This window comes from Amblyomma americanum, chromosome 3 (genome assembly GCF_052857255.1).
Source record: "Amblyomma americanum isolate KBUSLIRL-KWMA chromosome 3, ASM5285725v1, whole genome shotgun sequence".
Lineage (NCBI taxonomy): Eukaryota > Metazoa > Arthropoda > Arachnida > Ixodida > Ixodidae > Amblyomma > Amblyomma americanum.
Window position 1 is genome coordinate 134842364 of NC_135499.1, and position 72089 is coordinate 134914452.

The window sequence follows — 72089 nt, forward strand, 5'->3', positions numbered from 1 at the left end:
GTGTGATGCAGTTTTTAGCTCGGCGTTCAACAGGCCAATGTTCTTAAATTATAACTGTGACGAAGTTCTTCCTTTGATACTGGGAAAGCAATTAAAAACTATAGATATAAGAAATCTTTATAATGCATGCGTCCTCAAAATACTGTTTTGTACAAGTATTTTGGTAAAAAATAAGCAGGATCGTGCTTATTATGATTTTTTTTTAAGTGGGCCGTGTTTGACAGCGAGCAATATCAGTGTTGCCGATGCTTAAAGTTGTTGGCGTGAAGTTTGGACGGCAGAGTCCAGAAAACTCAGCGGAAGGACCACCCTGTTCTTGGTCGCACTGCAGGCTGGGTCCACCGTCTTTCGTAGAGGCTGTTGCCAGACACCAAAGTGCATCAATTGACCATGACGCGGGGAAGTTTCCGGACACTGCAGAGAGCAGAAGTTGAGTGATGCCTCCTCGCACCTTCACTGTTGCTGCCAATGTGTGACGGACCTGATATAAACTCATAAGCAAAAGATGAAACAAAGTTACCTCTGCAAGTGTTCCAGCCTTCTTGGGGTTTCTGCTATGACAATGTTTAAGCTCCTATACTATGAAAGTGAAAAAAAAACGGACTACACAGCCTTTTCTTACCTGCGTTTAGACTTCTAACACATCCTAGACATATTTATAAAAATGCGATATTTTGCTATCTTCTTTTAAGTTAAGCACAAAACACAAAAGAATATTTTAGTGATTTATAGTACCAAACCTATCTACCCGGACTAAGGAGGTATAATGATAAACGATTTTCGCTTCCTTGGTTGAGTGAAGCGAAAGCAACAAGCGATATGAGAGGCACATAAAAATGAAAAAAAAAAATTCGGTGAAAATCTGGCGTTAAGGCAGTGTTCACCGTGGCATTGACAAAACGATGCTTACCTCTTTGTTATCTGGCCCGGAAGGCGACGAGGACAAAGGATACCGTCACGTAGTGGCACGAAAGTCAGAAAGAAAAGGGCTTCTAAATGAAACTGTTTATTAGGCAGATCTTCTACCACAAAGGACTGGATGATTCAGCGATGGCGCAGCAACAAGCGTGCTGAGTGGTCATCGAAAAGAATGCCTACAGTTTTTAGCAAGCCTAAATTTCATGTTGGCGAGGAACCTTCGTGATAAGGGACTACAAGTTGCTACAACAATCCAGAAAAATGTGGAAGCAGTTGTGCGTGGGCGCGATCAAGCGAGATAAGACTGGTCGTATTTCATGTCCCAGATAAATAAATCCGCCTGCCGGCGGCTTTGAGTGTGAACAAACAAAGAGTACTAAAATTCGCAGCAGAACTGAGGCCAAATTTAAGATATAATATAGTGACTGATTACCGCCGCGTTTTAATATCAAGGAGGCTACATGCACTGAATAAAACAACCATTTGTGTTTATAAAGCGTCAAAAATAAAAAATCCAAGCTTTTCAAACTAACCATGCTTGTATCGATGCTTTTTTCTTCATGGATTTCTTTCATTATAAGCTTCAAGCGTTTGAACCGACTAATACGAAAAAAATTGTATGTATAATTTCTATTAGCCATAATACTTGTCCAGCTGCTGAAGAAACATAAAAAGAGCTCAAGACAAATAGTATTTTTTTCCTGAAAAAATAATAATAGCGAATGAGGTTCTCAGTTATCGTTTAAAATACCACACGGCTAGTCGTGTGTGTTTTTTCAAGAGGGTATAACTTAAATCTTAGCAATGTTAAAGGACCCTATAATACTTCCTCCACGGTTTTTTATTGTGATCCGTTCCAATTTAAGATAGGTCGGTATAGATCTCTTCAAGCGCGAAGCATTTTAGGAATGTACAGTGTTCATCAAAAATATAGAGCCCAAGGGGTTTGCTTCCAAGACTTGATAGCAAGCGGGGCCCTTTAGTGCACTTGGAAGTCCTAAACTTGGGAGGATTCAGGCCTTAAGTTTCTCCAGCTTTCCTGAGGTCAAGGTCCCTGAGTATGGAAGAGGAGCCGCGCTGAGAGGCTCAGAAGCTGACACCTTGAGCTGCATACTTTTGACGAAGACAGTACCTGAATTCAATAAAAATTTTCAGAATGGCTGAAATTCAGAAATAAGAAATAAAACAGAAATAATGTCATGCTCTTCCCTGCTAAGCTTTGAAGGAGTTATTTCCGGTGAATGATGTGCCTGTAACCCATACTTACACCACAAACCACTGAATGTGTAATTAAACATAATGACTCATGCCTGCAAGCTGGCTACGGAAGACTTCCTGGTAGTCGTGTAGAACAAGTTTTCCGGAAGCTGACTCAGTTTAAAAGCACTAAGTATTTACACTGCATTAAATCAGAATAGTTGGATTAAAAGGAGCATGAGCAATACAGCATGACACAAGATACACAGTGAAGCCGAACGAAATATGGTGCACAGCGCAGCCTAAGAAGTAAAACCGTAAAACTGTTTCAGTGGCATGACGTGTGACAGTTTGTCAGAAGAGAAGAGAGAACATAAGATAGTGCGCTCTTTAATGCGTATGCTAGTTTTGGTACTCTTTTTTTTCCGCCGTGTTTTGGTAGCAGCTGAGTATTTACACACAGCGTTAGTGAACTAAATATCAGTTGGAAGTCCTTTGTATCAGATCGATGTTTCTTCTTTTGTAAGTGTGCACCTCGTATTTTCGGCGTGCTTCAAGGAGGTACTGAGAAATTGTATTTTTGATAAATATTCATCAGGATTCCTTGGTCAGTTCTTGTAAGTTCTCTCTTTAACTGCCGTCTTCAAGTCATCAAAATTCCTCATGGAGAAGGAAACCCGGCTATCACACATCATTTGCATCGGTTGATGAGGCATTAGAAATCGTTCTCTTTGCATTGTTTCCTGTGCATAATGTGGTAGGGAATGCATTACCGGTGTTATGTTCATCTGAGCCAGCATGGGGCCAGTGGCATTGCTCGTCTCGTACATCAAGATGTGTAACTACTGGACATTAAAGAGCACTTGCTATATTCTGAAGCAGAGCTGTACCTACGAGAGGTGTAATCGAAAGCAAATTGACATCAATCCATCTAGGTCTCCGTTATGCGCCAACGTTATATGGTACTGGGGTTATTTTGCATTCCACTGTGACTGAAGTAAGGTTGCAATCACTGGGATCAGATACGCAGCCCATACTCTGCGACCGAATGTCCTCGCCTCCGGGTCCGCGCAGTCAGTGAATAAACATGAACGATAGTTAAGCAAAACATACTGGACATATACCTTTGTTATGATAGCACGTCTCTACACTGTTTCAATATATTTCGCCAGTACTCATTTGTATCCCTCACATCTCAAAGATCAACTTTCCACAACGGGGGCTTCATCTTTACCTTAAACTAAGAAGCGCATCCTGAGTTTTTACAGTGGTGCTTGTAATGTACTGTACTGTAATTTTTGTACTGTCAACTAGATGCATATATGTAGAGTTGGGGTCAAAAATCTTTGCCCATTGTCTGCTTTTGAGTCAGGTGTTGAGTGTTCACTGCAACCTTAAAGCCCATGAGTGTCTTGAAAGGCTGGGAAGCTGGGACAAGATTCTCTTGCCTTGCAGAAGTTTAAAGCTTCATGTGTGCCTTCACTGATTCACTGCATAGCTCCAAAGCAAACTCTCTGCTTAAGGCTTGACAGGGGCGTGTGCATACTGTTAAGTTCGGTGCGTGGGAGCCCCTTCAGTGAGGAACCTCTCAAACCGGTTGCTGGGTAGAGACTGTTTATTGCAAGAGCAAGGAAGAGGAAGCGGGAGATGGGGACGAGCAAGAGAGAGGGGGACGTTAACGAGTCGCAGGTGGTCAGCGGGGTGAATGACCTCCTCGGTCTGCCCGAAGGGGGCATGGCAGATGGAGCGGCCGTGCGACGCCCAACCATGCCGTACACAACATCCCTTCCTCCTTAGATCGGGTCACCGTAGCGGTTGGGTGGACGCCGTTCCCGATGAGGTTTTGGAGCAGTTTGGCGCTGCGTTGATCCGCTGGGTCGGTTGTCGCGAGGCTGCGTCGCGCAGTCATCCAGCCGGGCCGCCGCTTCTCTATGTTGGGCTGTATGCAGGTCGTGCGCAGGCACAGTTTCCGCTGGTAGCGCGATTACTTACGGAGGCGGCACAGTACCATGTTGTTTAGTCGTTGGTTCGTTAGAGCGATCCTGCGTCGGGTGGAATTCTGCACCTGGCTTAATATGATCGAGGTGCCGACGAACCGTTCCAGTTCCAGACTTGATCAACCAAGATCTATGTCCAAGTCTCTCTAACACGGTTCCCTCAATCCAGACCGGGCTTCCTGTGAAGTAGCGGAAAAAGATCTTTTGCCCCACGGCTACTCCTCTCGGCGAATTCGTAACGCTGTGCTCCGAGGTCGCCGTTTCAGCAGATCGTGGCTGAATGCGGGTGAGTGCCGTTGAGAGCTCGCGACCGAACATGAGTGCGGTTGGCGTCCTACCCGTCGTTGCTGAGACAATTGTGTGCTGATTGAGCAGAAATCGAGCCAGCCTGCACGATAATGCTCCAGACTGATCTTTGGCTAGTGCCTGCTTCGTCTCAAAAACCATTCTTTCCGCTTGGCCATTCGTTGCCGGATGAAAGGGCGCACTCGTGATGTGTGCTATCCCGTTCTTCTTTAGGAAATCTTCCATTTCCGCGGACACAAAGGACGGGCCGTTGTCCGTTACCAGTCTTTCTGGAATGCCGAAAGTTGCGAACAGGTTCCGCAGTTCTTCGACCACTGTTGGTGACTGTATGTTCCGCATGTGGCGAACTTCGAGCCACTTGCTGTACGCATCGACAACAGTCAGCAGCATCCTTCCCTCCACGGGGCCAGCGAAGTCGGCGTGGGCTGTTTGCCATGGTGCCTGAAGGATTGCTCGAACCTTTTCCTCGGTCGTATGAATACCCTTAGCGTCTATCTTGTGACCCAGAAACCCAACTGAGTCGATGCCGAAGCGGCATTTCGCTTGCTTGAGGCGTAGACCTTTCTCGCTTACCCTCGACAGCACTTTGTCTAGACGTTGTGCATGCTCGGTAGTGTCCTTCCCACTGAAAATAATATCATCCAGGTAAACACTCACTCCGGGAATTCCTGCCAGTGTCGTCTCCATCATACGTTGGAAGATGGCTGGCGCAGCGGATATTCCAAAACGTTCTGCCCGAAGGGGGCATGGCAGATGGAGCGGCCGTGCGACGCCCAACCATGCCGTACACAACACATACTTCGGGCTAAAACATGCATGGACAGCGAGCAATGAGCTTCCACAATTGGAACGATGCTATCACTGGCATTTGTGCTAGACATAGCTTTCACTCTTGTCTACCAATATTGACATACTGTTAGCATCACCACTTCTTACTCGATGGGTTTGTTGGCTGCAGATTGGTTGGTCGAAAGAGTATATTATTTTTACACATTGTCTTTACATTACTCTGACATGTATAGAACTTCAACAAGTATTGTGATGCGTGGAAGAAGACAATTTCACATACTGACAAACTCTGGAGGCCAATCAAAATAAGGCCGAATTTGCACCAAAAACAATGCTGCGCAAAAGTATTCCCAGTGTTTGGCAAACTTCCAGGAACGAAATCATGCATCTTAAGCTCAGCTGTGGTATCCTGAGGCCTTCCTGAATTGTTACACAAGGTTAAGAAACGGCTGCAAAGCTTGCCTGTGCGGATCCTAGTTTTACGTCTTCTCTGAAACATACATCAAACCCTGCCGAAGTTATGCTGGAGATTGTAATGGTGCCCTTCAGAGTTGTGCTGCAGAAAAAAATGCAGCATGTTAGAAAACTTGGCACAAGATGCTGTAGCACTGCTCCTCGGGATAAAAGCTGAGATGTATGCACGTCCATTTCAGGAGGTAAAGTGGTTTCGAGCACTGACCGGTGCGGTCATTACTGTTCAATGCAAGCACTTCGCTGCGCCTTTCCAGTAAACATGAGGGCATAGAAGCTCTCTCCCTGACATTAGCGTCGGCACACAAGCAGTGTGCCGACTTTTATCGTGCTGCAATACCAAACATAGCTGATGCTTACCGGCAATGCAAGCAGGAGCATTTTAAATTCTGGTAATTTACAATTTCAACATAGCCATCTGAAGAGTATGGTATCACAACTTCAGCCCACTAATCGATGGGCACTTCAAGCAATGCCTATTGAGCATCGATATGCAGCTCGCCTCGCCAGCTCGGTGATTTGAAAGAATAGCTACACAGAGGGTCATTAATAAAGGCTGCTGCGCGGGCCGAAGAGATGCAGTGAAGACGCCGTTCAACGAAGCTGTCGCTATACGAAGTCATGAGTTGGAGCATCATGCAAGTGACCGTCCTTATTCCCAATGAATGCTTTAAGCACAAAGCTCGGAGCAGACCTTCCCCGAAAGTGGCACGCAGCAGCCAAAGCGCGCTCCTAGAAGCACTCCTCCTCGGTTTTTTTGTTCGCCGTCAGGGGCCAATAACTCCAAGCCATAAATACACGACAGTTATCTTTACCAGGCAGAAAATGTATTCCTTTTTTAATGTGCCATAGCCAGTGGCTGTTCGCCGTATGCTCAAGTGTTGCAACAGTGTGCGTTCGTTCACACTTGCATTACTTTTTCTTTGTTAACACGCTATTTCTGTTGGAAATAAGTCAGCCTTTTTTGTTATTGAACTCTAGCTGACAATAACATTGTCACCAAAGGTTTATACTTGCTAGAAATAACAGCGTCTTTAGGAACTATTTGCGCGAGGAGATGCACTTGGATCGGGCACGCTCCAAGTGCTAATCGTATAGGGGCGATGTGGTCGATCGCAACGTTATGGCAATAGAGCCGCGCCATTGGCTGGAGGGTGGTACTTCGAGGGGGATTCGACGCTTCGTTCTTGAGCTGTATCCGGCTATAGAGCAATACGCAATGGCGTAGACAACACTGCTACAGAAACGCAGCACTGGAGCATAGGTCTTCGGCGTACACTCGGTCAATTGGCATTGACGATGAAAAATATCAACACGCGTATAACTGGCTCATTTGCTCAGTGGACACCTCAGTCGCACTTTCAGGTACGTTGCGGGGGTGTTCACCTGAAAAAATTGTGCTTTCAAACAATATTTCGTGCTTATCAATGCTAAACCACCAGGCATTTTTTAAACATTGCCTGTCGTTAATGTTATGTACAACATAGTGACGAGTCTTGATATGCTTTGAAAAAGCAACAAGTTCGATAAAAATAATTCATGAGTGTCGTATACCAGGGCTTTACTTTTACGAACTGCCCTGCTGCCTTAAGTGGCAAAGTGAATTGTGTTACCAAAGAGCACTGCACAGTTTATTTGTATATCTAAGAATGCGTGGCCGTAGATTTCTGTTTCTTTGTCTTCCTTGCTGAGGCAGAAGTCACTTGTTTCTTGAAATCTTGCTCAAATTGGATAGCTTTTTTCTTGGATCTTCATCAATGTAAGCTCTGAAAATGTTGCACAAAAAATAAAGCATTAGGTAAATCTTCTTGTGTCTGAAACAAAAACTATATCACTTAAACTCATGTTATAGTTTTCTCTGTTCTTGGTATATTTGGCAGCACAGGGTGAATACGTCTGCGACCTTCTACATGAAAGCCAAAGTTCGAAGCTTAATAGGAGACATTCGCAAGAGTTTTAGAGAATTTATTTTGTTTGTAAAACAAATGTAAATTAATAAACTTGATTCTTGGCAGACTGTTGTTTCTGACTGGTATCTCAGAATTTTTGTTACATTATTCGTTTTAAAATTGTGAACGCTGAGTACTTAACTCATAATCCATAAAAATATGCTTCAAGGATTTGAAAAGTTACAGACGGATTAGCTTGCTATCCGTTACCTTTAAGGTATTTACTAAGGTAATGACTAAGGACTGCATTGGACATGAATCAACATAAAGGTCATGCAGGCAGTCTTTCGTAAAGGATACTCGACAATAGACAATATTCACGCTATCAGTCAGTTAATATAGAAATGAAAAGAATATAGCCAACCCCTATCTATGGCCCACATAGATTACGGGAAAGCATTTGACTCAGTCGAAACCACAGCGGTCATGGTGGCATTGCGGAATCAGGGTGTAGAAGAGCCTTAGGTAAACATACAATAAAATATCTATAACGACTCGACAGCTACCATTTTCTCTCATCAAGTCAGCAATAAAATTCCAGTGACCTACATTATACACCAATAAAGATAGCATATTTCAGCTCCACATTCAAATCAAGACACTGCATATTAAAATATGCAAGCTTCGCTGTAGCCAGCGTAGCAAAGTAAAACCAATGTTTACAAATTTATTTGTTGACTTTGCCGAAGAGAGGCACGTCAATAACATTTATTTCTCAGAAAATTCGTCCTTTGGCATTTCACTAACACCATTGGGTGAAATGATACGCACCGTTCATATGGCTTTGCAGTTCTGCGTTACGACACGAACAGCTATTGACAAATTTCATCCCGGCGCTAGTGAGGAGCAAGCATCATTTCTAAAATTTTTGTATTTCCTATCCTAACAGGTATATCTTTCAGACTGGCGCTTTCACGCGTTTTTCATTCAATATTTTGAGGCTTTAAGCTCTAGAGCCGCTCTTTCGTCAATACACATAACTAAACATACCTGACTGCTTCGCCGCAGAGGACCACTGCGAATATGCAGCTTCCTCCACGTAAAATGCATTGCGGTGGTGTTTTAAATCCTCTGCACACATGGCGTACCCTTTCTGTCCAATAATGCATGAGAGTGCTCCAGTGCGTGTGTTGTGAGGAGTAATAGACGAAGACTAGAGGTAAAGAACGCGATTTAATGCAGCCCATAACTGATTGTTGACCGCATCGTAATCGTCCAATTCACAGAAAATTAAATGTAAATTATGTGTGGCGAAGGACGATAGACATGTGTCTAAAACCTGGAACTAGGTTTTTAAATAGTATTTTCACTCTCTCCTCTTCTCGCTGCCCTGTGCTGTTGCACACGCGGCGTCGAGAACTTAGAACTTATAGAAGAGCAACCGCACGTTTGGCGTCTCATCCTCGGAACGGCGCATAGGGATGGGCCGATAGTGCCTCATTGGTTTCCACGCCGCCGTCACCATGGGGTAGATCTCGCCTATGCACTCGCCCGAGTAGTCGTCCGCGTCCAGTGACCACACGAAGATGCCACCCAGCCAGTGCTTCCGGAACCACGTGGCCTTAGAGCACGAGTAAAAACAAATTCAAGTATTTATAGCACACTATTTCAGTACAAGTACTGCATTTCTGCGCGGTGGCTCAGTGGGTGCATTTCGGCACCCGCCGCGGTGGCTCAGTGGTGAGGGCGCTCGGCTACTGACCCGGAGTTCCCGGCTCGAACCCGACCGCGGCGGCTGCGTTTTCATAGAGGGAAAACGCTAAGGCTCCCGTGTGCTGTGCGATGTCAGTGCACGTTAAAGATCCCCAGGTGGTCGAAATTATTCCGGAGCCCTCCACTACGGCACCTTTTTCTTCCTTTCTTCTTTCATTCGCTCCTTTATTCCTTCCCTTACGGCGCGGTTGAGGTGTCCAACGATATATGAGATAGATACTGCGCCATTTCCTTTCCCCAAAAACCAAAAACCAATTTAAAAAAAAATTCTGCGAAAGCAACACCTATTATATGCGATGGAAGAGTGATGATTGTTCAACAGGAGACTGCGCAACACGAACATGGACTTGAGGAGCACAAGGCCAGCGCAGACTCGCGACTGATTTTATTAGAACAACACATATACTTATATCTTTACAAAATTCATTGTCGGCTACGCGTTAAAACTTATAAGCGGGGCCGTTTTTTGCTGGTAAGAACAAAAGTTTTGGGATGAAGTCTTGAGCAGGCGGTTTGTCAGCTTGCTGACACTTTTTTTTCATAAGCACAAATATTTTGAGATGAAGTCGTGAACAGACGGCATGGCAGCTTGCTGAGACTTTGTTTTTCATAAGCAACGAATGATTTGACTGAGTCAGTAATACCTTGACCAAATCGTATCAGGAAAAAGCAGGTTCTTGGTATTCGCGTAGTTAATGATTCGGCAGGCATGAAGGTATAAAGATGTGTGTCCCTCTGAATCCACATTTGTGTCGTGTAACCCCTTACTTAGCAATGTACGACTGACTTGCTTAACAATGCGCACTACTGAACAGTAATCACAAACATTCCTCCCAACCTGCTACTTGCGCGTTGAACAAGTTCAGCCGGAAGGTTGATAGATTATTTTTTCGGATAGGAATGAAAGATAGAGCAAATTTGTTAACAGGCACGGGGGGATAAAGCCGCACAGGACCGAAGCATTGCAGCACTGACAGAAGTTTAGCAAAAATCAGCACCAATCATCATTTATTCTAAAAATACATATTCTGTTCACACGAGAAGTAATGCCGTGTTCTGCAAGAACAAGAATGGGCGAAAAAACGCACTTAGTTAATGTGGGCAGCTGTCTTACATAAGATTCTTCCTTTTTAACTGCATTTTTCTACATACAGTCACCATGCAATAGGCCCAGCTTACGTCCCTCATGCTGAGAAGCTCTTGCAAGACAAAGAACCTGTGTACCGAGGTAGCCTTTTCTGGCGTTCTCACTGAAAATAAAGACAGAAGGCGTACCTTCACGTCAACGCTGTCCTTGTCGTCATAGCTGACCCACTGGTCCTCGTAGTAGATGTACGGTGTCGCCGCGTACTTGACCCATTCTCGCTTCCAGTGATAGTAGTTCACCCGCCGACAGGTCTGAGAAGAAATCAAAACTTTGTGCAGATGAACTTACGCTTAGGCCTCGGTCGTAAAATTGTGAGCAACGCTTACAAGTGGGTCAAAACAGAGGTGTTCTATGTTCTCGCTTACCGGGCAAAGGAAGAATTAGATACACTTGCGCATTTCTTTTAATGCTCAGAACAAATAGCATTCGTTGACATCCCGCAAGATTAGAATCCTAGAAGTGTCTATGCGAAATGTACACCCATAAAATTCGTTTCCATTTTCCTTCTTCGGCACAAGCTCCTCTGTTAAGTACGTTCAGCGATATAAAAGATCTGCTCAAAGATAGGCTCAATTAACACTGCGCCTAGCTGAAGAAGTGTGAAAGCGCTGTTGCCCCCGCCCACTTCCCTCCTCCAAGTGACCCCACTGCACAGTCACAATTCCGGAGCTGAATTCTGGACAACAATAACACATTCAAAGGCACACTATCAGTCCCCAGCAGGTTTATGTTCGTCGTCAGGTGCCAGAGCGCTGAAATATTTAATTTTAATCGGCGTCGTCGTTGTATTAGTATTAAAACTACAAAGCTTAATCAATAGCTGCTGTTACAAAACCACTCCTGTATATAAACTTGTACTGTTGACTGGCAGTAGACGAATATTTCCAGCTAACAGATCAGTAGGTTGGGATAACATCCACACAGAACCGGGATGTCTAAATGAATGAGAACCTTCAGCTATGACATGCTTCCTAGCAGGGTGAGTTTTCCCAGCGAAACCTATAAGCCAAGGGTTCAATTCAACCAGCCGTTTTAAAATTACTTTTTCTGCATGTAAAAGAAAAAAACGACTCTAAGCGCAAATATGCCTCCCCCCCCCCCCCCCGTTCTAAAACTGACCTTTAAAAACAAAAAAACGGAATTTTTCGGAAGCCCTTCCGTTCTTCACATAGTAATGGGGCGTACGACACGACGCATATAGTCCAATGTATACCGCGGCAAGTGCAGCGTAGTTTACATCGCACTAAGAACACCGGAAAGGATACAAGACGAAACAAAAAAAAAAGGCGACATGAAATAAATGTTTGTAACTCCATACGGCAGGAAGGCGTCCTATGCCTCAACCAAGAGTTATATAAAGCGTTAGTGGGAAACTTTTCTCGCCATATCAATACAGTGCCGTCTCTGTGAGATAACAATACCTATTAAACAAAAGTTCAAGTCTTATGACTCGATTTAGGTCTTGTTGCACGTCGGCAGCGATTATTATGAAGGTTGGATTACAACCAGCGCTGCTTTTGCCCTATGGCCCCAAACTGCCTTTCAGTGCCACTACGGTATGCAGTATCAACAACAGCACCGTCACTCACCTCGACGTAGTTCATGTAGCCGTCCGTCTGGGTGAAGTTCGCGCCGTAACCTAACGGGTGGTCTTCGTAGAGCCTCGCACTGACGCCGTTGTAGGCCGGGTCTTCCAATGTAAAGCTGCGGCCATAAGTGGCGATTCCTGGTATAATCTTGTATTTGGGCACCCCTGCATTTATCCAACGACCCAAGCATGACTCCTGCAGAACAGAAATAAATGCACAATTTGATTCAGCCGTGAAATATCACTTTCGTATAGAGATTTAACAAACCCATTGTGTACGATCCTTCGGCCTGATTGTCCCATCCAGGTTACTCAGTCTTACGAGGTACCCATTGCTCACATTGTTTTCTCAGCTGGTTGGTTATTCGTTGTGAACGACAGCGGCACAAAAGAAAGCATGTACAAAGGACAAACGGAAGCCGTGAGTCACGTGCTTTGTTGAATCAGGAGGTGCTGGGAATCGAACCCAGCACCTCTTGATTGCGAGGCTGATGCTCTACCGCAAGCAGGGCACAAGTATATTTATAGACATTTTATGCACGCGACGAGCTGAGAAGACACACAAAACCTGTCATGCTTGAAGAAAAAAATGGTCCGTAGCAGTTGCGCACTGTTTACGGTGCTTTTCTAATAACCTGAAAAGCATTGGTTCTATCCCGGCCGCGGCGGTTGCATTTCGATGGAGGCAAAATGCTAGACGCCCATAAACAACGTGTGCGATGTTACTGCACTTACAAGAAAGCCAGGTATTCGAAACTATCCGCAGCTCTCCAATGCGGCGTCCCTCAAAGCCTGGGTCGCTTTGGAGCGTTAAACCCCTATAAACAAACCAACCAAGAGATAAATGCAGACACTACAAGCCTTGCGAGCGCGGACAGTTACATGCGCGAGGAAGGCAACCAACTGTTGTGCTAACGCAACTTATAACGCGTCGCAAAGAAAGAGATATTGGCTACCCATTCAAATAGGGTAAAAACTGCAATGTTTTCAGTAGTCACTTCTTCATCCATTTAGGATTTTTCGCTTTCTTAAGCGGATGAATTTTGCTTTGTTCCCGGTGCTTCGCTGCAAACCAATTTAGCGCAAAATTTAAGCAACGATGCTGTTGCCCATGTCGCAGAAATTGCAAACTAATTGCAAGCAAGTGCCTTTCGATTAAACTTGTGTGACCTGCATTCCAGGCGAAAGCAGCAGCGCTGTCTGCTCGCGGCGGGGAAATAATCGCGTGTGTTTTCTTTAGTCCAGTTTTCTCTGGCTGTGTATAGACTGAAGAAGGGACAATGAGGGGCGAATCATTCGGCATTAAACGCTCTCTTGCATTAAGAGCTTTTTCTTGTGCTATCATGAAAAATTGAGAATATTCCTGCGCCGGAAAAATGCCCTCACTGCGAAACACCGACTTCTGACACCACTGTCCACCATTTATTGTAGACATGCCCAGGAACTTCGCCGGTGCGCGCTCGCGCTCTTCAAGAGGCCGGCCTGTCCTCAGACAATGACTCCGATTTTCACTTGTGGCTAACGGAAAACATTTACGCCCAAAGATTATGGGACTTTTTATACATAACGGGACTTCATGCCTTTTTGTAACGTATTATAGCGTTCGTTAATGACATCACGTTTTATGCCGTGCGGCACATTTAGCATCCCAAATAAATAAATTGTGCTTAAAAGAGCATCTTGCTGGGCAAGTTGGTAACTGTACATCTTTTTGGTTACAGGCGCGAGAACAGACACAACACAAGGTAAAAAAACGGGACGGAGCGGTATTTCAGGTATTTCTCCACTGTGTTACTGTTTTGCGTGTAACTTTGTTAGCGACTACATATCTGGCGAAACCTTAGGCATGATCGTAAACAAAAGACAATCCTGAACCCTTCGTTGGAGCCCATTTCGACTGTGATAATATAGCTATATATAGACCAGTACATTTGCAAACGTAACATAAAAACTATTGCGCTTTGTAATCGAAAGCATGCAGTGAGGAACACCAATGTGAAAGGTACTTACCGACTCGACGGCGGTACGGTTGTCCCCTTCGTAATAATACAGCCCGCTAGTGAGTTTTGTTTTGGACAGGTCGTCGAGCTTGTAATCGAAAGTCATAAGAAACAAATAGTCGAAGTGCCTGCGGTGAAATTTATAAACCACACTGATTTTCCTCATAATTCACGTACTGTTTCGGAACGTCGAACACCGCATACCAAAATGACCGAGCTATTTAGGCTATAAATCAATTTATGTTTTTCATAGATCTGCCCTGGATTGTTCTCTGCGGCCAAGGTAAAAGTGTGAGCAGGGTTTCAAGCCATTGCTGCTCAAAGTTAACACTAAGATAGTTCAAGTCTTATATGTGCGAATCTGCACTATAGGTGGGACTGGGGGAGAGGAACAGGTGTGAAGATTGAGCTAGCGTGTTAGATTTATGGTGTTTTCCTCGGTGCGCGAGCTAACAGAACTTGTGGTATAGCCTTTCGACATAAGGTCACATTAGAATAGCTTAGATTGAATTTTGCATTGGAAGGCTCGCCATGCTAGCATTTTTCACTTTTGTTCTTTGCACTCCTGCGCCAATCTCCAACCGTACAGCACCACAGTCTGTAGTCAGTAAACATTAAGAACACATCTTATGTTCATGGTTTTAGTTTATTTAACTCTCTGTCTATATCAAAGTACAGTGAAGAAATTTTAGTGCAGAAGGATGCCCTGTAGTTATTCTGTCTGTATTACCTACTGTTAAGAGTCAAGTAACGAAAATAAGATAAACAACAGCCTCAAAAACACAAGCAAGTATTGTTGAAAACAGAGGACTAAAGATTTACAATAAACCACTTAGGATGTGGTGGTCCACATTACCAGCGAAACGTGAAGACCAGAAAGACAAGTCTGACATTTACAGAATTGATCAGTTATGTCCTCGTCAAACCCCGAGCACAAGTTCTGCTTCTTAGCTTTGACCTGAATAAAGTTCTTAAGTCTGTTTTACCATGAATGCACAGAATTTTTTTGTAGCGATAGCTACATTACGGTAGCATTTCGAGCCTTCGAGCCGTGGTTGCGTCGCCACGCTGTCATGTGGTTGGTCACGTGGTGCGGAGCAGCTGCCAGTGGCGCGGCGTCGTGGCTGATCAGGTGGTTGGTAACGTGAGCAGCCACGTGGTGCGGAGCAAACCGAGCTGCCACAGCTGTGCGCATGCGCCGTGTCAAGTCGGACGAAGATGAAGAAGGAACGTCCAGCGAAACGGAGCGGCGAAAGACTGACTTTGCAATTCAACTGAGCAAGTTCCACCCGGCCAGCTGTAGCTATCGCGTCACTCCAGGTTTAACCAGAGCTAAACCACCGCTATTTTTTTTTTCAGTTGTAATTCGGAGACGACTACAAAGGGCTGTGAGATGGTGCGTGAACATGTTGACATTGATGTCCTGCTCTTCTTTCCGACTGCAAAACCCGGCTTATAAATGATTCCTGCTCTTGCACTCACTTCTTAACGGCGGCCGTTCAAAATCAGTGGGATCGAACAAAAGTTCGGAATTTCTGCTGTAATTTTGAGTGTTCAGTGCTATGAGACACATGGTGGCAGCCACGGAGAATAAAAGCGTTTGTCCAGAAATACTAATGGCGTCACTTCTTACGCTTCTCCAACGGTGAGAACTGGGCGGGCATGCAGTGAAGCCATGCCTAGAACAAATTACTGAATATGTGCAAGTACATCCGGTCATATGGATCATTTGTTCTGATATTCTCCATAAGCTATTTTCTTTTTTGTAGCGATAGCTACATTACGGTAGCATTTCGAGCCCTCAGCGTGGCGGCGCCGTTTCGCGGCGCCGCCACCCTGTGGCTGCGCCGCCACGCTCCCACGGGGTTGGTCACGGGGTGCGGAGCAGCTGCCGGCAGCGCGGTGCCGTGGCTGATCACGTGGTTAGTCACGTGGTTCGAGACGTGACCAGCCACGGGGTGCGGAGCAGCTGATGCTGCTGGTGGCGTGGAGCGCTGGCGAAACCGAGCTGCCACAGCTGTACGCATGCGTCTTGTCAAGTGGGACGAAGATGAAGAAGGAACGCCCAGAGAAACGGTATGTTGTAAACCACCACCAATTTTGTTTTTATTAAAAAGCTTCGACCCCGCCTCGTCTGTCTAGCCCTTGGCTTGGGAGATGATTGCAAGCACACTCTACTGTTAGTGTCGTTGTCGTGTACGTTAAAGACCACAAGGGCACTAGCGTTGGGGCTCATGATGTCCTGGTAATGCGCCAACTATTGGTAGGTACTACGCCTGCATTCGCAGTCTCGGCATTTGTTTCTTACAGTTGTATATGCACTATACAACATCCGATCTGCGCGTTTCCTTTTTTCTTACATGGTAACACATTGCTGTTGATTTTTACCGCTTGTGTCTGCCTCTTTTGTTGGTTTTTGCCTCAGCTGTAGAGGCCTCAAGCAAGGCGGCAGAAAGTAAAAATAACATTGCTCTATATATTTCTTTAATAGTTCTAAATATTTCATATTATTTAATTAGAGCCAGTTTTTCTGCGGTAGACAACCCAACATAAAATACTCCATTCCTTATTTTCATTGTCCCACATACTTTTGCAATGGGTCCAACTTCATTTTGAATGAACTCAACTATAACGTACAACCGGTTACTGCACCCAAAACTTAACAGAAAGATTGATTTTTTGGAACGCCAACAAAGCTTTTTGTCATTGTCTAAGACTGGTACCGACATCACCTTTTAGTGCTATGGTGCTCGACTGTGACCCGTATGACGACTGTGACCCGAATGAGTTCAATCGTGGCCGTGGCGGCCGCATTTCGATGGCGGCAAAATGCTAGAGGCACGTGTACTCTGCAATGTCAGTGCAAGGTAAACACTGAACAGTGAACTCTGTGCCCTGTATATGCCCATCTACGCCCATCTGGGCCAATCTACGACCACTTATGAAACAGCCTAAAATTTAAAGGCAGGTAAATATTAATGAACTTGCGCGTTGAGAAGCCAACCACTTAGGCCAATATTGCAGGTAGGTTTCCTGTCTTCTTTTTGATACACCATACACCGTATCCAAAAAGTTGTATTAGCTGCATTAATGTGGTATGTTGTAAAGAGATTAGGTTGCTCAGTAAACATGTTTTGACATGCGCATCGGAAACAATTAGCCTCATCAAATAAAGGTGCATACTCCCACTTGTGGACTCGATCTTCCAAAAATCACTATACACAGTGCCCTCGAACGCATACCTTGCCATCCATCCATTCATGAACCCATTACACTCAAGGTTGCGGCAGGCCGGGAGCTGAAGTGTGATGAGGGTCTCTTTGAGAAGCGCTTTCCGTAGCTTCTGCGGATTGCAACAAAAAAATGAAAAGAAAAAGCACCTTGAATTAACGTAGCGTGGCATAGAATTTTCTTCCAATATTCTTACATTGTTCCTTCATAACGAATGCCTTTTTTCGAAAAAGCTTTCATTGCGCTTGCGCCATTTCGTGGGTGGGGGTATGAGCGCATGTTTGGCCGTTGTTCGTGCGTGTTTACCTTTTCTCTGCATAGAGACTCAAATTTCTTTACGCGTACAAGAGTCTTTATTTGTGTGCGCTTTCTACTTACAACAATCTTATTTCTGTATTGATCTCGCTCTGCTCAAAAGTACATTGTTGTCGCAACGTTTTTTTATTTCCTAGGCATAGTCTACTGAATTCGTATGCGTTACACCCTACCAGACTGAAATTATAGCGCTCCAACTGGCCACAAATAACCTATGGACCACTCTGAAAAGAGCATGACTAGAACTGAGAATATTTCGGTTAATGATCACCCGAAGTGAATGCTGAACGAGCAGTGCCGCGTGACCACTTTCAGGTGCGGTTGCGTGGTATTCTTCGACGGCTGTTTCAAAAACAGGATCCGCTCCAACCACGCATAACATGCTGACTCGGTTTAGTCACCGCGTTCATCTCCTACACGTGGTGTATTCGCGTGGTGGCGATAATGATGCTCAGATATTTAACCTCCAACACTGGTTGACTTAGCAGGACTGAGACATGTTCAGCAAAACCCGCCTTCTTGCCTGGTATCGAAAGCCATGGCTTATAACTCTCGTCCCGCTCGTCAGCTGAGATGTGGCGCTAGTTTGTTAGCCGCTGTTCTTAGTTGCGAAAGGTAATTTTTCAATGAGCAGGAGTTGACAGTCAGATTTAATATACTGACTGCGTGCTGGGTATGAAGATCACTTTCGCATCTTTCGACAGCTAAAGATTCAACGCCGTGAGTTTAGCTCTGCTTCTATCGCTTGGTTTTTTCGCATGAATAGTTGTTCTACACTGATATTTGCACTAATTAGAAATACAGTAATTATTATTCGAATCGTATTCGACTCTGTTCTTTAAGTATCCGATTCGCGTTCTATTCGATCTTTAGCTTCACTATTCATATTCGATGCGATGCCGAAGTCAGATTACTCGAATTCGTTTCGGTTCTGAAAAATTACTATTTACTCACCCCTACTTTAAACCCCCTAAGACACTCGCACTTCTTATGTCTGCCTCACAAACGAAACGACACTGAAATTTTCAAGATAGAAGAGGCAAAAAAAAAAAACGCTCATTACTGCACGAAACACGCTCCTTAGGGGGTCGAGAGAATTGATTTCTTAAGGCCAGCTGGTCGTTGGTAAGTGAAACCTGGATTGCATAGCAAGCAAGAAATAAGAACTTTATCGTATTATTTTGATTTGAAATCTTGTGATGGAGGTGTGCACACAACGCATGACGTACAGTATTTGCGAACAAACGTTGCTGCTGCTAGCCAACATAAACACCGTAAGTGAGAAGCAGGTTTTCGGCTTTGGACAGGCGATTTGGACATGTCTAATCAAAGCACACAAGCTCAGTGTTCCGCTGCTATAAGTACAAATCCAATGAATCTGCCTGTCACCTTGATGAAGTTGAGTATTGTCTCAATCTCAGCAGGCTTGCAGACGGGAGGTCCGGGTCCCTCCAGGTGGAAGTTGATCCCGTCGATGCCAAGCTCGCTAAGCCAGAACTTGATCTCATTGATCAGATCCTCAGCCTTCCTGTCGTCGCGAATCCGATTCAACAGGCTTTGCACGTGCGCGCCGCCGCCGTAACTGACGAGATTGCGCAAGTGATTCTTGCCCGTAGTGAGCCTCAGGTTGCCCATTTCGTCCAGTATGTCTTCAAAGCAAAAATAAAAAATGACCGTGTTTTAAACCTGTTAAACCGAGCATGACGTGCGAAAGCACTAGGTTTCAAATTATTTTCATTATTGCCGAAACACTGCCTTAACTTCTCCTGCGAATTCGCATGACTCTTGCCTATACATTGGCTTACAATGTACTCCAAGACGATTTCTTTTAAATTTTCGTACCACGCGACCTTCCCCTAGCCACACCATGACTAAGCCATTTCATCTAAGATCTCAAAGGTCCACTGTCAAGGACCAAAGGCCAAAGGTCAAAAGTAATAGGTAGAGACTCAAGAGACTCATCGGATTTTTCAAGACGGCTACTGAAATAACGCCTTGGCATGAAAACAGCGTTCAGTAAAATGCTCCAGCTGGCTGACACTTTCAAGAGCGCCGTGACACCATGTGTTATGTCCTGGCCCAACTACACAGTTCGGGCTTGGACGAATTACTCTTCAAATGCTACAAACAAACAAATATGTATGATTTACTAGCTTTTCTCCGCGCACGTGCTTCACTTTAACTAAATTCAGTGGCTGCGACATGAACAATATCAGAACGTATCAGTGAACAATATCAGTATGACCTCTCGAGAACAAAAAGAGCTATGATTGCACTTTATGTGTTGCTGCATATCTGGTGGTGTCTATGAGTTACAAAGCATGATCGACATTTAAAAATAAAGCATTTTCATCACTGTTGCCAAGACCGCGATGCTAAATTATCACACTGTCATATTCTCTATCAAACGCGATGCGTTCACTGCAAGCTTAAGTGATGTAATACTGACGCCCGACTGCGTGCCAATAAAATGTAGTGTGTCCCACAGGCCATCGCACTTTTGTGTAGTAGTAGACTCCATTTTCATGTGGCTTCAAAGAATGCCTTAAATGACCCGTAGCATGTGTACGGGGGCTGAAGTGAAGCAAATGAACATCAGCATCAGCTGCCCTTAATACTAGCTTAGACAAAATCGACAGTGTGTTACGAGGAAACGTGCAAAAAGCAGCGCATACCTTTACTAGACTAGAGTAGTAGCCTTATTTTTGAAAGCTAGTAATCACGAATCTTTTGTACACCATCTGCAAACATTGACTACAAAGAAAGAGACCTTTCGCCAATGTGTTGTGTGTTAAACTCGCCACGCGCTACATCAAATTACATATCGTAGCTCTATGCCACGTATACGCACCATTCATTAAAAAACTTTATACGCCATGGCACCCGTAGCCTTAGTGAGCATGTACGCTGAGGCCACTGACACTCTCTGGATTTGGAAGTAATGATATAGAGGAGGAAGTCTGGTGATTTGCAAGGAGCTCGCACAGAGGAATGGATGAAGTCGTTTCAGTCATATATCTGTGAATGTACGGCGTGCACGTCGCCCTAAGAGCTTTTGCAAACGGTGGCACGTTCATTGTACGCGCGGTCGCAGTTTGGAACCGCGGAGCCATTGAGATTTATTAAACGTCTGCCTACAGAAAAGAACCTAAATATGTAGTTGCTTTTTACCGTAATTATAACAAGAGTGTGGGGTGTGGTCTAAAACAAATAAGGCACTAGGCTTGATGCCATCCCACTTTGTATAACGGGCTGTGGCGTGCTTGTGCTCTGCCTTGAGGTTTTTTTCACTTGGATACTCTAAAAATGTCAAAATTGATCACTTTGTGCTGAGAGTGATCTAATCTAACGCAGCAGTGCAGTCCTAGCACCGTTTATGTTCTTGAAGGCAACTTTTCAAAATATCCTCATAAAAATACCACTCTGTACTCCGTCTCCCCGTGTACGTACGTGTGCAAGATACAGCAATAGCTTGGCAGCTATTTTGCAAAAAAAAAATTACGCTACAATTTATCTCAAATGACTCCAGCCACATGCGCAAATAGAGGGCACAAGCTCAACGCACTCTTTTCTCCCTTGGTGCCTCTCTTACGGAACAGGAACTGCCCCGTCTTGTTGTCCGTCTCGAGGTAGGAGTAGACGAAGTGCGTGCACTTGTCCAGTGGCAGGCTTCTCAGGCTGAACCTGCTGGCGCCCCGACGCTGGAAACCCTCTCCGCGGATGAAGCACACGACGGGAGCTCGCGCGTTCCGCTCGGCTTCTTCGCTGCTTGTCCCCTCCGTTGTCTCGCCTTCACCCGCTCTGCCTGAAGTCTGAAACAAGATATATTTGGAGAGCAGTCCATGTCTCCAGACGGTGGGGTCTACTTCCGAGCCTTGTAGCTTAGCGGGCCATTTATCACAACCACGATGCACAAAACGCCTGAAGGGTGAGCAGGAGCCTCCTTCTCAAACTGCGTGCCTCAGTGGCTTCGTGGGCGGCGAAAGAGCCCCACTATAATGTTCATAATCAGGAAAATGTGGACTTTTAACGCAAAAAAATGCAAAATACATGCTGAGCGGGGATAACAGAAGAACTGCAAAGAGTCACTCGATAAGAGAAGGCAATGTTCAGAAATACGGTGTCGTTGCGGAGAAAGCAGAAAGTGATTATAATCATCACAATCACCATCATCAGCTGTATTACTTCCAACGTCAGAAGAAAGCTTCTCTTAATCTTCTCCACTTATCCTCGCGTGATTTCCTTTTCTCATTTCTCCATATGACTTTCGGTTGATTCTTGCAGCGCCTTAGTTAGCTTAGAATCTACTTTTACTCTAACAGACCATAGGTTATCGCATGGATACGATGATTAATGAGAACACAAAATGAATCCGCGCAGTTTTCTCTCTCACGTTTGGAGGAGAAACGACAGGGATAGTTTTACCACTATCTACTCCCCGTCTTCACGATAACGCACACCCATTTACCCACTTCAACCACACTACCAATGATGGCATCGTCTCGAGAGATCTCCTTCACGTTTGTCAAATGTGTTCCTTGTATCTCTTATGACTCAAGCCCTCCTGTTCGGCAGCATCTTTTGAAGGCTCGTGAGTGTTATAATTATCAGTAGCGACATTCTTTATGACAGTGGTGTTTGTTCCAGAGAATTCATTGTGCTCATGTCGCTGTTAGATATTTATTGTGTGCGGTCTAACCACTTCCGAAATCAGATGATGTCTACTTTCCATCATCCTGAAAGAGAAGCTGCTAACCGCTAGGGTATTTCGTGATTCGCTGAATGAATTTGTTTCTGCTAAAAGTGCTACTGCAAACCTTGAACTTATGCAGCTTTGCAGACAATTATGAGCGCAATCGTAACGTAAAAGTCGAACAAATTTTTCTAATGTATTCCAGAAAGGGTGGTTCCAAGAATAATCTTTTGCTTCTGGCATAAACGCAAGCTGCAGTATTTTAATTTTTTAAGCGAGCTCGTAGCCCTGAATATTGTGGCCATCTTTCTAAAGAATTATTCACAGTTTTGTGAAGCTTGACTCAAACATTTTCAAATCATGGCCGCAAAAGTTTTAAAAAAATCTACGTAGCGAAAGTACTCAGAAAAGGGGGGGGGGGGGTAGGAACTATACATGACTAAATTCGCCTGACTAGAAAATTTAATAACCATATGCGGGATCTATGTTCAGTTCAGATGCAAAGCTCGCTTTCCCACCTCGGTTGTTGATGGATGAATTTCCTCGCGAGTGTGAGGGCTGCCCTTGTATGGGCGGTATCCCTGCAGCGCCTTCCATGCCGTGTCCACCATGGGAAAGACGTCGCCAACGCAGTCGCCCGAGTAGTCATCCTGGTCCACAGACCAAATGAAGACACCGGCCAGTCCTTTCGACAGGAACCACCTGACCTGCAGGGGAATCGGTGTAGCAGAGGGGAAACTTACAGTATAGTGCTATGACGGCTAATTTTTTCTAAACAACTGAAGTGCACAAAAAGTTCCACTAACAATCGAGCTAGATATTTCTCAGTTTGAACAATGCCAGACTGGCGAAAGGTTTGTTAGATAATAAAATATTGTTTGAAACGTCTACGTTATTAGAGACCTCAAAAAGAGAGGGTGCATGATGAGATCAGCGACCACTGTTTATTTAGGAACTACTATTGTAGCGTGAGCTGCACTCTCCGAGGTTGAGCAGTTTCGCGTGGCTCCTGGAGAGCCGTGCTGCGCATGCGCGAGGAGCTCCGCCACCACGCGCGCCTCGCCGGTCTGCGCATTCCGGAGGAGTGACGTCATAGCCGCGGCCGACGCACTGGCGCCGGCGAGTGCCCAGCTGTGCTCCTCCGTTGCGCCGTAGCCAAGTCTGACGCTGCGCCGGAGCCGCTTGATCGCGCCTCTCATTTTGTGCGCATGCGCAGAGGTATCAGTGGGAGTATACATATAGCGGGGCGTTTGCCAGTGTGGTATAGCCATGGAGGAGAGTCAAATTGCTGCTCAGCGGCAATTGAGGCTCAGCGGCTCAGCGTAGCTCACGCTACGTTTATCCTGGCATAGCCGAGCTAAGCCTCTGCTAATTTTTTTCCGTACAGCTGTTGTGTTCAGGTTGGACATGGTTTTCATACTGATGTGCGCTTTCTCTTCATAGACCGTATGATTAAAAACATTTCAAAAACTTGTGCTAATGCGCCCTACATTAGTGCCCTCATTTCAGTTTATCGGACAACCGACAGGCCCGACAGAGCAGCCGTGATTCGCAACAGTGTCTCAGCTTCCACTGCCAGTCTTTAGATACTCCAATATAAGGGGCGCAAAACCGACAGCCGGAAACCAGTGCAAGAAGTAATCACGTGATCTCATGAAACTGCACAATTTCCAATTGGTCGTGCCGCTTGACTGCATTCTCACCATTCCGTTGCCTCGTCTGATTCATTTTAAAAGCAGTCCTGTACAGAGGTATATAAGGGAACTTTTGGACATTGGAATTGCCATGGCTGCAAGCGTCAACGACACCAACCGACCGCAACCGTACTACTACGGTCACCATCCCTTGAAAGAACAGCGGACGCGCTTGATGCATGTGCGCAGTTAGCGCCCTGATGGAAGCGGCCCATGGCATACGATTACGCTTTGGAAAGCTCTCTAGTGCACTAATAGTTCCCATGGACATGTCCCTGAGTCTAAACAAAACTGAAGGCGGCCAAGTTCCTGGATCTAAACAAACCGGATGCGTCACAACATTCTTGCTGTCCTAAGCATCTGTATACACCATGCGTAAATGTGTATTCCTGAAGGGTGTGTTAAGGACGACGGCGAAAGGCAGGTAAATATAATGGCCCCGAGAGCCAAGAAATCTAATTTTCATATTCTATCTCAAAAACGAAGCATGTACTACAAAAAACAAGAATGCAGGCATTATAAGAAAAGCTCATATTCAGTGCATGGAATCACAAATATACATTCTATCACGGTTTAAGTTTTTTTTGGTGAATTCATGAATGTCCAGCGTCTACAAATGCTCATTCATAGCCGGAACGGTGACGGAGTAGGCAGCATCCAATACCAAAAATGCATACTGCGCGCGAACACGGACGAACAAAGCGATGTATCCGACCCAAAGCCTCCTATCTACGTTAAAATGTACCAGCTTAAGAACTCAAGGAATAGAACGCCCTCAATGATCTAGCCTTAATTATTTTACGGAAATGACTACCTCATGCACAGACCCCGACTCGATAGCGTTAGTGCAATGCCTTCTTCAAAGCAGAAGTTAAGAGAATGTTACTAATTTCTGAAGAGTCATCTAGAAGGGTCGATTTGTTCTCAGTGGGAACCAAGCAATTCGAAACCAGGTCTTCTCTCTCAGTCACTTTCTTCACTATTTTTTTATAAGTTTAGACCAGTAACGTCACGCTAAAGTTTAACGCACAGCCGCTTAAGGCTGCCCAAAGGCGACCAAAATGTGGCCTGTGGTCGTGCTTTGTAACGCGTTATTATAAATTTTTTTGAAGCGATGTTTATAGCCTCAGGGCATAAAAGCTATGAATTGAGAGATGAGTAAGATGCTTAAATATTATTATATTTATAAATATTATTATTAAATATTATTATAATTTAATTTTATGCGGTACTGATTTGAATTCCACCGAAAACACAATGGAGCTGAGTAACCTACCAATCACAACCACGGCCGGTTTGGTCCAGGCGCTGCCGCTATTCATCGTAATTCATCCAGTCCTGCCGAGTCATAGGGACAGCTATTCATCCGCCAGTTCGGCCCGCAAACACGGCACAGTTTCTTCCCTAAGACAGGAGAAGCTCAGATATAGCTTGTCAGGAGAGCCTAAAGCTTCCTGCCCTGCTATGCGTTGTGCCGCCAGTGCAGCATGGCCGTACCACACGTTTATATAAGTCCAATTGTGGGCGTGCTTCTGCAAAGATGTGTGACGGCAAACCACAGCCTATGTCACTGAGAACGGCAACGAATGGCAGGGCTCCGGATGAAATGAAAATAAAATGAACCATTACGAAATACGACCCGTGCTTTTGGTGAGCAGCTACTGCCTCTGTGGGCTGCAGCGCTTTCCTCATTCGTTTCAAAATAAAAGGAATGTAGGACGAAGGCGGTGTGGAGCAGCCAGACGTACTTTCGCATCAGCGCTTTCCTTGTCGTCGTAGCTGATCCACTGGTCCTGGTAAGTAATGTATGCCATCCCCGCCTCTTTTACCCACTTCCGTTTCCAATGGTAGTAGTTGAAGCGGCGGCATGTCTGGAGAAATAATTAGACATGTTGCAACCTCTGCTAGCATCAAGAAACGCACATACTTTTCAATGTGTTCGAGTGTAAGCTCCAGCAAACATTCCTCCTCCCTCTGCGCGTGGCAATAACAAATATAATGTCTATTTTCTTAGGCTTCAGAATGGACGTAATTGAGCAACTCAGTCAGCCCATTGATTCGGTCAGTCTATTTTTAACATTACTGTCCTCAGTTAACGATTTTGGCTGATATATTTTTTAACTCTACAACCGTCGAAACTATTCACTAATATTTAACTGCGACGCGCAGGCTTTACACAATTCTTGCACTTGACTTCAGCCTCGAAGACCCAGTTATACTTGCAAGCCTCAACTTCAGGAAAAGCGCTGTGTACTGGGCAACAAAGCCCGGTATACCAGCACCTTCCTGTTAAAGTTACAGAACGAAGAGTGTAGCCCACCTCGACGTAGTTCATGTAGCCGTCCGTTCTAGTAAAGTTGCCACCATAACCCAATGGATGGTATCTTTCGAGCTTGGAGCCAATGCCGTTGTGAGCCGGGTTGTCAAGCGTGAAGCTGCGGCCGTAAGTGGGGATTCCGGGAACAATACTGGATTTGGGGATGCCGGCGAAGATCCACCGTTGCAGACACGATTCCTGCATGAACCGATGAGAGCGGAGTGAGATGCCTCGTAAGTACCGCGGTGGCAATTCGGTTTGTCGTTAGCAAACTGATCAAAACTTTTACCACGACAGCATAATACGCAACCATGAAAGCAAAATACTACCGTCAAAATTCAGAAACGCTGTGATCTGGGCGGCTGCGTAAAATAAAGCCATCATTGAAATACAACGTTACTTTACATTGAGTTAGAAACGGTTTTTAACAAACCACCTTGCGCCCAATTCGTGAAACCCACTTGTTACACAACACTGTCTTAAGTCTGTGTGCAGCAAAAACTACTCGCGTAATGAGACGCAAGCTTCTGTGTGACGTCTAATATACTGATGCTGCAAGGCAGGGGCGCAGCGCTTCATGCATTACTTTGAGGCGGCACAGCAAACAGGCAGGTGGCAGAGTCACTAGCGTGCCTCGAATTCAGGAGGTCCCACACAATGACACCACACAAAAGGAAGCCAAGATCACACCCTGAATACCATATATCCGCCCCTTCCCCTACCCCACTTCAGTCTTACATTCGCCCACTGATTGAAAGTTTTCAGTGTTCCCGCCTTTTATTTTCTTTGATACGTACTCTACTTTATGCTGTGTTTATATAATCTGTATGTTATTCGAAATTTTGGCTCGCTTAGAAGAAGGGTAGAACGGTCATTCCTTAGGGTATTCTAGAATAGAAAGATAATCACAGCTTGTCTTACTTTAAGCCAAAGGAATAAAGTAAAGCCATTGAACATGAGGCATCAGATATATTCTAAGATCTAAGGCCTAGTCTCTTGCTTAATTCTTCCAACGCGAATTATACCCATAACTGTTGTTATTTTCTTTAAAGAAAACTTTGATTCCTTTGCATCCTCGCTCTTGCAATGCGTTGCTGAGCCAACAACTTACGGTGTCTGAAGGAGCGCAGCATTTTTGATCCCCGAATTTTATCGCACTGGTGAGCTTCGTCTTCGACAGGTCATCCAGGTTGTAGTCGAACGTCATCAAAAAGATGTAGTCAACATACCTGCATCGATAGAAACAAAACGGGCGCACTACGCCATCAGGCCAGAACAAACCATTTTAGTTAAGCGTCGCCGTCAGCATTCCTACGAACCGGAGGGAATAAAAGTTTAGACCTCTCCCTACCTCCCCGCACACAAGCAAATAACGAGAAAACAGTGAGTAGACATAAATGGGCATGATTCATGCTTCCTATTTTAAAATAAATACCCATGCAATAGTATTGACATAAACATGCGGTATACATGAATATGACTTCGACAGTAGTATCATATCTTCTTCGAAGTGGAGGTGTGTGCGTACGAGCATTTAGCTAGGATTGCTGTAGTAGTGCTGGCCCGGAGATTCACCGATTGACCCGAGCCACGCGACTGCACGCTGCGCAGACCCTGGAAACCCTTGTAGTCTTTAAACTTCGAACTAGGTGATGCAAAATACTTAACTTGCGCTCTGGAAGGCACGCGGATGCTGTAACATGCTCGAGGCAGTTCGCCTACACACCTATACGCACTATGCGTTCAGCGACTCCAATCTTCGCGCGTTGTATTTCTTCTTACTTAAGCTCAGTTCTCCTTTATGTGCTAACAGGATTCTCAATTCAAGGAGTAATTAGACGACGTCGGCACTGACATTCATGCAGTGTAGAGTGTCAGCGGTATGAACTTTCCTTACCTGGCCAGTTCCCGTTTCGGTATCCAGTCGCATTTGGGGTCCCGGCATGCGGGCATCTGTACTGTGAGCAGAAAGTCGCTGTAGATCTCCTTTAGGCGTAGCCTCTGCACATCAATAGCAAGAAAAAATGAAAAAAGAATTCAAGAACGATACCTCATCGTTCGCAAGGAATCACAAAAACTACAGCGTGGTGCATATGCGTACGCCTCATATGTTTTCATATCGCCAGATCCTAAGAGACACCGTTTAAGCAGGCGTGGATTGTTGCCTTTTAAAAAAAATATTTCTTTTGCCTACGCGCGCATGCATGAAAAAGTTTTTCATGAAACATGAGAATACTGCCAAGTGATAATTTAGCGTATATTCCGCTTCAATCATCGACGGCGATGTTGCAGCTTATCATCCACTTGTTTCTGTGATCGGTAAAGTCAAACTCGAAGATACTTATTTAACACTATGGGCAATTTATTTTCCAATTTATGAAGCACAAGAGCAAAGCTACTCGCTCAAGGTTATAGTTCATTTATTTTCCGATTTAAGGAGCACACGAACAAAAACAGTACTCTGGCACCTATGAAAGGAGTATTTAAGTGGCTTCTAGTGCTGCGAATATTAGGCGAGTACACGGACAGAGGAGTCCAGGGCAGCGCCAGGATTTTTCCTCGGCAAATGCTTATTTGTATTTGTTTCGAACCAACTTGAAAGTCGGGAAGAAATTCTACTTCAGACAAAAAAAAAATGTAGAGGATACTTAAGCTCCGCCCCAAGGGTATGACGTGATAGCTATAGTGGGGTAACGCCCACATATGCGGAATTGGTATACTCGACTTTATATTCACAGATCTCAGGGAGTCCGCATGCCACTCATGGCGCAGTGCATGGTTCAGCGGTTAAGCGATGGCCCTACTATGGCAGGTGCTGCCATGGGTGGAGCTTGTGCGAACCAGGTTGCTCCTCCTGGGCAAGTTCTCGCGACCAGCCATTCATTTAACGGCCTCCACTCAGTTTGCTCATAATTCGGTGGGCAGGTTGTGATGACGCCAAAAGGTCACGTGACCCAGGCTGCCCATCTAGGTTGCTTCTCAGGGGATATTTCTATCACAATGTCTACGCTGACAACGACGCCAGATTTTCTGCACAACGGAGACTTAACGCCATCGCGTTAAAACTTTCGACACGAACTGCTGATTTCGTTATATCAATCTTTCTTATTCTGCGCTCTGCGAACATTTACAGTTTTGACTAACCGGCGCTTCTTTAGTGTTTTCAATATTTTATTCTTCAATATTTAATGATTTCAATGAAGTATACTTCTTTAATGTTTGCATATATCTCATTGAAGTCTGGCACTGGTGGGGAAACTCTGGCTTGCGTCAGCAAATTGGCGCTCCACGCACTCTACAGCTCTATGTGACTTGTTCATGCCGATGACGTCAGCAGCCATGATGGCTCAACATACAACGGCCATTACGCAAACCGACCATTCTCCCTCGCCATGAATCTACAGAACATGACTCCTTATGTAGCCAAAGTAGGCTATCGCCCAACTAAATTCTCATGGCTGGACGCTACCCGTTAGAGCTAAACAGAATAGTAACAGTCAAACACGTGTTTCTTTGCCCTCGAGTCTCTATGACATTTTCAATGATGCTTTATTGCTCAGTAGCTTTATTAAGGTCGCTGTTTTTCTTAAGAAACCTATCTTTTTTTCGCTTCATAGGCAGCATGTTCATTTCGAACACGACAACAGAGCCGAGGTCATATGAACGATTACTGAGACATATCGCGAGCAAGAATTGCCTTCAGCTGCTGAAGATGCTCTCAAGTTTGCTTTACCAGATGCGACAGTTAATGCTACGCTTATGCTCAAATCGCACTTTTTATGTAGTACTGTTTCTATCGCTATGTAAACCCTAAATATCGGTCAAACAGTACAAAAATATAGTCTTCAACAGCGCTTCGGAAAACCTCACTCTGTCATTAAACATTCAAGGCCTATCTTTAAGGAATGTTTTGGACTTGATTACTCAGAGATATTTTCAGCAGAAGACTGTAGCTTAAAAATAAAATCTATGTGCAATTTTGATAGAAATGGTTATCACCTTGATGAAGTTGAGAACCATGTAGGCGCCTCTCTTGCTACAAACAGAGGGACCAGGCCCCTCTAGATGGAAGTTAACACCATCCAGGTCATTTGACCTGATCAGTGCATCAATTGTCTCGACTAAATTATCGACATCTTCCTCAGTGCGCAGACGTTTCAGTAAGCTGTTGATTTGCGCGCCGCCACCGTAGCTGAAGAGGACCTTGAGTGTTGGGTTAATTTTCTTGAGCAAAGCCATCTTCTTGAGTACAACTGTCAAATGAAAGACAGGACGAAAAAAAAACGATCTTCGTTTGCGCATTGTAACTATTCATGTGTGCATAGTCTATGTCATTAAATCAATGCACCTTGACCGCAAGCACTGGCCCGATATACTAAATTAAGGGCAAAAATTAAAGGAGAAAGCAAGCAGGTTGTAAGGACCTGTTTTGTTTGGCTACCTTGGGGAAGTGCACGGAAGTTGTGACAAAAAATTCCAACGGCGAACGTTACAGTCCGCACTAAACTTAAGGTAAGCCTCACACACGAGTCGTAACAGTCGCGCCGGTGCTGCCGCTTGGCATGAGGGTACATGTTGGACAAAAAAATCGGGGATATTTTTTATTTAATTTCTTTACTTCTTCCTTAAGAGATCGGAGGCTTTCGTAGGAAGAGGAAGATTAACATGTTTAACGTTTTTGGAACATGCTGGAAAAAAAATAAAACAACAAAATTCGACCCAAAAGAAGAAAGAACACAAGAATAAAAATTACAGCAAAATGCAGGAATATATCTACACGAAATAACGGCAAAGAAGCCGTAAAGGAAAGCATACGAAGCAGGAAAAAAGGAAAGAGCTGCAGTTCTTTCAATGAGTATGACGTGTTAGCTAATCTGGATTTTTAGTTTATCTTGTAATTTTGTTCTATCTATGCATGTAACTGTATTTTCAGGCGGATAATTCATAACAATATTGCGTGAGAGAAGAATGGGCAATTCTTTTATAGACTGCGATTCGGATTGCGTGTTAAAGAAAGGCTGTGACTTAAACGGCAAGGTCTTCTTCAAGATGTTGTCAGTAGGTCGTATATGAAGCACTCAAGGTAAAAAATACCTGTCAACAAGGCACAAACGACAAATGAGGCAGCGCATTGCTAGGGACGCAAGTGCAAGGTCTCATTTCAATGAAGTGACGCTGGATCGTTTTTGAGTAAGTTTAGGGGACTAATCGGGCAACGAGGATTTGAGTGACCTCGACGTTAGCGGCGAGGTATGCTGACGATGGATTCCTGATATATCACGCGTAATAAAGCTTCGGTTTGGTGAACGTTAGGTATGCCAGTTTAATTATGTCTGGGGACAAGTTCTTTAGATAACGCCGCATGTAGCCCACGGTGTGCGAGGCTTCGGAGCAGATGGTTTTCGATATGCGTTACCCAAGACAGGAATGTTCGTGGGTGCAGACCGATATATCAGTATGATTTCGTGTAGGTAACAAGGGCAGGGGTGAGCTACTACGTAGTGTTAGTCAGCATGAGTACGAGGGAACATGTCGTCACAGCATTTGCATCGACGTTTTTTGCGACATAAGTGTGTGCTTTCTCTGTAATGACGCTAGTCGCAACATTGCCCGAGTCGTAAGCGCTATGAGGCAATTTTAGGTTTCTCGGGTTTGTTAGAATAGTGGCTTATCATCCCGTAACCAAAACTAAAAAAAAAAGAAAACGCGAGTGGCCACTTGAAAACTTGGGGAGAGTCTCGGCAAAGAAAGCCTGGTGGCGCTGCTTAACTACAGCCAGTGAGCGCGTTAGTTAAGATTAAATGCCTGACTCAACTACACGCCAAGGTTACTGCCGTTAAACAATGCTCCAAACCATTCTCGTTAACAAGCATGGTGATAAATCACAATAATGTGCTAGGGCACACTGCCAAGCGCCTTATTCAAGTGTTTTGTCTTGCGCAGCGCATAGAGCTCGAAGTGAAATGTTCAGTTCTCAACCAACTTTAAACAGCGACCCGGCCCTGTATCACGAACTACAAGTTTCGTCTCTCTCGCTAGCTTTTTGCTGTCCCTCGGACATTACTCACAGACCTTCGAAGAGGGCGTTAAGTTTACAAACCAGCCATCTTGTTTTTATAACCGACGATATCAGAAATGAACAAGGCAAATACAGACGAAGAAATCGCGAAGACTGTAGCCTTCCATGGACGGAAAAAGAAAAATTCATTTTCTGGCTAGGCCCAAGTAGCGACTTTTGAGGAGAAGGAAGAATTTGGGTTTCTGTATTTCAAAGTGCCATTCCTTCAAAAAGGTGCGCGCCAGTTCCCCTTGGCAGATATTTTTTTTTTTTTTGCGACGACACTTATCAGCGCGTTTACTTCTGCCAAGACTTTTAACCGCCGGAATATCCTGGTTAAACAGGGTGTATTGAAAACAAATGATGTCAACTATGTTTTCTTAAATCCCGTGGTATCAGCAATAATGTAGACTTAATGACTGACACGTGTACTGCGTGCTTCTGCTCTGATAAGTCAAACGCCAAATAATGCAGCCATTTTGCAATCAATTTTACTCCAACTGTGTGCATGTGAAAAAATAAAATGCGGGCACGTTGAGCAACCACCCTCGTCTATATGAAACTAAAGCTAAGACTGACATTTTTACACAGTAAGCGATTTCTCGAGCAATTACGTCATTTTGAGAAGAAACTCCACATGACTGTCACTGTCCTCCGCACCGCATTTCCTCAGCATGATGTTTGAAGGAAGTTACGTACCTCGGTCGTTTATAAGACCCTTTTTGCGGAATATGAACTTGCCGGTCGTATTGTCCGTCTCCAGGTAAGAGTACACGACGTGCGTACATTTCTCAATGGGCACACTGTTCACGACGAAGTTCATAGTTCCGTACTGCTTGAAACCCTCGCCACGCACGAAGCACACCAAGGGCGGGGGTTCCCTTGAGCGAGCTCTGTGGCGTAATCTCTCATCTTCCCGAAGGTGTTCCTCCTGGCTGTCCGTTTCAGAAGGCGCGCCGGGGCCCTCTTCTGTTGGCGAAAGAGGGTAACAATGAAAAACGGCACTCATATTCTCCATTGTATGCATGTTATGAGCTCACCTGACCAAGCGATAACGGAGGCCATCAATCAGAGCTGGCGATCTGAATTCGGCACATATATGGCAGTTTCTACGAACTGATATTGACCTTACATATCGTGCAGAAACCTACCACTACGGCGACTGTTCACCTAGCTCTGAAGGTTTAAGCCAATGGTCGCAGGCAGCGGAAAGCTCAGTTTAAACTGCCAAACAAAGATTAATTTTAAAAAGCCTGAGAAGCACATGGAATCATGCTGAGACAAGTTTCGGCCTGTCATCACGCAATTAAAATTTTATATAAGGTAATTCTGCTTAGGCACCCATATTTTGTAGCCATGTCCCACAATTTGCTGGCACCAATGTAGCGGTCACAGCTTGCGTAAGCAGATAGGGGCCGAATGCGCAAAGTAGCTCACACGCAAGAGCGCATCGTGTCTGTATTGCGTCCAAATGTTGGTCGTCACGAGAATGAGGCGTACGATGGCCAAGACGCCGGGCGATCAAAGGGCGTTCTAATAGACAACTTTTCTGACGCTTGCTGATGAACACATTTAGCTTCCACTGCTGCAGTAATGAATTACATGACAGAACATACACGAAGTTCCCCATTATATGGAGAGTCGTGCGCGCGAACTTCTATTGAGCAGTTGATTTTAGCTACCGGTACAACGAGAAGAAATAATCGCAGGTTTGTGCTCATAACGACAGACTTCGGACGGAATGGCATTTTGTTGTTTGCATCCTAAACTTGCCGTTTTTGTTATAAAACTCTTGTTTTAGTTGTGATTTTGCATTTTCTGTGCCTGATTTGACCTTAACGTGAAATACCATCGTGAATCAAGAGGCAAGAGAGCGCTGCATTTTTTTTCACACGTTATGTGCATGATCTCACTACATATGTAACATAACCTACATTGACAGACATTATTCCGCGAATGGTGTTACAGCGCTCGCGCAAACGAAACTAAAAATATAATATTCGACAGCATATTCAGCCTTATACACGCGTAAGAGGTGAACGGCGGAACCCAAGAATTGATATTTCTTCTAATAACCCCAAGAGCGTTCGTAACATTTTTCAACCCTGATGAAGAAGGCGCAGTAAAATATTTATGTATTTTTAGACCTTGTTCATTACGCACAGAAGCAAACTCACCCGAGCCCTCCATTTGAGCAGTGTCGATGTCTGTTGACTCGTCGTCGTTCGTGTGATGCAACCTCCTGCTGCTGCCATTGCCAAGCCCTCCTTTCACCCTGACGTCTCTTTTCAGCTCCCTGCATTTTGCCTCGGCGTAGTTCGCGTTAAGAATAACCACCACAGCTGCAGCAAGCGTTGCATGCAGCAGTGGCGCCACTGATCCCATGTCGCCTGCATAGAAAGCGCGTTGTCTGTGAATGGCAGACCATCTTGGTGGCGAGCGGACGCTTTGGAAGCGCGACTGCTGAAGCTTCTACGGGCGCTCTTGTCGGAGGGCGCCAAGTTCCGTATTATACTTGTTCGCGCCCAATAAATACGAAAATCCGCCCACTACCATAGTTTGGAACCTCTCCTGGCGTATGCTCGTAAGGCACCAGTGTTATGTTTAAACAGATGTTATGAGCATAATAAGATACTAGCTTTGAAGAAATTTTCACTTCACCCTCGTCACAGCATGATTCCCTTAAGACCAGCCAGAATAACTTCCTAAATCTTGCATCATATATTTTTTCATCCATAGCCAATTGTAAATACTTTTACCAATGTCCTTTAATAGCTCTTTATAGGGATGAAACTTCTTTTGTAGCTCTATGGGAGAGCTTGGTGCTCTGCAAAAGACGCTGCCCATCGGGGCTTGCTTGAACACAGGAACATCTTCTGGCGAGCGGCGGAGCAGGAGGGTGCTTAACTGCACCAAAAGCAACGTCGTAGGGCGTGTCGTTTCCTTGTTCTGGAATTTTATCAGGGAAGTATGTGAATGCGTGTATTTTTATTAACGAGCGAGTGAACAAAGGAGGAATGACGAAAAGTAGTCACTTTTTTTCTTTTCCGTCCGAGGCCAAAGTGCGAGAGAAGTGGAAACGTGCAAAATCACTAAAGGAGTTGGAGGGTTCTCTTCCGAATCGCCAAACGTGCTTGGAGAAACATTTCGATCTCACGGACAATCGTTCGCACAAGTTCGTGGTGAATGGGGATGCTGTGTCGCTGCGACACGGCATGCCCAAGCTCAATCCTGTCACTGCTCCTAGGATATGCGAAGGGCTCCCATGACACTTAACCAAGCCGAAACCACGTTTTTGACCATGAGCGCAGTGAGCAAATGCTCCATTTACGATTACAATTTCCAGCGCAATTATAAGTCTCTTACTGCTGATGAACTGAAAACGAAAACATGGAAACAGTTCTCCTCAATGTCCTATTACAGGACAACACAGCTAATCGCGTGTTTATTTTTTTCTAGAACAAGAGTACAACTGAAATCCTAGCAACGTCAGCACGTCGTCTATACCTCCGCCGTGAATGATTATAGTGATAAAAATGCACCGGAAGAGGGCTTTTTCAAAGGATTTGAGCAAAATATCTCTATATCAGTGAAGTTTGCAGAATTGCAGAAATTCATAGTACACAAACAAAAATAATTCTATTTTTTGTTTTTCTAAGCCTTGAAGGAGGTATTTACGGTGGCTAATGTGCATATCACCCACGCTCACACCGTAAGCCAGTCGAAGTCTACACATTTCCTCTCCTATATTCATTAAAGTCTCTCCTCTTCGTCCACCCAAATGCGGTATATATCACATCTCTTAATGTCGTAACTAAGGAAGTACCTGCAACGTTTGATTAGCTTCTGTAAAGTAAGACTAAAAACACTGGAGCGGTTAACAAGTCCGTTTTCATGTCATTGTGCAGTAGCTTTGGCTGACAACATAGTGCGGAACGAAGAAGGCGAGACAAATAGCCGACGCGCCTGCGTTCAGTGTTGAGAAGTGTGTTTTTGATACCTGTCTCACAGCGGGCGCCTTCAGGGCATTAAAAGAAAGCACTACGAAAAACTAACCGGAGGATCAGACATCCGATACAATTCTGCGAAAGTATTAAGCTTTACCCTCAATTATTATTGTGATACTTTTACAGTAATGGATGTTTCAGGTCTTTCTTTCATTTAGATTTAACCGTCGCTTTTTCGTTCCACTGATGCGCGGGCTTCTATGCCTGGTGGCGCATCTGAAAGGTACCGTTGCGTGGGTGGGAAGAGGGTGGCACTTCTAGAGGGTGAGGATGGGTAGCAGTCGTGTGGGGCGGCGGATCGAAGGCAGGGATGGATAAATGGGCACCACCTAGGTAGGCAGGTGGCTCGTAGGTGGTTCTTGTGGAATGTGGATGCTGCTTTCTCCAAAGTCACAGATAGAGAGAAAAATATTTTTTTAGCTATGCAGGTGTTTTCACCTAAGACTTTACACAGTTGTTACAATTAGAACAGCGGCTTTTTCGACATAGCATTGCCAGTGGTGCAGTATATCACTACCAGATAAGAAAGAAGTGCCAACAAGCAGGCTTGTCAACAAATATTGAATAGTTAACTTTTTAACTCTTATCGTTAGGCTTTTTAATTATTGAGAGGCGTATAGCCCACCGTAAGTAATATCCATATCAGTTTCTATAATTTTGAAAACGCAGTTACCCTTGGCGCTGTGATTCAACAAATGTTGGCTATTTTGGCGAGTTACGTACGCTGAAGAGGATGCTTTGTTTGCAAGCTTCTCGAATGCACATGCATTTTGGGGCGATGTAGCCAAAATTTGTTGGGCCGCAGCGCCTAGGGTAACCACGTTTTCGAAATTCTAGAAACTGATATGGATATTACTTACTGTGGGCTAGACGCCTCTCAATAATTAAAGAGCCTAACGATAAGAGTTAAAAAGGTAATTATTCAATATTAGTTAACCATCCTGCTAGTAAGCATGTCTTAGCTGTATTCTGATGTACTACACCGCTGACAATGCTATGCCGAAAAAGTGCGCTCTTATAAAGCAAAAAACCTATTTTTGTAAATTGTGTAAAGTCTTAGATGAAACACCCTGAATGCACTTACATGCGCAGGCCGGTGTCAGCTATAAACGCCAACAATGCATGGGAAGAATAGTTGAATTTTCACATTTTGACACTCGTACTGCTTGCGCAATAAAACACTATTACTCCATCAAATGTGCGAGCCTTCTTTTCCTATCTCTGCACCATTTCGCTAAGTTCAGGAACTGACCATTAGGTCCAGCGAAATATGCCACTTCTCCGTGTTCCTTATTATGGTCGACTTTGAGATCTGCAGAGGTAAAGTTTGCGTGGCTCAAAAGCCTTCTTTTCCGTAGTTACAGTTTACCAGCCTGTAAAGGACTGAGCAGTTTGTCGTTTTAGCAAGTCTTCAGAAGTTTGTTCGACAAATAACAGTGGAAGTAATTTTCTCCGGGCACCAATGCACACGATACACGGTGAACAGCAGGTCGCGTGTGTGAACAGCTCTTCTGGTCAGATGAGCTGGTCGTTGTTAAGGGGTTCGTGAAATCATGTGACATTTGTGGGCGAACTGTCCCTAAACACCTCTTCGGCCGCGTTCAACTGTGTACTATGCCCGTTATTGAGACTCCCTTCGAACTGATGGTCATCGATATCATCTGACCCTTGTCACCCACATCGGCAAAAGGCAACCGCTGCCTGCTTATCTTAGTTGACTATGCCACTCACTACTCGGATGCGGTTGCTGTTTTGATCATCGCCGAGACCCTCCTCGAGATCTCACGATTCGGTGACCCTCGCGAAATTATAACCCAAAGAGGATTGACCATCCATTCCCAGCGAGCGGCCAAACTCAGCGGTGCCCTGGAATAGGGGCACCGGCCTCTGCAAGATGGCGGGAGATATCTACTTGAAGATGAAGACCTCTGTCTGACCGGAAGGCCTTGTTAGAGCAATAAAGTGTATCCTATCCTATCCTATCACTGATCGTAGGAGGACATCTGCGTCTGCTCTCACGGAAGAGATCATTCGATTGCTTTCCTTCAAGCAGTTGCCCACCACAACGTACGACCTCATGGCTGATAGCCTTGTGAAACGCTTCACTGCCATTTTGAATCAAATGGCCAAAAGAATGTGCCAAGAGAGCCTCAGAAGCTGGGACTGATATTTGGCTCCACTCTTATTCGCTCATCACGAAGATTCGCATGCCACTCTAGGATTCTCGCCATTCGACATGTTATACGGCAGACATGTCAGAGGCAATATGGCTATTTTAAAAAAATTGTTGGGGTGAAGAGCGCATGGCCGATCACGTCAAGATGTCATATGGCCACATGATCGAGCTGCGCCAATGAATATAGGATACATAAAGTATATCGCAAGAGGAACTCAAGAAAGCTAAGGTGGAACAAAAGAAGTTTATGATGAAAAGTTCCCGACGTGTGCACTTGTTGCCAGCGACAAGGTCCTCCTATTACTCCCATCTGATCAAACGACCTTATCCTAACTCCCATTCCTTGCAGGTGCAATTCCTCGACTGCTGTCAAGACAACTCTGCTTTACAGTCGTCTCGCGTCTACGAGGCATAATATAATGTTAAATATGTCCGGAAGAACCACACTTTCAACGTATATGTATTGGTCGCTGCATCGATCTCGGCTGAGCTAATTCTCCTCGATGAAGGTTAGAGAAAAGGTTGGTTTGCTATATGAGGTTTAACGTCCCGAAGCGACTCATGCTATGAGGGAGGCTGTAGAGCAGGACTCTGGAAAAATTCGGCCACCGTGGGTTCTCACACGTGCTCTGACATCGCACAGTTCACGGTCCTCTAGCATTCTGCCTCCATCGAAATGCGACCGCAGCGGCCGGTGTCGAACCCGCGTCGTTTGGGTCAGCAGCCGAGCACCATAACTACTTAGCCACCGCAGCGGCTAGTGAAGAGAAGAACAGATGCGTCATGCCACTTTATTACTGTTACGAGACAGCCCCCTGGCAAATTATTTCTTAAAGCTTAGTGGTAAATAACGGATAGCCATAGTAATCGTACACTTGTCTCCGGACGGTCGCAAATGCACCTTAAACTAATACGCCATTTGGTATTGCCGATTTCACGCCACCGTTAGCTCTGCAGTGCTGCTATCTGTTTTAGATCCCAGACAGACTTGTACGAATTTTTTTTTTCGTATGAACCAAAGCGGTGTCTTGGCACTATGCCGTTAGAGAGGCAGCTACGCAGGGGACACTTTACAGGCTTCCGGCGTTATGGGTTCAGCATAAAGTAGAACGGAATGCGATTCAAGTCTGCGCTATGGTGAATGAGAACGCTGGTTAATGTAACTGTGCGATCTGCGTTTGTGTGATTCTGGAGAGCTTTACTCTTATATGCCATGTACGCTTGGTAGCGGGCGCCTGCCTCATCGTCCACCTTCGTGCACATGACTGGGATGGATGAATGGTCTTTCTTAGCCCCTAGTAGGCGCTGTCATAAGGGTAGGGCAGCTGAGGAGATATCTCCGTCACTCAGCTATAGGGGCGAGCGTAAAATTCAGTCACTTCAATGCGATGGCATTAGATGCCTCCCCCCCGAAGAAAAATATAAACAGGGCATGGTTAGTCATAAAATTCGCAGACTAGTCGTCCTTAGGTCACGTGACATGTTCTAGCGCTGTCTGGTCAGCGGGGTGCCTGAGACCACGTAACATGTAGGGAGGTGGTTGGTCGCGACTACACGCCGTGGTGAGTCGTAAAATTCGATATGTGGTCACGTGGTCACAGGGTCGATTCACATGGTCGAGCGCTGATTGGCCGACGTGGTGTGTGGCATCATGAAACCACGTGACAAGGAAGTGTTGGCATTTGCTCTTCGCATGACATGGCCGAGCGCCGTGGCGGACTCGGTGACAAATGGCAGCTGCTTTTGGTTTTGTGCAGGCGTGTATAGTGTATGTACATCTCCACGTATCAGATTGGAATGAAGCCAGAATCAAAGCCGGCTGTGTCTACCGTAGTGGAACATCCCCGCAAGCGGAGACGGGGACAATGAAGTATGTAGCTGAATATGGGGCATTCGCGGTTGCACTGGCTCAGCGCATGCGCCGGAGAGTAATGACTGAGAAGGAGAAGCTGGCGAAGCGGACTACGTAGAATGCTATGTAGAGCACTATCTGTCAACACTTTCCAAAGGTAAGCAAAAGCGGCCGATAAAACTAAGAAGAAAAAAAACATTTCCGCATATATGCTCCCAACAAAATCCACGCCACCGAGTGTTCTCCGCAGATACAAACGACCTGACTACAAATCATAATTGCAAGGCTTTTCATTCTGTCAGCCTAGAATACATTTAACGTTATATGGTTATAACAAACAGCATCTTCAATTCGGCATTAACCACATCTAAAACTGAGATTTCGCCATTCCCGTCTACCATCATCTGTTTTGAAGACCAACACACACTCTTATGGTATTTTTTTATACTTTTGTTCCGACTGTCTATAATTTCGCACGGCTATCGCATGTTAACATTTTCTTCGTGCAACAGCGTATTTCGCACCGGTAATTGCGTCATAAATGCCGTAGAAATGTACCGCGGCCTATTAAACGGTCTATGAACGCGCCACAAGTCCCACAATCTTGGTCAAAAATTTTTAACATTGGAATATTTTAAGGTACTGTTATGCTGATGGTAATGATCCATTCTTCCGATGCGTAGCAATATCTTTCTTTTCCAAGTTTTCCCATCGTTCGCATCGAGTACTGAAGACAGCCGCAGAAAACAGATGGGAAACGTTTTTGACGACAGCGAAAACCTTAATAGCAAAACACTGCACGCCTGCTCAAAGGAGATCTGCCCAAATATTGATTGCTATAGTGAAATCTTACAATACATAAAAAATGGCTTTCATAAACATTTTCCCGTTGAAAAATGATTTCGTGCAGAATTGCTGGATGTGGTTCAGACTAGAGTCATTAAATAAAGACTTAGAGTACCGGCACTCTTTTCTCCTATTGTTCTGTGCCGCCGCCACGATCATTGGTCAGTTTGCGTCACGTGATATTGGTTTACACTGCGACGGTTCATGGGGGCTGCCAATTGTGGCTTATGCGTTTTCAGTCAGGCAACTGCGGTAGTCCTAGTGCTGCGACGCTGCGAGTGCTGCCGGTGACCGACTCAGTGACCAGGGATTCCGCGCCTCGCAGCATTTCAGCTCCGCACGACGAAAGCATAAACTGAAGGCAACAGCTGTACCGTTTGCATCTGAGCGGCTCCATGCCGTACGGCTACGATCCCCGCCGCAGCGCAGGGTGGCTAACAGCGTTGTTTACAAAATGGCCGGTCCAAAATTAGCGGCGAGGTCGCCGAAGCGGCAATCTGGCAACAATGATAAACAACAAAATGGCCGCCCCTACTTACCGCCGTGATGCAGTGACGGTGCTCTAAGTCTTTATTTAGTGACTCTAGTTCAGACGGTTAAGACAGCCCATGGGTTGATACTGCCATCTGTCGCCACCTTGGAAAATTAAATGCACAGATGAGCCACTGACTGCGTAGATGCTATCTTATCCATGTAGACGGCGCCACCAACCTACGTGGCCTGGGAGCACGCTAGTTCGTGTGTTGATTTTCAAAGTCCATTTCAACCACTAAATATAAGCAGCTACCATTGTGGCGTGCGTTAATATATCTAGCAGACATCATCCGTACGAGATTAAAGGGCAAGGAAACAAGCAGCAGGTGACTGGATATTCTTCAGGTGTGTTCTAATAAATACTGTAAGATTGATACTGCGAACAGGTTGCTAAAATATGTTTGCTTGTTGTGCGACTCAGTCTAAAGTTCCTTTTGGGCGTCACGAAACCTTCGCATGGAACCTTTCAAAGATACGAGTTCCCGAAGCGTAGCGCTGTTTCAAGCCTTACCATTCGTACGTCTAAAATTCTGTGCACGCCGATTGACAATAAATGGTTTCTTATGGTGGATGTTCTACAATAATTTAGAGCGGTTCACAGGACTTACGACATGCAACGATTCCTGCAGTCCGTATTTTGGGATTGGAAAAAAGGTCTCAGTCCAAGCCGTGGTGGTGCTGCATTGAAGTTAGTCGACAGGCTACTAGTAGTTTCTTGGCCCTTTGTTCATGAATCGGGAAAAGAAAATTCTTCCAGCTCTCGAAAATAAGCTATAAAACACTCCTGTGCGTCGAGGCTACATCATGTATAAAGTGAACTAGCCGTCTCCTGAGCAATTGAAAAGTGGGAACAGCTGTTTATTGAGCAACCCGATGTGTCAGGCGCCTCGCGCGATTTTCTCCACTGGATCGTAAATGTCGCCAGCGCATGTTGCGTTTCTTTTTCAGCAGCGCACCCAAATGTAGGATTGATGAACACCCCTTTTCTACCATGTCATGCCCTCCTTCGTGTGACATGTCATTACGCGAGAAACAGAGTGCATTTCTACCTCCGGTCTCTCCATACCTTCTTCTTTCCACAAAAACCCTCCTCCTCTTTCCGAGTAGCTACCCTCCAGTTGGTCCCTGTGGCAACCAACCATCGGTTTCACCTTCTGACGCTCTCGCCATACCCTTCTCATACCACAGTGACCACCCACGTAATAGGTTCGGTGGAAACGACCCTCCGAGTGGCTCCCAAGGCAACCCACCCACCGCTTACGACTACGACATACTACTACTACTACTACTACTACTACTACTACTACTACTACTACTACTACTACTACTACTACTGCTGCTGCTGCTGCTGCTGCTGCTGCTGCTACTACTACTACTACTACTACTACTACTACTACTACTACTACTACTACTTCTGCTATTATGACGACGACGATGACTCGAAACTCAGGAAGGGGCGCTTAACAGCTTTCACTGTAAAAAAAAAATGGGGGGGGGGGGGGGACAATGCGGCATAACACAATAATGTGTTATGGCTTGCTCTACAGTGGAGCCTACATGAAATGCAGGGCTGAACCACGCACAGACAAGATCATTAACATATCTATTGGCTTCTATATACCGACATAATCTTTGCACTGCCACTGGAGCTGCGCTTCTTGCGTTAAGCTTTCACTTCAAGTTGACGTACACATCAAGATTATGTTTGAATTTTCAATTTTTACACGAGTATTATCCTGCCTAAACCATAGCATCACTATATTGAGCTTGCACTGAGGAAGTATGCTCTTTCTTCATTTGTAGGCATACCCACACAGACATTGTTCACGGAATATTTTTATTATAAAATACAGAAAAATGAAACACTAGTTATCGCTTGAAATAGCTATGCCGGACACATTATCGCCCTCTCCTAGTTTTCAGCAGGGGGGGGGGGGGGGGGGGACACAGTTTCAGTCATTCTCAGTGATGTTCTCATCAAAGGCCACAGTAAGTAAATGACACTAGTGTTCAGGCTACGTGCTAGATGGCATTATTGTTGAAAAATGACACCATCGTCTCATGGCACTCGCCTATCTCAACCGATCACCACTTCTCAGCAAACGCACACATTAACTTGCAAAACATTTTCAGCCTTAATTAAGCTCAGAGTTGAAAATGCATACCAGACTCCAAAAGCAGTATCCCCACTACACTAGTGAATATCTGCGTACGGTGAAACTTCAAGTGAATAAATTACGGAGTACCATACAAAAACATTATCAACGCGAATCCTTGCCGAGCTACACAGAACAGAGACTGCTTAAAAGATGTGAAATGTGGGTGGCAATAAAGTGATATTGGCGTTAAGAAAGCGTCATGAGCTCTTATTTTTGAAAGCATAAGTCATTCTGAAGTTATCAAACCAAACCAAAGCCCACCGGATATAATGCTCGGTAGACGTGAGCTTCTAGAAAATGTTCAGCTGACAAATTGGCATTCGATCTACCGGCATTCCAGTGTATGTTGTACAGCTTTACCGTTTACGAACAGTGTAGCCCTAATGTAATTTATCTCGTATTTACAAATGTGAGTGAACACTATAATAGCTTGCAAGCAGGTGAGGGATGATGTGATAGTTAACGAAATACCTTTGTGAAATCCAGTGTCAACCAGGAATGCTCCACACCTTACCTTCTGAAGGAGCTCTGACATGACTTGTCCCTTGTGTATTTCTGCAATCAAATCCTTGAATGCATGGAGTGCAGTGGCATCATAGTGCACGCTAATACAGCAAAAATAATCATAAGTGCAAAAGCCAAAGGTACCTCATTTGTGCTTCATAAATTCTAAAGAAATTCTGTAGCTCCATCGGGCACATTGTCTTTAAAGCATCTCTCGCCCCCATAGCACTAACATTGGAAACGAAGAATGCCATCAAAAGAGCATCCAGTGAAAGGGAACCGGTGTTAATGATACGTTCCTTGCTCGTCTCAAGTCTTTGGCTTTACCTCTTGCCATTTTTGCATGAAACAGTTACGCTATATTTCTTTCGTGGTCCAAGCAATGAAATCATTGGTAGTGTTCAGAAAGCCTTGATTTTCAGGATTTGGCTAAAGAAAGAATGAATGTGTGACATGAATTTTGCATAAAAAATAATTGCACATATTTTAGATGTATGTGCAACACTTCTAGTGAAGGGGCACTTTTGATATCTGCGCCGCTCTATGCAAAGTCACGTGCCACAGACCCGATCGATTTGTCTTCGGCCACTCTCTGTGTGCCATATATTTCACATACATGCCACGGGATGTCTTCCAACCTCCTGCATGAGCTCTTTAGCTTGGTGTTTGAGAAGCAGGTGGGCATGAATGGCAGGCCTTTTCAGCTTCATAATTCAAGGAAGCATGATCAGAACAGTGGTGCTGTTATGTGTAAATGAAAGAGCATACTGTTCACAGAATTTGCACAAAAACAATGGCACAGGCGAAGAAATCCTCAGCAAAGAATTAATCTTTTTAAGCTGCCTGCTTTCTTGTTCAATAAAAATTAAAAAACGCCTTACACATCCAATGCGCGCACGAAGATGTTGGCAAGAGAAATCAGTGAAAACAGGAATATTTTTAAAATTTATACACGAAAAAGTGTGACGTTTGAGAAATGTAAAGCAGCAGACTCTGCCCCGCAGCCCCCGACGAAGGCAATCGGCTTCAGCTTCTCTAAGCTTCTGTCAACATGTGCTTCGAATGTAAACACGGGCCAGGCGGGCTGCGAACACTTGTTTACTGGCGGGTGCCTTACCAGCATACCTGTGTAAGCAAGGGCGTCTCAGTTCGCACGGGAACGAGAGTGTGGCGTCTGATAGCTGTGATGGATACGCAAACAAAAAACTTGGGTGCCTCCTTAACCACATTCCTAAAGAATAAAATGCGATAGGATTTAGGTTGCCTGCTGGTGTCTACAACGAGCGTCTAATGCTCTTGCAATCTTCCCCTCAAAACTCCTGTGGGAACCGGTTCCACTGCCCTTACATGGTTTGCATGAGTCATCAGGTTTCAGATTGTTCGACCACCTTCAAATTTGATTATCCTATGGGAATATATAAATCCGATCCACTAATCCTTATCATCATAAACTGATGCCCACTAATACAATAAATGCTGTTTGCCAACTGTTCCAGGACACTGTGATAGTACTTGAGCAAAATTTTACTGTTAGATGGTCACCGTGCACTCTTTTGTTAATCAGCACTGCAATAGAAAGATTTTGTAATTTGTTTGATTGCATACAGGACTCTACACTTCCTTCTTCACCTCCAGTATATTTCACCAACTGGACTTGGGTGTAGAATTGTGTATTCACGTATGCGAAACGCAGTCCTGTAACAATACCAAGAAGGATTAACAGTATGCTTAATTAAATAAAACAAAATAATACACTTTATTCAATTTTGTTCGAAAGCACTTTTTGGGCGTTCTTTTGAACTTTGGAATTTACGGATTATGAATACCTTCTTCCGCAAACCAGAAAACAGGAAATTGACTTTGAAGAGCCCCAATGGTGAGACAAAATAAAATAGATTTCATACTACGCGCTCACCCTGGCATCGTGCAAGATGTGGAGGTCCTCGGAAAGTGCGTTGTAGCTATGACACAATGGCAACATCTCGAATTAGCCTAGACTTGAAGAGGGAACGGAAGAAAGCAATGAAGCGGACGCCTATTAATGAGTTAGCGATCACATAAAAAGTAGAGGAATGCAAGATATCGTTGCCGAACAGATTTCCGACTTAAACTGAGTACGGCGATGGTAATATTTAAGTTGTGAATGATTATCTCACAGCTATCTTTACAGAATGCGCAGTAGAAGTAGGCAGTAGGTTGGTTCGACAGCATACCGACAAGCTATCTCAGGAGACGTAAAATCTGATTAAGAAGCGCCCAAGCATGAAGACGCCCACAGATAGAATAGAACTGCAGAGCTATCGAAGTTAGTCAATGAGCGTAAGGTAGCCAACATAAGGATGTTCAATATGAAGAGAATCAAGCACGCTCCAATAACAGATGTAGCCTAAAAGCGGTTTAAGGAGACTAGGCATAGGCAAAACCAGATGTGTTCGTTAAGGTACAAAGAGGGTAATGTAATTAGTAATACGGATAAGATAGTAAAGCAGCCGAGGAGTTCTACACAAATCTATACAGAAGCCAATGTGTTCAGGAAGTTAATTAGAGAGGCGATAGCGCAAAGCACTCAGTCACCCCGTCAGTAACGAAAGAGGAAGTAAAGGAAGCTTTATGAGCAATGAAAAGGGGGGAAAGGTAAGCAGCTAATGAGGACTGAGTAACAGCAGATCTGTTGAAGGACGAAGGGTAGATTATGCTAGGAAAACTTGCCACTCTGTATACGCAATGCCTTATGACCTCGAGCGTACCAGAAGCTTGGAAGAACGCTAACATCATCTTAATCTGTAGGAGTGGAGACGTCTGATTACAGATTGATCAGCTTATTGTCCATTGCCTATAAGGTATTTACTAAGGTAATCGCTAATAGAGTCGGGACAACCTTAAGCTTCAATAAAGCCAATTACCACAGGCTTTCGTAAAGGCTACTCGACAATAGACCATATTCACACTATCAATCAAGTGAAGGAGAAATGTGTATAATGCAGTCAACCCCTATATGTAGCCTTCATAGATTACGAGAAAGCATTCGACTCAGTGGAAACCACAGCAGTCATACAGACATTGCGGTGTCAAGATGTTGAAGAGCCTTATGTCAAAATACTGGAAGATATCTTTTGGTGGGTGCACAGCTCCTATAGTCCTACATAAAGTAAGCAATAAAATTCCAATAAGAAAAGGAGTCAAGCAGGGAGCCACAAATTCGGCAATGCTATTCACCGCCCATTTACGGGAGGTATTCCGAGGCCTAAATTGGGAACAGTTGGGGATTGGAGTTAATGGAGAATACCTTTGTAGTCTGCGATGAGCTAATGCCATTACCTTGCTAAATGTAACTCAGGAGATGAATTGCAAATCATGATCAATGAATTTCACAGGCAGAGCAGTACAGCAGGACTAAATTAATATTCAGAAAACCAAAGTAATGTTCAATGGTCTAGCAAGGAAACAGCAGTTCACAATTAGTAGAGAGGTGCTGGAAGTGGTAAGGGAATACGTATACTTAGGGGGAGGAAGTGACCACAGATCCAGATCACGAGGGTGAAATAAATATACGGATTAGAATGGGGCGCAGCGCATTTGGTAGGTTATCTCAGATCATGAATGGCAGTTTACCAATATCCCTCAAGAGATGTATGCAAATTCATTTTTTGTACGTTCTATCAGTGAATGGAATCGCATTTCAGGTCAGCAAGTGTGCTGTATGAATGAAGATGTGTGTTTTTTTTTCGTCATTGGAACCCCCCATGCTGTAGCGCCTCCGGGCTAACCAGGGTAAACATTGAATACAGAATAAAGAGAAAAGTCTATAACAGCAGTATATTACCGGTACTCCCATATGGGGTGGAAGCATGGAGGCTAAGGAAAAAGGTTAAGCTTAAGCTAAGCACAGCGCAGTGAGCTATGGAAAGAAAAATCATAGGTGTAACGTTTACAGACAGTTAGAGGGCAGAGTGGATCAAGAATCAAACACGGGTTAATGACATCCTAGTCGAAATTAAGAGGAAGAAATGTGCTTGGGCAGGGAATTTAATGGGAAGGCAAGATAACTGATTGCCCTTAAGGGTAACATAATAGATTCCTAGGGAAGTGAAGTGTAGGAGGGGACGGCAGACTGTTAGGTGGTGGGGTCGGTTTATGAGCGTCGACCTTTGAGCGTGCTAAAAGTAATGAGAGAATTGGGAGAGGTTCGAGGACGCTAAACTCATATTTTCACTACAGATAACTCAGCTGCTACAAAAAGCATTACAAAATTCTTGCTGGAGGATATTCGAGAAGCGACGTCATTTAACATCCCATGAATACAGCATATTTATTTAGGGCACCTCTCAGAGACTCTTCATGGCTAATGTGCAGCGCCTCGCTGGGAAGGCTACCATGGGCTATGATGGCCAGGCTGTGATGACGTCGCAAGGTCGTACGACCTCTCCCAACAAATAAGCAGTTTAACTTCTTCCGGTCACGGTGGGCAGTTTGCTCACAATCCGGTGGCAGGGAGTTAATAACGTTAAAATTTCACATGACCTCTCTTAATCAATCAGGAAATTTCTTGAGAGGAAACCCTGAATTTTTTTTTCATACGCGACAACCTAATTCATATCGCATTAAAAAAAAGGCTACCATCACGCGGATTTTTTTATCACCTATCATGCTCAAGTACTCACGGTGCGCGCCCACGTATTACATGGCGCAGACAGTCTTGCCTGCAACGCTTTCTGAAGTTTCCTGTGAAGGTTCGCTATTTCAGTGTTAGCATTAGCACGCGCATAGTCACAACACCGAGAGAGGCAACCGACACGATCGATCGCTGAATAATTTTGTGGGGCACAAATTTACATCCCGGCTTATTTTGCTAGCCCGTCTCGCCACTGATACCTACACACTCTCCATTGAGAACAGAAGAAACCGCCGACATGAAAACTTATTCTATTGCTGATTGTTGCCAAAACCATAGCAGCAACAAACGCGCCACATAACAAACCGTAACGACAGGAGGCACCTTCTGCGAGCGCGGAGCTTCTTTCACGCTAATGATGGCAAAGTCACCAAGTCCTTACCTGTAGTAATGGATGAACGCAGTGCGAACATGATACCGTTCGTTACAGGCACATCGGTGACACATGAACACTTCACTTTCTCTACGATAGGTTCCTTAAAGACTTTCGTCAGCTAGCGTGACATTGTGAAGATCGCCAGCCACGCCTGTACCACAGTTTTGGTCTAATAGGCTCTAGAGCCCTTAGAGCATGTCAAAATAAGTACTCAGCATCGAACAACCCCCCCCCCCCCTCCCCTTGCTCAAATAAAACAGCACGAACTCATGCATAAGCAAGAAATGGCAGTTCATTCATAAGCGACAAGCTATACGTGCGCCTCCACTGATTAGCTATATCTTGCCCAATGTAGCCAGACTTCGCAGCGCCCCCTGAAGGTGAGTTTCCTTGCGAATAATTTATAAGCATCTGTATAAAAGCGAGAACTGCGCAAACTGAAGGCCTTCGCTGCTCGCCTCTCTCGTCACGCTCCATATCGCTGTAGGTCTCAAAAACTTGTTTCAGACTTCCAGGCTCCGATTTTTCGGCCGCAAATGAGTACATTTCAGTCGTGTCCGGAGTGCGTAGACTTTGAATTACTTTCCCGTAGTTAAAGGTCTACGCACTTCAAAGTCTTCAAAGTCGGCGCGAAATTGAAGAATTCGTTCTTCAAAAATACAAAGCTGCAGCTTATATTTACGCTTTTGACGGATGCAGCCGAAGTACAACTACAGACACTAATGACTTGCTTTTTAAGTATCTTCCCCCTGGAAAAAATGTAACGTCACGTCACAACATTTCGTAATGGCTGAGGAACAGGAAAATTATCCTGATTGATTAAATAAATCCGTCGTTTTATCTAATATCCAGACTGCACAATGACTGTCACTCACGTGAAGGGCCAACAATGATTTACACAATAAATTCCCATGTACTTTACGCAATGAAAAAAAAAACCTCACGTATAGCAATCGTGTTCAAATAGAACAAAAACAAGTATTACTTATACTTGGAGCAAAGGCGGCACGCTGACTACGTAACCGTGAGTCGACTTCCAGCCGGATGCGGGTCTGCGGAGTAGACTAGTTCTTATGCATGACGTGCGCCAGGCACAGCCACCACAGCTGTTTTCACTGCCTCCGAAGGGAGCACTGTTCCGTCGAAAGCGCTCGATTAATTATTGTTCGTTCGTTGTAAATGAGTTCCTCCCAGAGTCACTTATTGGTTGCGCTTGAAAGAATAATTTGCTGAAAGGGGATTGAATGCTTCAACGACCATTTCAATAACGAATGTGTTCTGAGAAGTTGACGATTGACTCGCAGCTGTCTTTCACCTTCCGTCGGTGCCTCTTGAATACCTTCGAACGGCGAACTGAAGAGATTCACGAGAGAAGAATGATGCATCGGGAGTCAATGGTTAGCGAAAGAAAACTGCCTTGCAAGCCGCAGCGCGATCGCGTGTCTCGTTCATTTGACTCAAGTCAAATATTATTCAGCATGTACTATCTTGATTAAGCTCTATTAGACATTTCGTACCTTTAAGGCACTTTTGTTTCGCTCATATTTTCCGCTCCATTTCTACAACAGCCTGAAGTCTAGCGGTATCATTGAATGAATGAATGAATGAATGAATGAATGAATGAATGAATGAATGAATGAATGCGGGTTAAAAAGGTCCCAATGCATTTTCATCCTCGGCCTGTCCGGATAAATAAGACGGTTCCGTGTACCTTCCTCCTTGAGGACAACTCCTCGCTAGACCGCCCGGCTGAAGTGGCCATAGATGACACATACTTGCAGGTCTTCGTGGGCCTTTTCATAGAAGCCTACGCAGTCAGCATTCTAACTTTTACCACAGGTGACACACGCGGCAGTGCTACAGAGAAGGCGACACCAATGAATTTAGCTTAAGAAAGCTTAAGTCACCCACATAACGCACTCAGGGCGGTCAAAATTTATTTGATATTAGGCGTTATGTCCCAACTTCGAGAATTCAATGTAGCCTTAGAAAGCAAACTTCGAATTTGTTTTCTTCAGTCTGTTACTCTGCCCCAAACAGTGCTTGCTCTGAGTTCTTGATTAAACGTCACTCAGAGCTGGCAGGCATGATGGTCCCCTTGTGCATATGACTTCGAAGCCGGAAACGCGAACATTTGGAAAAAAATACCTTTAAAAAGCACAGAAAAGCCTGTGCTGACATTCGTTATTGTTCAAATATAGTCCGATTATCAAATATAGTTTAATATTTTTTTACACCGCTGCATTGATCACTGTACTAAGTCATTGCCTCCTCCAAAGCACTGGATGTCAGCAACGCTAAGACCGAGATCCGCATGCATATATATTTTTATGTGAACGTAACATCCAGAAGGGGAATATGAAATATAGTGTAAATTGCAGATGATTAATTGTGCCATCCAAATTATAGAATTAAGCAAGATATAAACCTTAGTCGTTAGGAAGGCTAGCACGTTTGAAGCAGAGTTTCTGTAACCGCAGTTTAGAATGTATCTACTCAGTGTTTAAAAAGAAATGTTCCCAGCCACATTTTTGTTGATACTCTTTGGAAGTTTATTAGCGCCACTCACAGCTACAAGCAAATTGCGTAAGTTCCCTACTACACAGCTGTTTCTTTAAAAAAAAACATTCATGGCTTTTGTTCCCGTTGTTTCCCGAGCGACCCTTCCAGTTATTCGCGACTCTCTTCGCCTGCCTTTACGCGTTTCTGAGCGCCGCTTTCCTAACAGCGTCGGGTCCTATTTCTTTGTGAGAGTGTAATAAACCGACTGAAACAACGCAGAAAAAAGTGGACTTATGATGTAAAGCTTCTAAAAGGGCAATGCTTGGCTTCATTACAGGCCCCACTTGAAAGATAAACCATACTGTGATTGGAGGCAAATGATGGCTATCCTCAGTCCAGACTTACACTTCTGCTACATTCGCATGCAGGGGAAACGGCTTCCTGACACCGGTGCAGATGCAAAAAGCGTACGTCGTATACATCATATTCTTAGTTTTAGGCGCAACAGAACTCTCGAAAGAACTGAACGGCGAGTCTTGTTTCATATATCAATAATTGTTTGGACATGAAATTACAAAACAGCGCATTCTAAAGGCAGAACCTCGTTGCACCGCAAGATGACTTCTGGACCAAAGAGAGCAATCCACCCGGAGCGTCGCTTGGGTGACGTATTGAAATGTCCTCATTGTTTCAACGAGTTCCGCACCGCGTCGAAACATGATGCCATTGCTCCGCACGAAGCCGCGGCCACGCAGATTGCGCAATTTCCGCGGCGATCTGGTTCTCTCACAGATCGCGAAGGCTATGCGGTAGCTGGAGGCTTGAATTGCTCAGGGAAAGGCGCTGTTTTCTGCGACTCCTAAGGGGATCATCGCTCAACGCCTGGGTTGGTGGATTGGGAATGTAAGAGGAAGGGGGCTTCACCGTGCACCATGGCTTACGCAGTCACAAACACGCTTCGAAAGAGTCCGTCAATGTCGTAGCGGCCACAAGCAAACCTAACAGGCGGCAGTTCGGCAGGGAGGACCAAGGGTTAATCTAGATTTGTGTAGGATGGTGCACAAAGTCATTGGCAGAGCTTGCAGCAGGACCGCCACTGTAACGACTCCAGAAGGGGGGCAGAGCCACTGCGCGCTGGGAGTGGAGCACATGAGGCGGGAGCTTGCGGGAGTCAATCAGGCTGACTACTGTTATGCCCGGGATGCCCTGCTGCCTAAGTGGATTAAAAAGCAGACTCTCGACAGGCGTAGCCAGGGCAACGGCGACAGCAAGCCTCCCCTGCAAGCAGCCAGCGCAGCTTTCCTAGTGCATCCTCTGTCTTTATGACGAAGATAAGGCCAGCCGTAATCGACCTCCCGGAGAGAACCCGGATGTCAGCTGGGCCCAGTCACCGTGTTTGGCCGCGCAATTCGTCGTCAAGAGAGGTTTCCAGCGAGTGGTTTTGCTACCCCGCGTGCCCTTGCACGTACCCTTGGCCCTGCACCGATAAGGAACAAGTGCGACCACGTGCAGACTCTGGGACCGCCACTCGCGGACCTTTCGCTGTCTACGCGACATAAGCCTTGTTTACATGAGCCCGAAGTTGCGGGTCGAAGAGTGGCCTGCCAGATGCCGGGCTGACGAGCCCGACGCGACCGCGTTTATATGAACCGGTTTTCTGTCGGGCAGTGATCGCCGCTACCCCTACCATCGAGCAAGCAAACCACGCGCGGATGCTAGAAGAGGTGCAGGGACGCCCAGGCTTGCGCAGCGCCGCCAAACCAGAGAGGAGAGCGGCAGGGTATACATGCTCCTTCCAACCGGGCCGGGCCGAGTGAACCGACCGGCTGCAGTCGGGCTGGCCCAGCTCAACTCGACGATCACTTAGCTCGACTCCCTAGCGTATACATGAGCCCGACAACCGGCTTTCTGCCCGACAGCCTACTTAACCCGATTTTTGTCGGGCTCGTGTAAACCCCCAGATAGACGGCATCCTCCTCATCCTCAATCTCAACACGTAACGGAGGCGTATCCCCTACTAAGAGAGTGAGTGATCAGTGCCACAGTGAACTTTTCAGGACGCTCCTTCCTCTGCAGGCACGGCCTCCATCTAGGGAACTTATGGAACGAAAACCCTTTAAAACTTGGCAGAAAGTGCGGTCGAGAAGTCCCTCTCACCGAGATTCCCGTTTGCTAAGACGCTCCATTTTACTGAAAGACACACTCAATTGCTCTTTACTTTTACTATCATTAAGAAACGAAACGTGACCAAGACATTCGAGCCACGAACACCAAAATAACGAGCTCTTAACCAGGGGAAGCTCAATACTAGCGGAAGGCAATTTCACTTCGAAAGCGCGAAGACTCTTTTTCGAAAGAGTTAATCAACCTCGCTTGTGTTTCCACTCCAGGAGCTAATACGTTGGTGTTTTTGGGTTTCCACCTAAGTTTTCTTGTTCGAGTTTCATTCGTTGGTGACAGCACATTATGCAAAGAGTTTATATAAAGTTATCCAGTGCCTTCTTCGTAATCCTGTCTCCGATCTTCCTCGCCCTTCTCCTACCCGACCATGCTACCTTGAGTTCCAACACCACTGACCAGCTGTGAGGCCAGGAAGGAATCCAACGAGGACTCCAGGCAGCGGTGGCTACCTGCAGGAAGCCGCCGAGACGACAGGATCGGGCGACAGCTTAGAGGACTGCTGGAGACTGCCGCAGAGCAGCGCGCCATGGCTGGCGGCGCGAAGAGGTTCCGTACACACGAGTGCGCACGGTCTGATCGAGGGGTAGCAGGAGAGCAGCTGCAGATCCTGGGGATAACCCAGCAAGCGCTGATGTGGGGAGTATGCCTCCGCCGTAGGTGTCAGCAGAGCCGGATGCTATGAGATGAAGGAACGAGCGCTGGCGCCGCAGCCGCAGCTAAACACAGCGACCCGAAGAAGTCCGTCTTTAAGGAGCAGGGAACGACGCTCAAGCCTACTTGCAGGTAGGGTCGCGGCCTAGCGAAGCGTTTCTGGTCCGGGCTCCCTCTCTCGCTTTTTTATATGTTTTAAAATCGGTTTTCGCAGAGAACATTCATTTCCTCTAAAATTAAAAATGTAAAAAGGTATGCGGCCATCGAAGAGGCCGAGGGTCATATATGACGTCCTAGTTGGTGTGGCATGCGCGGGCGTCCACGTACTCCAGGTCCTAGGAGTGAAGATCACGAGAGACCGGGCGAGGCGACGGCAGGAGCACTACGGCGTCGGTAGGCACAGGCCATCCACGGGTAGAGCAGGGGCAAACATCGGCACCCCTCAGAGGTCCAAGAGACGCGTGAGCCGCTCGGGCTGCAGGACAGAGCGTACGCATCTTTGTGCCGCGCGCTTGCTTCTCCTGCCACGTGACTACGAAGACACGTGTACTGTTGGTGACGCTCCTCGGGCGGCAGCACAGCACGTAGGCACCAGGGCGAAGACTGAAAGGTTCGGCTAAGCTTGGTTAGGTTCTAGAGCCAAGGTCACCGCTGCATGCCAAGAACGGGAGCTAAAAACATCTCATGCTAATAGTATCTGTGAAGTTTCCACGGAGCCATCGTCTCCGCCACTCTAGATATCATTTGGCCACAGGCTCTTTCTCTCCCAGCATGTAAAGTAACTGATCACGTTGCACAAAGGACCTTGGATAGGTAGGTAAGATTTGAAGATTTGCACTTTGCTAAGGGTAGTGAACTATTGAGCCAGTAAAAGATTTCGAATTAAAGGTTCGTTTAAGCCGGGTGCTCGCCAAATTCGATAAAATTTTCTGTCTAAAACTTATCATATGGTCAGCAAAGATGACGCTAATTTCTGTGCTAGCTGTATGGCAGGATCAGGCGTTGGGATGGAGGGATTTGTCTGCAAGAGAAACTACTGCTTATTGTATCATCCATGTATTTATTATGCCCGACGGCGTCCACATTCAGATAACCGAGCCCAACGATCCTGTTCTGACTGCGGCTGAACTTGCGGGGAAGTCTTGAGCATTTATGTGCCGGCACTTTCACGGATCGCCACGCTATCGGCTGACGACCCACGGCAGAGAGTGCTGTTGGGGCCCTAGAATAGGGGGTCACATTTGTGTAGTAAGAAGAAAAAAAGGGGAGAGGGGAGCACGTAATACAATCAGAGGTGTTCTGCATATGTGCTCAACCCTCAAACTAGCACGTAACAACTATGCTACTTTGTGGACACCGGAGACAATCGAAATCACCTAACGCACCTTCAACTTTTAACGCTCTAAAAAAAGCCAAGAAATAATCAACCTGTGAAGAAACCAGCAACTTAGCTAGATTAGAAGGAATCTCCAATCGATTAAACACATATGAAACACGAAACACGATTATATGTTTATTTATTTATTGTGAGGTGCCCACTAGCAGTCACAGGCCTTTTACAGTGGTGCCCTTAGAGCAGTGAAAGAGAAAAGAACAAAGAAACGAATCAGAAACCAGCAATGGAAACGATGGTGACGATGATAATCAATGATAGAAACTGTCAGCAGTCAAAGGTTGTTAGAGGCCCATTGAGCATAGAAAGTTTCGCTTAAAAACCGAAGAGTAATTTATTCTCTTTTTTCTGATAACAGAAATCCGCTCGTCTTTCACTTTTTTTCTTTTTCGGCGCTGTACACGTTCTCTGGCTCAGTCGTTTCTTCACCTCCGAGCTTGAACTACTTTTTTTAGGTGTTTTCTGCTTCTCCATCCTGTCAACCATGAAAATATAGCAAAATTTAGCACGTAGGTCACGTTAAACAAGAGAAGTAACATCCGGGAATTAATGCTATGCAGAGGCTGTGTGGCACTGTGTTCTATGCAGCGGGTTGCTGTCCGCAGTGAGGAAACAAGCTCCTTTTTGACACCTGAGTAGTACAGTTGACTGCCCAAAAATGCCAATGGTGACGATACAAGCGGCAGAAGAAAAAGTTAAAAAAAAACGCTGTCAGTGCTGCAACCCTACGCGCCCGTATCAGGTAACATTGACCATAAAGCCGACTCCTCCGCCTCGCCTGTGCATACGTGCTGACTTATCTCCTTTCACGCTTTTAACCAGAATTTACGATTTTGATTCCATTTCTTGTGTGAAGCCTTACTTTTTGTTATTTCATGATAAAGGCCGCCACCTGCCTCAGTTGTAAAAGTCTTTTTATGGCTTTGCCTCCTGAAACAAACTTTCTTCGGCATGCATATATATCTAGTACTTAAAAACATCATCCATTTTATGTATTCACCACTGCAGCTAAACTGCGAGCAAATGATCGCTCCGGGAAAGTAGGAACGCAAACCAGCTGCATCTGGGCAGTCGTGGCATTCGTGGGTTCATGTTGAGCAAACGTAGTGGCTATTTAGCTTCGTTACGTTTTTGTCGCACAAAATAGTTTATTTGATCTTCCCTATGGTATTTATTCCGCGCTCTGTTATCTCCAAGAGCCATATTTTCACCGTTTTATCTACTACAATAAGCCCCAAAAATTCCAAACAAGTTCGATAAATGTTTATTTCGCTCTATATGCCTCCACTAGTGTGAATGTCAATTTTGTTTTAGTTTTTCTACGAACGCCAGTGTGATTGAAAATAACGGCGTTCTTGCTATTAAAGTCATTTTCACTTAGTTTCTTTCTCCTCTGATACACACTCGCCACAAATGGCTTTGAGGTCGATGATCTTCGTTTGGTTTGGTTTGGTTTATGGGGGTTTAACGTCCCAAAGCGACTCGGGCTATCAGGGACGCCGTAGTGAAGGGCTCCGAAAATTTCGACCACCTGGGGTTCTTTAGCGTGCACTGACAAACCACGGTACACGAGCCTCTAGAATTTCGCTTGCTTTGAAATTCGACCGCCTCGACCGGGATCGAACCCGCGTCTTTCGGGTGAGCAGCCGAGCCTCATAACGAGTGAGCCACCGCTAAGGCGCCTATCCATGATCTGTCCGTCGATTTTGTTGCTACAGCTGGATTGTTTGGAGATGTCCAAATTTACTCAGCCATTGTACTGCTAACATGTATGTGCCTTTGCTGCCTTTCCTTATTGCCCACATCCCTGGTCCCTGCATTTCTGCTGTCACTCTGCAGTCATACCGGCATAATCCTCACCCTTTTGGTATGCGCATATGCAATACGCTGTACGTATTGCATATGAGTACCTACCTAATTTCTAATATGAGTACGAGTACCTAATTCCACGGTAGGTGTACGCGGACGGGCCGGTAGTCCTTCATCACGTTGAACGCCGTGTTCACCATGGGGTACCGTTCTCCCTGCTTGCACTTTCCCGAGTAGTCGTCTTCGTCCAGCGACCATATGAAGACTCCGCCCAGCCAGCGATCCCGATACCACCTGACCTGTGGGGGTGAGTGCATGTCCGGTAGGCGCATGTGTGAGCATACATTGTGGAGCGAAGAATGCGCAGCTTGAGTCTATAGGCTTGTATAATACAGGGGACAGCTTTTGAATGGTAGTTCGTAAACTATTGCCCTTCTCTCTTTCTCTTAACAATTTTGTCGACCGCGGACACTGCCATCAATCTATCTAGTATGAAATACAGGCTCTGCATATAACGCGATAAAAATGAGTATGCTTAAGGAACTTCAGCGCACAGTAACAGGGGAGTGGAGAAAAGATCATGATAAGACCAGCGCTATTTCAAAACTGGTGGTTTTACTGTAAGGACGGAGAACTTTATAGATATGCAGAGGAACACGTAACGAGTGCAAGGTAAGAGTCGTAAAGAAAAACATGGGGGCAAAAAACAAGCCGGCCAAAAACCTAAGGTCGTCATCGCCTCCTACACAGATACCTAAATTGCTCTTCCATCAGTGCAATTCATGGTTTGCACCAGCAGGTGTTATTGTCATTTAGTAAACGAAAGATCTTAGTCATTTCTCTTGCCACCATGACGAGATGTCGTCATGACCACATCGGGTTATTAGTTGGCTTGTTCTTTTTCTAAAGTTTTTTCTTCTTTATAGTTCTTATGGTTTATGGGGGTTTAACGTCCCGAAGCGACTCAGGCTACGAGAGACGCCGTAGTGAAGGGCTCCGGAAATTTCGACCACCTGGGGGTTCTTTAACGTGCACTCCCATCGCACAGCATACGGGCCTCTAGAATTTCTTTATAGTTTTTACTTAGCACTGTGTTGTGTTCATTTGATTTTTTTCACAACATGGGCTCTGATTTCTTCGTGCTTCTGAACGCAACAGAATCATCAATGAGTTCACGTCATCGCTGCTTCAACGGATTCAATGGAACGCATAAAGAACGAATAGGAAGCCCAGAAAACCAGGACAAGGCGTCTAGTTCGCGCGGCGGCCTCCAGGCGGCGATGCCTGGCGTCAAAAATTTCCACGGGGTTTTCAAATATTTTGCACAATCCATTGATTTATTGTAGCCGTCAGGACTTGCCGGTGCAAGCGCAGGAACTATTTTAAGGTCATATTCTAATACGCAAGACGTTCAGGCCATAACTATCAACTCCTAGCATCTTCGTGCACCATCCCGCCACACCCTTTAGTTTTCTTTCAGCTGTAATAAAAAATATTCCCGCTGAGTTATGTGATGCTCACGAATGGTGGCTGACAGATTACGTTAGGGTTGTGGGTTTCTGGGGGTTTGACCTACCGAAGTGACTGAAGCTATGAGGGACGCCGTAGTGAAGGGCTCCGGATATTTCGACCAACTGGGGTTCTTTGACGTGCAGTGACATCGCACAGTACGAGGCCCTGTAGAAATTCGCATCCATCAAAATTGAACCGCCGCAGCCGGAATCTAACTTGCATCTTTTGGGACAGCAGCCGAGCGCCGTAACTACTGAGCCACCGTGCCGGCTAAATGACGTTAGTCGGTGATGTCATCAGAAAAGGCGGCATATATTTACACAGGTCGGCGTTGCCCGCACAAAGTCCGTAATATTTCGCGGAATACACAGAATCACTGCAGTGGCCCAGCAGATTTAACGACTGCGTTTATTTCCATAAAATATCTGTAGCAAGAGAGTTCCTCTGTGAGAAACGTTACTAATAGAACTTCACAATTGTTTGTTTTTCTATATCCGCATACACAGCCGTGAAGAGCATTGCATTGAGCAAGAAAGTATGCCAGACGAAGCAGGCGTCTGAATAAGATCAAACTATGAGGCCGCAGAAACGTATAGCCTTATTGAAAAGTGTTCTTACCACGGTATTTGTTTATATGCTTCTCTTTTTTTTTTAACTGTAGAGTCGGCCCCTTCCGGAACCTCTGATGCTTGAAATACTGGAGGAGTGATGATAAGAATATTCCTCCCGCTCTGGAGGGCTCTTAGCTTCAGGGGTGCAAAATACTCCACTATACGGCTCAAAGCAGACGCTGCGTTCCAAATACTTGTATTCAAGACTGTGTACTCGAAAACAAAATCAAGGAAAGCCTTGAACGGAGGCATATAATGTACAGCCGCGGGCGTAATAGTACGTGTCACGCTTCAGCAATCACGCTGCTTTCGCTCCTTACGTTACTAAATTCACGCCTTACGTAGCGAAACGTTGTGCATACGCAAACAAATGTCTCTGTTGTGATCACGTATGAACCCAAGCAACCGTCATATTTTCTAACGGAACTCTTGAGAGAAGATTAAACGCCAAAGCGTGCTCCGCATCATTCAGGTCGCACCTGTGCATGCAGGTTTGTGAATTGGTAGGTCCGGATTCTTTATAAACAGTCGATGAGCAATGCACGAAATCTGCTTTGGAACGGCTTTCAAAGGTCGCTTTAAATGCACGCCGTTATTCCGAGATATTCACCTCCAAATTTCAACCTCTACCCACGCGATTCTCTGAGACAGACGGTCGCAATCGGCGCAATACTCCGCCGGGTGTGGCGATGCTGTTAATAATAGTGTTTCGTCTGCCTGCCTCACAGTACGATAGACGAATTGGCAAATGACATCATTTCACTTTCGGCTCGCGAAACGGAAAAAATTCCATATGCAACAGCTACTTCAAACAAGGGGGAATTTCGCGCCGATCGGGACTGCCTTGCGTGCGTAATTACACGTACTGGTTAGGAAATTCAGAGCCGAATACGTAGAAAGCACAGGCATGCAACGTGAATTCTACTGAGTGGCGTACAGTCTAGAAACACGAGCATCTGCAAATTTCCGACATGCACATTAAATTCGATGAATAGAGCACTTTGATTCTGGTCGGGGGAACAACGACAAAAGGGAACTATGACAGGCTACAACTGCTGCAAAAACGTGTCCTCCGAATTTTTGTGAACTACACCGGCCCTATTAGATTGTTGTCGACGCAACCACTTTTTACCAGATTTGATGTTTTACCAGCAAGTAAAGTTCATTTATGGATACTGGGACAGCAAATATATAAATAGAAACTTCACAGTATTTACACACCTGTTTCGGCTCAATATGATATTCATAACCCCAAACGCAGAAATAAAAAGGTCAGAGCAAATTATGGAAAACAAGATCTGGAATACCAAGTAATAGACATGTTAAATAACTCTGCTTCTATTTTAGATTTCTGCCTACCTAGAAAAAAGGTTCAAACGTGAACTGCGGGCAATTTTGTCTTCCGTTGAGATTGTTAAGTAACAATTATAAATGTAAATTTTGCTTTCAATTGTTGACTTCTTTTTACGTTTTTTGTGATATTTGAGCGAATCTTCAATGTGATTTTCAAAAAAACTTCCCATAGTGCTTAAGTACAGCCATGTTGTATGCATACGTGTACTATCTGTAACGATGCTTCTCTTTTTTATACCAGTTCTCTGCTGTACTGCTGTAGGTTGCACCTTTTGTTACGGGGGCAGAGACCTCCTCAGGCAACCATGCCTTTAGTCTTTTCCACCCGCAGGATGATGTGATTTTCCTGCAAATAAAAGCTGACTGACTGACTGATTATAAAGGAAAATGACTACAATAATTATCCCGTCACTTTGTGTCCACGTTGTCGTACAACCGATGTGCAAAGCGTATTTATTGTAGAGCTTATAGTTTGTTTTCAACAAATCGTAATGTATTTTTTATCCTCGCATTGACATGCTGAAATATTTTTTTTTGTGCACACTACAGAAATTCAGAACTGCCTACGTGGCCTATACTTGTGCTCTGCCTTGAAAAGAACTTTTGAAGTCTTTGATTTGTACCTCACGTGCTCTTTGCGTTCCCTTGTTCTTTCACAGATTGCCATACGCTGCTCACTGTTATAGGACTTAGTTGTCTGCCCCGCTTGTGTGATGAGCTCACAAATAATTCTCTTAGCGAGGCAATAGCAAGCGAAAAAGCGTGCATCTCATTCTTGCCGCACACCAAAGTTCTAAGCAGTGTGCTCTCCTCTTTGGCTTACTTTTGTAGTCGTCGTTGTTATGGTGATGCGTGTGCTTTAGTTTCCTGCATGAATCTCAGTTTATAATGAGGCGCTGTTCTGTGTTTATACTTTGGCGATGTTTTTTCTAACAGCTTTGCCAACTAGACCTGCGCCTATTGCTGCGACAAAGAATCTCCGGTTTCGTAATAAGAATATTTCCGGTGCGCAGCTGCAGTCTTCCGTTATTTTGCGGTGGCTATGATAAAATATTCTCGTTTACAACAGTTTTGTTTACTACCCATAATGCATCATGTAAAAAACAACATGGTACCCACTCGCTGTGCAGCAGTCCTAAAAGTTGACAGCCAAAGCCATCATGGTGGTTCAAAATGTGCAGGCACGTTTCTTCAACAGGTAACAGGGCCATGATTGGCGCAAAAAAACATTTTGAAAAAGCTAATACATGAGATGCTTCAGTGTACCTTTACATCGGCGCTGTCTTTGTCATCGTAGCTGACCCACTGGTTCTTATGGTAGATGTAAGGCGTCGCTGCGTATTTCACCCATTCACGCGTCCAGCCCATGTAGCTGGCACGCTGGCACGTCTGCAAAACAAGTTATGCAAACCTGTGCTGATCATACAAATCTTTCGGCGTTGTTTCTCGCTCATAGCAAAGCACCCGCACGCATGGCATGAGGAGAGTTCGACGTGAAGAACAATGTTTCACAGTGTCCCTTACAACTATTTCAGACTGAGTTGGAGCAACAGGTGTTCTAGTGGGATGAGTGCTGCGGAGTAATGCTAGCTCGTGCTACCACTAGCAGCTAAATTTAGTGCAACTAAAAATTTTAGTAAATAAAACGTGGATGAAATAAGGCTTGCAGGGTTGAGGCTAATGCGTAGAAAGTTCACTAAAGAATGACCTCTAAAAGCAGTCCTTAACTTATTCGATGTATGCTCACCAAAAGGCGCTAACTCGGTAACAATACATCGGCTGAAATGTTGGCGAATTCTGTAGCATGCTTTCTTTTCGCTATTTTAGACCCAAGTCTTGCGCTCACCTCGACGTAGTTCATGTAGCCGTCGGTGTTGGTCATATTTGCCGCGTTACCCAGCGGGTGCTTGTCGTTGAGCTTTGCACTGACGCCGTTGAATTCTGGTTTCTCCAGCGTGAAGCTGCGACCGTACGTTGCGATGCCTGGCACTAACTTGTATTTGGGCACTCCGGCGTCGCTCCACTGACCCACGCAAGTTTCCTGCGCGTACAAGGTTGGCGCCGGTGAAGCAGTTCGGCACATACTCGCGATCTTCGGGATCTGGATCACTAAGAGCAGATGATGAAGAATAAGCAGGCCAGAAGAGTCGGCAAAAAAAACTGCACGGCAGTAAAGCGAGAGATTTTCGTTACTCTAGAGCGCCCTCTAACGCTTACGTCACTCCCTACTTAAATGTCAGTAACTTCGAGAACGCGCGAGTATGCGACTAGAGTCCATGCCGCCGTAGTGACATTGCAAACACATCAGTGATCCATATACCAGTTTTAGCCCTTCCGCGTCTGTAAGCAGTTGCAGACTAACGAGAGATCGATTTTTGTAGCGATTGCTACATTACGGTAGCATTTCGAGCCTTCCGCGTGGCGGCTGTCACGTGGTTGGTCACGTGGTGCGGAGCAGCTGCTGGTGCCGCGAGCGCCGTGTCTGATCACGTGGTTGGTCACGTGATCAAGCTCCACTCGGCCAGTAGTAGCTATCGCGTCACTCCAGGTTTAACCAGAGCTAAACCACCGCCAATTTTTTTTTCTTTAGCTGTGCTGCTCGCCACTGCTCTCTGCTCCTCAGCCCTTGCCCTTTTTGTCATGGGAACAAGAAAAGTTTGTTCCTCCTCCTCCTCCTCCTGCCGAGGCTTGTACGAGATGGTCACGTGGCAGGTGCGCCGTACAGTGACGTCCACTGCTTCGCGTCGCAATGCGGGCAACGCGGGCTCGCGACTTTCGGACTGCGCGACTTTCGGAATGGCCATAATTTGTTGAGCACAGCTCCGAAGGCAATCGCTTTTCCTAAACCCTGAAAACAGATACGGATATTACTAATGGTCACCTACAAATTGTCTAATTTTTACCAGGTGCCTGTCTCTAGGTTAGAAATTTAGCTATTCGAATTTAGATAACCTGCTTACTGCTTAACATGTTTTCTGAGATCCGCCAACAGTGGTATTATTTTTCCGAAATACACATTTTTCTTCACCAAAAAGCCAATATATAAAAATTAATGGCGTGTTTCTCTGAAACACCTTGTAAATCATAGCCACCTTATAAGCTGTTTCGATCCCTTTGAGAAACCTACTTTTACGACAGAGTGACCGAAGTGTAAATTCAGTGGACGAAACGGGCAATTTTGATTTATTTTTGTCTTAAAAAGTAGCATAATCATTTCCTACAAGCGACGTTTAACTTGCGTTTTTTAAATAACTTATTGAATAATTTTGTGCTACAAGTGGTATCACCTTTTACATTAGCGTCTTTTGATCTCTGGACGGCTTACCGTCTCAATTTTCGTCGGGCCGTGCTGGTCCTTGTAGTGATAAAGTCCGCTGGTGAGCTTCGTCTTGGACAGGTCGTCTAGTTTGTAATCGTAAGTCATCAAGAACAGGTAGTCCAAACTCCTGCAGTTAGAAATATACCATCGGCATACATAAAGCTCCGCTGCAGCAAGTAAGCCAATCGCCACCACTACCGTCAAAGGCCGAAGGAAGCGCTTTTCTGCTAGTCGTATTGCTTGGAATGAAGGATGTGAGCCGGTATTAAAGTAGTTGGTCGGGTAGATCTCTGTCACATAAGCTTCGAGCGCGGGTGTAATCCGTAGAAGATTTTCTAGCTAGCTCATGCAGCGGCAGTACAGTCTGCGGCTGCTCCGGGTACACCCCGCGTCGAAAGTCTTCAGGCCACAGCGTTCACTTGCAGTGGGATGAATGCCCCTTAAATGCTCCATCTAGCGGAGCATTCAAGATATACGTCCAGCAGGAAGCTTCTCTACCGTGTGAAGAAACCTTCTCCTAACATTTCAAAGCCCTTTGGAGTTGAATGGTTCCCTGATGGCTCTATTATGTGGCTCAAGAGAAAAGCATTTGGCCTGGAAACTTTTGACCGAGGCTTTACGTGTTGTAAATGCGCAGAAAGCACACCGCCCAACCATCTTTCATAACAGGAAGCAGTTTGTGAGCGCGCCACAAATCCTCTATTGGCGTCCGATAAGACATCTATAAGACATCGTTGGCGCTTACACCAATGGCATTTCTTAAAGCATGCCCATTCTTACAACAATGCAGGCTCAAGCCGAACCTACACCACAGCAACGAACAAGAAACGAACGACGCGCACTCCACCTGATGCCTGGCTCACCGCTGTCTGGTTGCGATGACGTCATCGTTATTTCGTTTAAACATACGTGGAGAAGGTCTACATGTATTTTATCCATCTAATTTTCTGCTCATTTTTTTTCTCTACAAAAGCTTATTGGCTAATTGGGAAGGTGCCTGACTGGTCATATTTCCTTCCTTTACGTCACCGTCTGCATTGATGCAAGGCGGAACCAGACCTTCGTGCTGACACTAAGTGGCTGTATCTAACTCTGGTTAAAAGGGAGAGCCGGTTTAACCGAACAGCATGCGGGATTCCCAGTTCGTAACAAGTGACTCTATGGTTGTTTATTGTTACCGCACTTCTTGACGACAACCAAAGCCACTTTAGGAGCATCTGTTCAACAGTGCGAAAAGTTTGGCGAAACCGAATTGTCCTGAATTTGCGTTATATGTACAGCCATTGTAATAGACTTAACACACAATTAGTTTACTGCTTGGTCTTGCTGTGTGCCTCGTCATATATTGACAGTGTTCAAAATCTAAACAAGGTGAAAAGAATTGTCACTCTCATCCCCCCTCCCAACCGAAATGAGGAGCTTCATTGATGACACAACAGCCCCACTGCATGGCCTATAGAATCAAACCCCTCCAGAACTTTTGACAAACGGTGTATACCCCCGTCAAAAGTTTCCAGGCCATGGGTATTGTTTTGGGCCCTGTACAGGAAATTTATGACACTCCCAAACCTCGAAATATCTGCAGTAGTTAGGCGACGCTCTATACAAACATCTGAACGTTTTAGTAGCTTTAATGATGTCTTAAGTGCCAGGATATACTGCTGAAAAGCAACTCGTGTGGCCTGACCTGGGAATTTTTACTCACTGTCTACATTAGGGAAAACGCTAGCATTTGGCCGCTTACCGTACGAATTGGAGCCCGCTGTCCCGCAAGTTCTGAATCGCCCAGCTAGCTTAATGACACAGTGCAATAACTTATAGAGCGGCGCAGTGTTTGGAGCGTTGAGAAAGGCGGGCAGGTGGAGAAAAATTAAATTTAGTATGCCTGTCAAATCACCGCGAGATATACTCTAACTTCGTCAAATTAGAGCACCACTTTCAAGTCTGCGGAAAATCGGGGGGGGGGGGGGGGGGGGGCAGGATCTGAATATTCTCAGCTGGCCGCTTGAAGTCGACGCCTGTAACAGCCGCTGCGAACCCAGCCACTCGAACGTACCCATCGAAGTGACTACGTGGATTGGCATTGCTCAACTACCCAAGAGCGACAGTTTTCCGTAACCTCCTGCGTAATGTTTGCACTGCGGTTAAGGACACTTCAATAAGTACAGGCGGAATGCGTACCTTGCCATCTTCTCGCTCATAAAGATGTTGCACTTGGGGTCACGGCATGCAGGAAGCTGGGCCGTGATGAAAACTCCTTTCTTGAGTTCACGACGAAGGGTCTGCATAAGAAATCAGATCAAGTGATGGCGGCTTTCTGCGTTAAGGTGCGAAGATTCGAACCAAAAACTACGCGTTTTTAGCTCAGCGCAAAATCCGCTGACCTAGGTGCCTCATGTAGCTGCAGTAAATAAAATGGGACAATCAATTTGCACACCAGAATAAATTTATTGTTGTACTCGTACTGCAGTTGAAAGCGGCTGGTGAGTATAATTTGGGCTGACGAAAATTAATTAGAAACACATTGGCGACCCTCTATGTGATTTATAGGACGCAGTTTAATACTCACTCTCTGGGCCAGGTTCGGCGCACTTTCTACGAAGGGTCATAGATGCTTCAATCCGCACTTTTTGCATCGGTCACAGCCAGGTGATTAATGCGGCGTTCGGGTGCTTTTCGTCATCAGATTTACAAACGCGCTAGCCCTTCGTGTTACATTCCATTGGTGTCACCAATTCGGCTGCCACCGAGAATTTGTGAGCTTTTGTGCTTCGGCATCGATCCCCAGTTGTAATCCGGATTGTGAAGACTAGTTTTGGCTCTCGAGTTAACACACTCCACAAATTGATTGTATCACTGCTGCCTCTAAGGACAGAGATGAGGTTCATATGTCTAAGTACCTAAATGTAATCACAAAAAGACTCAATGAAAAGGGAACTTTTATAAGCAAGAAAAAACAAACAGAAACAAAGTACACGTGACGCCACACCCGGACAATTTTGCAAGTAAAATGCTTGCGTTGAGAATGCCTTAAGACGCGGATCCCAGAGGCTACGCTACACCGCCTTTCAATTCAAAACGGTGGCAACCCGTACTTTTCACTAATGGCGTCACGAGTTTTATTTGACGGGCGAGAAGAGTGTTAGAGCTAATTTTCTCGCCGAGAAATGCCTGTCTTGCTGCCGAACAAGCGTCAACGTAGCAAGAGAGAGTCAGGGAATCTATTTCTACTGCTTTCAATAATTGGATGGTGGTGACCTCAGAGGCCATTTAATGCGATGTTATTTTCGTTGCCCATTGTCAAATGCGGGCCGTGCATCCTCCTCACCTTGATGAACTTGAGTATTGTCATCACGTCCTCCTGCTTGCAGGGGGCGGGTCCGGGGCCCTCCAGATGAAAGTTGATGCCGTCCAGTCCTAACCAGCGAAGCGTATTCTTGATGTGCCTCACCAGCTGGTCGAGCTTTTTCCCGTCGCGTATCCGGTTCAGCAGGCTTTGCACGTGAGCTCCGGAGCCGTAGCTGACGAGCGTATTGACATGCTTGCCTCTAGAATTGAGCTTGACTCTGGTAAGATCATCCAGTATTTCTGTAACATAAAAAAGATAAGGATGCAGCAAGAAAATTTATCCGGACTTCAATCGCTGCTCAGCAGCTATCACACTTTTCGTACTCGGCTTGGACAGAGGACAGTAGAGAGGGTTTGGGTTCTCAAGCTGCAAGTTGACTAGTAGGTTCACCTTCGTCGAGATCTGTGAATTACTCTCAGGCGCATATGAAGATTGCACTGACTGTTTCTCATTGTACGCGTGATTGCGTTTGGTCACAAGCGTGCAGTAATAAAACACACCACTTTATAATTGCCACGAGACATCATGGGTGACTTTAGAGCAGCAGGGCGGCGCACAACTCATCCGCCATTTTTGAACAGGCGATTGAGTAGACATCGAATAGCAACACTGCAGTGGGACTCAGTTATCGGCTATGCCTTCTGAGGGACGAAGAGTTCTCTACCGTTATTTTTCGGCAGCTTGATCTTTAAAGACTGCTTCAGGAAGCGCCATCTAGAGGAAATAAATTCGCCATTTGAGCTGCTTCGTCGATTATTGAAAAAAAAAACCTTATGCAGGAGCTAAGCTTGTATTCTTAACCATTAAATAGTCTAATCATTCTTTCTCCCCTGAAGCAATGATACCTATCGCCTATTACATAACATCTGAATAGTTAGTAAGCCATGTAAGGCATCGGTTTCAGCACGAAAGGCAGGCTTGAGCAATGGTAAGAAAAAAAGAATCGGGGAAAGACTCGCGACATCCTCATTCCTCAACTCCTGTGTCGCATGCGGGAGGTGGGTAGGAAGGTAAGGGTGGAAGGAGAGAAATAATAAAGAAAGAATGGGAAAAGAAAAGCAAGGAGAAAGAGGAACAACGGAAAGAAGAAAGAAACGGACAAAGAGATGAAGCAAGGAAGAAGGAAAAACAAAAGAAAAGGAAGAGAGAAATAGGGGAAGAAAAAAGAAAGGAAACGGCAGTAAGAAGGAAGGAAAGAAACTAAGGGAAAATAGGGAAAGAATCAAGAAAGAAGTGTAGAAGAAAGAAAGAAGGAAAGGAAAAAAGAAAAGAAAGAAATGTCTGAATAATTAAAGGAAGAAACAAAGAAGAAATAATTAAATAATGAAAGAAAGGAAGGAAGAAAGAGAGCGAGGAAGAAAAAAAGTGGAAGACGCACTCTTCTCTCCCTTGTTGCCCCTTTTGCGGTAAATGAACTCTCCAGTGTTGTTGTCCGTCTCTAGGAAGGAGTAGACGATGTGTGTGCACTTGGCCAGCGGCAGGCTCCTCAGCGTGAATTTCTGCACGCCCTTCCGCTCGAAGCCCTCTCCACGCAAGAAGCACACCAGCGGAGCACGCTCATTGCGGCGTGACTCTGTTCGCTGGTCATCGTCCTCCTTATCATCCTCGTCGTCCTCTTCGACGTTGGCCGCCATGTGCACCGGGACGCCGGCGCCTGCGGCTAGAACACGCAAGTGGGGAGACGAAGCAGGGTTGAACCGAGTCCATGCTGCCAGCGAACTGCTAGAGGCACGCCTACCTTTTCCGAGCACCGTTAGTCGACAGTGTGAAGTGGCAGATTAGACTTTCCCACAAAAGCGGATAAACTAAGACTAACTGCAGCACTTCGCCCTGTACGGCGAACAGTTACTTACCATCGCAGTCACTCCGCTAGAGGATTAACTATTACTGATGGCCCCTTTTGCATGTAGCCTCTGACGTAGTAACTCCGCAAGGGAACCACGTTCTCCGCGATCCCTTTGCAGTTAGTCTCTGTGTGAATAAGTTTGAATCAGCGAGTGAGTTTGAGGCACTAATGGCTGTGGCCACGAAGCTAATCCCCCGAAAGATAAACCCTTATTCATTTTACTCTCATCTGACTGAAAAGGTAGCGCGTGTTTTCGTTCGATGGCTCGCCACTCACGTACACAGTCAACATAAAAACAAGAAGCTTGAACTCTAACCTGGTGTTAAATGCTTTCGGCACGCAGTAGTTTCTGGGTACATTTTTACTATATTGTCGTGAATTTTTGCAGCCTTTGCATTCTTCTTAGCGTTCTTTGCATCATTGCATTCTTCAAAGCTGCCGGCACACCGCTTTATCGCTTCGTTTGCGATGCAAGGCGCGACTAGATTGATCTCGATTGATCGCAGCCAGGCAGATCCGATTCTACATTATTCCGGAATGTTCTAGTAACTTTGCACTTTTTATCTCGAAAATTCGCTATCAGTTTTAAATTGAGCACGGCCGACAGCGGTGGAGATTCTGTTCGAAGACCGCCGAGCACCCTTGCTGCTACGCCGCCGCCGAGTGATTCAGTCGATTGTAGGCGCAAGTCAGCCCAAATAAATAGTTTTGTTTAGACACCATTTTCACAGCATTTCTGCTCTCCGAGCTGCAGTCACCATTTTGTGACCAAATCCTAAATGCATTTTTGAAAGCGCATCATAAGCTGCACCGCTGCACTTTCAATGCACTGGCAAGAGCGCCGTTGACAGTCTACACAGTACGGCGACCGTGATACGCCTAGTGCACGAAGAATTCTTCCCGACCCGTGTCCCAATGCAGCCACGATGCGCGAAAGCACTAGACGCCAACTCACTGAGAGTTCTGCAGAGTCGATGCCTAGATAGGCACCAGACGTATGACGGGCAGAGTACGGCTCTTGCAATGTGAAAATTGCAGCTGCGTTACATGGTCCGTGCACTCTCCGCGAGCATCTCAAAGCGAAGGACGAAGAGCACCACACCTTACGCATTGGGCTTTTCAACGTACTTGTCACGAGAAGGTGCAGTTCACGGGAAGCAGGGCTTCCGCTCGGGAGGCCTTGTAACTACCAAAGAGCTGACATGGTTATGGTCGCTGAGTCAGTTGTTCAGAAAGCAAGAAGAATCTCGGGGGTACTGAAATGTACATACACAAAATATCGCCTTCGCTCTTAGGTGATGAACAGTAGTTTGTCAATATGCCTCAAGAGGAAATATATAGCTGCTATATCTAAGACGCGGGCTCGATCCCGGCCGCGGCGGTCGAATTTCGATGGAGACGAATTTCTAGAGGCCCGTGTGCTGTGTGATGTCAGTGCACCTTAAAGAACGCCACGTGGTCGAAATTTCCGGAGCCCTTCACTATGGCGTCTCTCATAGCCTGAGTCGCTTTGGGACGTTAAGCCCCCATAAACCAAACCAAGCAGCTTTATCTCACCTGTTATATATAACCTATGGGGGCAGAAATGCGGAGGCTAACGAAAAGGTTTGAACTTAAATTGAGGACAGCGCAGCGAGATGCAAAGGAAACTCATGCGTGCAACGTTAAGAGGCAGGAAAAGTGCAGAATGAGTTAGAAAAAAGCTCAAGATAACGATACCTTAGTCACCATTAAGAAGAATAAATGGGCATGGGCAAGGCATGTAATGCGAAGGCAAGATAAGCGACAGTTCCTTAAGGTAGCGGAGTAGATTCCAAGAGAGGCCAAGAGCGGCTTGCGGCGTCGAGAGTCAGGTGAGCGGATAAGTAAGGAAGTTTGCTAGTATAAGATGGCGGAAACTGTCATAAGGCAGGGTTAATTAGTGGGACTTTGGAGAGGCCTTAGTCCTGCAATGGGCGTAGCCAGGCTAATAATAGTGATGATGATGATGATGATGATGATGATGATGATGCCTGTCGATAGTGTTTGCAGTGAACTTTGCGTCTCAAATATTG

At 45.4% G+C, this 72089-nt stretch overlaps 2 protein-coding genes across 2 annotated transcripts in view; both read right to left on the bottom strand.

Moving 5' to 3' along the window:
* Positions 1 to 5709: 5709 nt before the first annotated feature.
* LOC144124148 (putative chitinase 10) lies at positions 5710 to 50584 on the bottom strand. The gene is made up of 17 exons (XM_077656806.1): positions 50495 to 50584; positions 34561 to 34773; positions 33083 to 33352; positions 30325 to 30578; positions 28223 to 28326; positions 27437 to 27554; positions 26329 to 26523; positions 25757 to 25879; positions 22833 to 23021; positions 21187 to 21433; positions 19011 to 19270; positions 17318 to 17418; positions 14086 to 14203; positions 12077 to 12271; positions 10616 to 10738; positions 9015 to 9188; positions 5710 to 5763 (listed from the first exon to the last, which is right to left on the bottom strand). The coding sequence occupies exons 2-17, from the start codon at positions 34766 to 34768 to the stop codon at positions 5710 to 5712; spliced, it is 2733 nt and encodes a 910-aa protein (XP_077512932.1). The 5' UTR covers positions 34769 to 34773; positions 50495 to 50584.
* A 7545-nt stretch (positions 50585 to 58129) lies between these two features.
* LOC144124149 (chitinase-3-like protein 1) overlaps positions 58130 to 72089 on the bottom strand; it is a 25258-nt gene continuing 11298 nt past the window's right edge. The window contains exons 2-8 of the mRNA XM_077656807.1: positions 69568 to 69849; positions 68169 to 68428; positions 67022 to 67122; positions 64847 to 64967; positions 63368 to 63562; positions 62788 to 62910; positions 58130 to 58344 (exon numbers count right to left, since the gene is read on the bottom strand). Coding sequence (XP_077512933.1) covers positions 58177 to 58344; positions 62788 to 62910; positions 63368 to 63562; positions 64847 to 64967; positions 67022 to 67122; positions 68169 to 68428; positions 69568 to 69849 — 1250 coding nt within the window. The 3' untranslated portion in view covers positions 58130 to 58176. The remainder of the gene's footprint in view (positions 58345 to 62787; positions 62911 to 63367; positions 63563 to 64846; positions 64968 to 67021; positions 67123 to 68168; positions 68429 to 69567; positions 69850 to 72089) is intronic.

Bases quoted from the DNA above. Each gene is read 5' to 3' on its own strand.
- LOC144124148 (XM_077656806.1), bottom strand. From the start codon at position 34,768: ATGGGATCAGTGGCGCCACTGCTGCATGCAACGCTTGCTGCAGCTGTG. The intron at 10,739-12,076 runs GTGAGTGACGGT...ATTTCTTCTCAG, and splicing joins GCTACATGAACTACGTCGAG to ACCTGTCGGCGGGTGAACTA. The intron at 9,189-10,615 runs GTACGCCTTCTG...TCGTGCTCTAAG, and splicing joins AGGACAGCGTTGACGTGAAG to GCCACGTGGTTCCGGAAGCA.